The following is a 71,266-nucleotide window of genomic DNA, read 5'->3' on the forward strand; positions in this document are numbered from 1 at the left end:
CCTTTCAGGTGAGGTAAGGAGAACAAACAAGATGCACAGAGCTTTTTGGGTTTGGTGTTTTTTTTAGTAGGTGTGGTACAGACTGGGCTCTTATTAGTGAGAAATGTTGCAAGAACCAAATATAATAAAACACCGCTGCAGTAATACATTTGTTTGTTTTGCTGCCCCTTTTTTTTAAAAATTCTTTCAAACAGCAACGTGTTTTAGTAGGGTATCCAAGCACTATTAATTCTCTTATTTATGGTCATACACTACTAACCTTTTCTGCTTATACAGGAAAATTACAGAAGCCACAGTTTACTAGCACGTGTGATTTAAGTTACAACTGTATCTGCAAGCCTAATCAGTACTTCTTAAAGTCTCCTATCAAGGAAAGGCAAAACCAAAGTGCATTCAGGCATCTTGCTGGATTGATTTACTTTCTCTGCAGGGAGCTTTTGAACTCTGTACTTGTAACAATACGTAGATAATACAGACTACAAGAACATTAGTTGGTTCTGAAAAGCAACTTGCATTGGTTAGTTATAAAAACCTCCAAGCTTTGCCAAGTATTTAAGAGATCTTTCTTTTTTTTTTCATTCTAAAAGGAGACTTCATTGTAGCAGCATTTTGTAATTGCTGCTGCATGTCTAAAAAACTAACCAGGTTAAGCAAACCCCATCAGGTAACAGACTTTTAATACCTTTTGATACTTTAAAATGACAAGACTCATCACCAGTGTCTGTTATGTGTTGCCTTCCTCAAATTTAAAGGGAAAACTTTAGACCTTATATTCTTTTAAGAGAGATAAAGATGGCATTACTTGCACACAGTTTAGAAACGTGCAAAATAACCAGTTACATTTGTAAATAATAAAACATTTTTAAGTACAACTAAAAATACAGTCTTTTAAGCAGGTTAAATCCACAGGGATGGTTTGTGAGTTTATACCAATCAGCTTGGTCAGAAATGTAATAATCACCCAGCATTTGAACCTTCATCTGAATGATACCAATGGCTTTTCAATTTTCAGCTCCAATTTCAACTCCCAAAGAATTAAAGAAAACATCATAACTAAAAAGATAAGTTTATAGATAGAAATAATAATAAATAAAACCTTGTGCATGATTTTTCGTGTGTAGATTTTTTTATATACTGGGTGACTTTTCTTCTGAAATTGAATTTAAAACAAACAATTTTGTCAAAATGCAAACAACAAACATCCATCTTGCTATTTCTACATTTCTTTTTAAAAGCACGATGAGGAAGCAGCTAGTATATAATTCAAGAAGCAACTTAAGTGTGCAATATCAGAAGAACAATATTAGAACATGAGAATAATGCAGAGCTGCACAGGTTTTGAACTGACTTCAGCGAACCATAGCTAAGTGTAGAAGAAACAAATGAACAAAAACTCACCAGAATAGGCAACATAAAAGCAACCCTACTCAACAAACACCCCATCTAGCACTTCTTGCCTGCTTATTGCATTTCAAACTAATATCTATACTACCTTAAGAGTTTAAAATGCTCAGATATAAACACAGCCTAATTTCCATAGCAGATTTTATAAAGACACACTCACCTCTATTTAGTAACAGAAGAAAAACAAAAAGATTCTTTAAGTTTTCCAACTACAACCCCACATACAGAACTCTGTTGAAATCAACACAGAACTAACAAAAAAGAACTCAATTCGTGAATTCACATGCTCTCTAGTTGAGAGTTCTCAACGCAAGAAATACCACATGGGTGAACAAAGTCTCTCTAGGCCGCTATTCGTATTCTGACAGTGGGAAAAGAAAATACCCTTTGGAAAGAGAGAAAGCAATCACTTTCTATAATAAATTCCCCCATTACTCACCTAGGATGCTCACTTGTTGCATTTGGATGGTTAGAGGGTAAAACCTTACCTTTAAGGATTGTTTATAGAGTTGCTGCCCGTGAAGTTGCTTATTCCCCTTCTTGAACCTGCTGAAACAGCCTGCCTCCCTAACTTCCTGCAGTAATAAAAGAAATCAAGGTCAGCTGCGTTTCCAGAAGAGCTTTCTTTAAGCTGTTTTGATACTCACTGCAGTTAGAATCACCTGGTTCTTGGATTACACGACCTAGTGAATAACAGCTGTGTAGCTATCATCTCTGTCTCCCTCAGGGTTTTGCAAATCTTGACCGTATCCTCCCCCAGCTTTTCCCTTTACGCATAGAAGAGTTCCCGCTTCTTTTGTCTCTAAGGCTCAATCCCCTTAAACACTTTTAAGCGCTCTTCCCTGTACCTTCTCTAACCACCGTATGTCCTTTATAACAAGGCACAGTGCTGCAGCATTAATGGTTTTAATAGTTTTCTACATGAAAATGTTCTGAGCCTGTGGTCAACAAACACCCAGGATAAAAACCTCCTCGGAAAGTTACTGTCCTGACAGACAACGAATAATAAGAGAGGAAATCTCACTTAAGTTTGTTTATAAATGAATCCTTCTTCCTTTGTTAAAAGTTTCTGCTCAAGGAAACGGAATATTATGTTTTGTAAGCACACAGACTGCACTGAGGGAACAACTGCAGGTGCATCACAGGTTTCTCCTCTAAGCGAAAATCTAATTGAGATGCCCCGTGTTCTGCTGCCACGCAGATACACATCAGTTAACTATAAATTACCATTTCACACTTACAAGATCCACAAAACACAGCCTGATCACGGAGTAGTTATTTTCTGTTGGGAACCACCATTCATAGCTGTAATACGCAGTTACGGGAGTCACCTACGTAGGTAGAATAAACACCACTTTTATATTAGTGTCAATTACGTGAGATAATAAGGCCAACAGTTGCCTCCAGCAAAGGCAGACTGTTCTGTACACCTTCATGGTGTTTACGGGGATCTGTGAACAAGGTCACAAGAAGTGGCAAGCAGATCTGGAAGAGGTGGTTGTCTGGTAACACTGCAGTTAAATGAGGTAATACACATTTCAGATGATTAGTTCCATCTGGAAAACTGCTAAGGCAATAGAACTAAAAAACCTTATTTAAATAAATTAGTTTGCCTGCTTATGATCTCATACCAATTAACAAGCAAAATTAGCTAACGCTATCTCAGATGAGTTACGAGGAAGGTTATGCTTCTACTTTGTTAGGTAGACACTCTTGAAGTATGTGCATGTATTGTCAAAGCAATCAAGGCACTAGGAAAAAAACACTTAAAGAACTGTATGTGAACCATCGTGATCCAGAAATCTGGAGAAATTACTCTCTCTTTTGCCAACAAACCAGTGCAAATCAGGAGAAAAGCACAAGGGACATAATCTTCAATTTGATTTACATACATTGTCCAATCAACCAGATTCGAAGGAACTCAAATCTGGAATCAATAGTGTGATATTTCTATATTTTTATGAGTACGGTAAAAACTCCAGTGGGCAGAAAACGCAACAGGAAGGAGTGCTCTGTAGCTGCTGCACTCTCGCCTTCATCCAACAGAATCCAGTTCTAAATCCCTCAGAGAAACAAGATGCGTTTCTTGTTCCTAAGTTAGTAAAAATAACTTTGATGACATCGGTGTCCAACTTAAAAGCAAATGAAATAAATTTCTCTCTTGAAAAATAATATTAAGGTGTCCTTTGTACACCTTGGTTATTCAAAACCACTTCTGACGTGTTTATTAGCCCTGTAAAACTTTCATGAAAATTAAAAATGCTTCATATTTGTAGCATTTTGTGACTTTTTATTATTTTATTTGAATCAGATTTCCTTATCACAATTTAGAATTCCAAGATTCCAAAATTTTTGCAACACAGAATTTCTGTGTTACGTTCTGGAATTTACTGGAGAACAAAAGTTCCATGTTTCAGTATTGGGCTGTATACCTTATATAACTTAGATTTATAATAATAGCTTAATTAATCATTATTACCTTATATTTACTGTCTCCACAGCTGGGTTGCTATAAGTACGCAGCAAGTAAAAAATACAACAATCAGTTAAACACAAACCCCAACTACTTTGTATTATGCACTTTTTTTTTATTCTGAAAACAACCTACAGTTCACTGGCATCTCTTTAATGATAAAAGAAATATATGAACATCACTATATTGCTTATCAAAATAACAAGCCAGGCAATAAAAGACTGGAGCTGTCATGTACAAGACATGGATATTCCAGAGTAAAATACTACTTTATCTGCCAAGACCCCATAAATTGAGTCTCTGGGAGTGCCCAGTATTTCCAAGAGATATTAAAATGTGACAAGACAAAACTTGGTATTACATATTAATAATTGCATTACACAAGTTAAAAATTCTGACTTCGATTACTTCGCAAAATTATTGTGATGTGGAACTTTAGGTTTTACCCCGAACTGCACTGTATCTCCATACTTAAAACCTACAGTGAAGGCAAGACAATCAACAGTTAGTACATCCGGAGTCTTCTATACCAGGAAACCATTGGAAAGAAATGGTCAGTCACTATTTGAAGTTGCTTTTCCTGGACTAGTCAAAAAAAAAAAAAATCATTACAGGACTAGCTGCCTAGAAAACAGTAAACTGAGATTATACTAACTGAGTGTCCTCGTTTGAAGATACTCTTCCAATCCAAAAGTCAGTCTCTCTGAGAGCAGGTAATGTTGTAACATTAGGTACCGCATTAGGTGCTTCCCTCCAATGAAAAAACATCATCTTTGAAAGAAATACAAAAATTGTTAAATACAAAATTATATATGTATCTGGAGTTTGAAATAAAAACAATTTTGCAATAGCATGTAACCGTAACAGGCAAAGACAGGTCAATACCACGTACTTGGAGTTGAAATATTTGCACCAAAGAAAGATCCCTGCATCGCATTACAATAAATGAAGAAATCACTTAACTCTGAACGCTTCAATAAAGTCTTTTATCTGACCTATGCCCATCTGCTGAAGATAGGAAACTGGGAAGGCGGAACATTGATAAAATCAAGCAACTCTGACTTGCTGACAGGAAAGGTAGAAGGTGTGGGGATGAATAAAAAAGCTCATAAAAGTAATATTCTCTCCTGAGTTACTATTAAATAGCATACAGTAATGAAATTCAAAACACTACCATTGCTGTGAGACATTTTCATTATAATGTTCCATGAAAAGACTGTTAAATCAATTTTTTACCAAGGTCTGATAGGCAATTTTAATAAAATTCCCCAGGTAAGCGCAACAATTGCTACTTTTCAGTATTGCTACTCCCACAGCAAAAACATCTTTATTAAAGCTACTACCCAAGAAACAAAAAAGTTACTCATAAACATTGAGGAGATACCAACGTATCTCGGGGAAGTCTGAACAAAATTTACAGCTTGTTCCAATCTAGCTTTAAGCCCACTGTTAACCTAAGAATGGTTCTGCTCTATTTGGATTTTACTAAACCGGTTACCACTGGAATAAGTAAGTAGGTTAGATATGCAGAGGAGATGAATTTATTCAACTATTAGCTATTGTCTTCAGCTGGCATTACGGTTTGAAATTTATTTTGCCTGGAAGTAACTAAAACTTTCAACACAGTAACACCTAATGTAACGTTAACTACATGTCAAATGGGGCACAAGATTTGAGAAACTTTAATTGGTTTTTTTATATGTGAGAAACTGAAGAGCTTTTAAAAGGCTCTATAATGAATATCACGAGAACTTCTATGTCCCAAATAAATTGGATTAATTTGAATGAAAGTAAAGTTTCATTTTCTTTTGCAAGCCATCTTCACTTGAATGGAGGTCCATTGAAAGCTTACGTTCAGTTTTCTTATTATGCATTTCATTAACTTATCATTCAAATTTCATTAACTTTCTTGTTTTGTCTGACGAAACTTAAACCTTCGCATTTATCAAAGGAGTAACTTGATCTGTCGAATCAGAAAGACTGTCTGAAACTTCTTTTCCTTTAAATTTCATTACAAAAAATTCGATGAAAGAAGCATTTACCTTGGTGGCTCCATAAAACACTTTTGTAACTTGAACAACACAAACTTGTAACTTAAAGCAAGCAGCGGAAAAGTTTGGATTTTTAAAAGTGTGTGGCAGGCAGGGAGCAAATCTTGGTCTTTCAAAGGATGTTGTTGTCTGTCAGCTGTGAAATAACAATTTTGTTATATAATAAGTGAATAAAAAAAAAAAAGTTAATTTAAAAACCCCACACCCCCAAACCACACACACATAAAACCAATTGGAGAATTACCGTTAGTATTTAAGCTTTGTCAGGTGAGGGCTTGGAAGGCTGCTAGTAGGTCTTTCCCAGGAGGATGGAGGGTTAAATGTCTTTTAGCTAGCCTTCCCTGCATAGGAATGAAAGTCTTGAGGAGCTGAGTGCCCTTTCCTGCAGAAGGAGAAGATAAAGGACTGTATGTTACTCAACTAGTCAGGAGCAATGTTGTGATTTGGGTTGGTCTGGCTGCTAAAATGAATGACAGATGCTTTACTGAGTGAGGTGGCTGAGCAAATTTGATGCCCAACATAGGGCAACTGCACTTAACTGTAATGAAGGGGAGAAAAGGCTTCAGAGTTTTTGTGTATTTTGGTTTTTAACCAAAGCTAAGTGGCATCCATGAAGAAGGAGCATGGATGTTAGGGCACGGCTCCACCAAAATGCTCCACCAAAATGCTCCTCATAGCTGACCATGAGCCTGCCAAGGTAGCCAATGGTCACCCGGGGCGCGTTAAAAAGAGCGTGGCCAGCAGGTTGAGGGAGGTCACCCTCCCCCTCTACTCTGATGAGGCCACATCTGGAGTACTGTGTCCAGTTCTGGGCTCCCCAGCTCAAGAAAGAGAAGGAACTACTGCAGACAGTCCAGTGGAGAGGTATGAAGATGATTGAGGGATAGAGCACCTCTTTCAGAAGGTAAAGCTGAGAGGCCTGGGGCTGTTCAGCCTGGAGAAGAGAAGACTGAGAGGGGGTCTCATCAGTGCTGATCAATATTTAAAAGGTGGGTGTCAAGAGGATGGGGCCAGACTCTTTTCAGTGGTGTCCAGTGACAGGACAAGGGGCACAAACAGGAACACGGGAAATTCTGCCTCGAACGGATGGAAAACCTTCTTTACTTTGAGGGTGGTGGAGCACTGGAAGAGGCTGCCCAGAGGGGCTGCGGGGCCTCCTTCTCTGGAGGTGTTCAAAACCCGCTGGGATGCGTTCCTGCCTAACCTGCTTGAGGTGACCCTGCTTTGGCAGGTGGTTGGGCGGGATGGTCTCCAGAGGTCCCTGCCATTTTGTGATTCCCTTGGGACGGGCCGAGGCGCAGATCCCCGCGGGGGTGCCGGCCTTGTGCCTCGTCCACCCCCGTTCGCTTCGAGCCCGCGGAGGGCAGCGTGCCCGCCCGACCGTGAGGGGACCGGGGCCCGGCTGAGGGAGCGCCCCGGCCGTCCCCCCTCCTCCGCCGGGCCGCTGCCTCCTGCCGCCGCTCCCGGATTGATTGGCGGAGGGCGGCCCCGGTCCCACCCGCCAGAGGCGGGCACAGGGGACCTGCCCCGCCGTGGAGCTGCCCGGGGAACCGGGGCAGTGCATGGGGCGGGAGGGCGCCCGGCCACCCGGACGGCAGATTGTCCTCGCCGGCCAAGAGCGGGGAGGGGGGGAAAAGGGGTGAGGGCGGCCTTTCCCCGTTTAGCCCAAGGACCCGGGGGGGGGTTCGAGGGCAGCGGCGGTGTATGCGCCCGGCGGCAGCGCGGCGGAGCGGAGCGGGGGCAGCGGGAAGTGATGAGAAGTTGAGGGAGGGACGGAGCGAGGGTGCCCTCTCCTCTCTTCTCCTCGGCCGCCGCCGCAGGTGCAGCAGAGCCTGGGCGGAGGGGACAGGCGGGGCCCGGCGCCGCAGCGGAGGGGCTCCGGCGGGAGCAGGGCCTCAAAGCCGGGGCCGGACACGGAGCCGCGCGAAACCCGGCTCGACTGAAAGGAAGAAGAGCGGCGAGGAGCGGCTCGACCCGGTCTTCGGCTCGTTACCACAGGCAGCGACCGCGGAGAAACGGCCCTGAAGGGAGAGCGGTGAGGGAGCTCGGGGGGCAGCGAGGGTCGGAGGGTCTCTGAGGCGGCGGGTCCCTGCCCGGACGAGGAGGAGGAGAAGGAAGGTTCTCCTTTGACCTTGCTGCTTTCCCCCCTCCTCTCAGTTTATCTCCCCGCACGCTCGGTTTCCTTCCTCCTCCCTCCCCTAACGCAAGGGGAAGCCCGGGGCTCCTTGCATCACCCCGCGGCGGAGGGTCGGGGAAGGCGAGGGTGCGGTGGGGCGGGAGAGCCATGGCGGGGTTGGTATGCGAGGGGGGAGAGAGCCGTGGGCTGACTGGAAAGAAGCCGCAGGGGAGGCCGTGGCGATGCGGTGTCCCCTGAGCGAGGGGACGGCGTGACCTGGGAGCGTGTGGCGGGAAGCGCCGCGTCCTTGCGGGAGTGCTGAGGGGCGAGAAAAGGACACCCCTTCCCTCACCCTTCCCGTGAGGTGAGCTCGGGGGAGAGGAGGGGTTGCGGGGCGGCGAGAAGCGCGACCCGGCCGGGCACGGCACCTGTGTGGGGAGGGAAGGAGGGGAGGGAGCCGGGCAGTCTCTCTCTCTCTTGGCCGGCCGCCTGAGGTGCCGCAGCGGGGAGTCGGCGCTGGAGGCCCGGCAGGTGCCCGCCCTTGCGCCTTGAGGAAGTTGGGCGGCCGTGTGAGGTGAACGGAGGAGGAGGAGGGAGGGAGGAAGGGGGGGCCGCAGCGCTGAGGTGAACTCAGTCTCTTCCTCAGCGCTGAGGAGAAGTTCGGGGGATGTAGCAAGCCCTGCCGGGAGGGGGGTGCTGGGGCGGCGGAGGACGGCGGGGGGGGGGGGGGGGGCAACCGGTTTTGGGTTAATTCAGTCTTGTGTTGCGCCTTGTACGCGCTAATCCGAGGGGTCTCTCGGCCGTCGGTATCGCCGTGAGGGGCTGTCACCCGCAGCCGTCCCAAAGTCGGGCAGCCGCTTGCTTGTGGGTGCCTAGTAAACGGATTATTTATTTATTTTAATTAACGCGGCTGCAAACTTGAAGCCGCAAGGTGAGGGAGCTCGCTCTGAGTGTTTGCCCTGTTCACGAATGCGAACTGCGAGTTTTGAGCCAAGCCCCCTTGCCTGTGGAGGGAGAACGTTGCATAATTGCTGCTATTGCCTCCCCGTATGTGTTTAAAAAGGAGGAAAGCGGTGAAGCGTAGACTTCTGAGGGAGAATGTCAATAAAGTTGCGTTATTTAAACATATTAAATGGTATCTTGTCTTTTACGACTTGTTTACATGCTCGTTTTAGGACTGACTGTGGAACAATAGGAAATCATTAAGAAATACGCAGCCCGTTTTGCGTGCTCATCAGAGTTGCCTGGGGAGGAACAGCAGCGAGGAACTTTTAATAGCAGAGATCCTTGAAGGTCTTCCCCCCCCAACCCAAACACCTTGAAAGTAGTATTTTTGTTTTTCATGTTATGACTAGGTGACTTAGTTTTCAGAATAATTCACCTGTTATTACTTGTTTCTTAGACACGTATTCTAAAAATTGTCTCGGTTAGACTTCCTATCTGAAGCTGCCTGCCTGGTTTTCCAAGCAACTGTCACACAAGGTCACTCATATATTTTAGCTGAGCTTGTTTTATAGCACCAGCACACCATAGGATGCAAGTAACCTTTACTTCACACTTCCTTGTTTTTGTTCTTTTGTTTTGGTCATTGATCCAGGCTGAGTGCTGGATACTGCAGTGGCTGTTGTTTGTTTGGTTGGTTTTTTTTCAAAACTACTGACTAGTTTGTGCTAGAGTCTTATATTCTTTTGGATGGCTTTCACGCTATTGTGAAAATTTGTCGAAATACAAGGAAATGAGTACTTGGCCTGAAGTGTTTGCATTTTATTTTTGTCTTTTGCACAACATTTGCCACCAAAAGAAGCTTGTTGCAGGAAGCAAGAAAATAAAATTATTTACTTTTTGTCATATGTCTATTAAGTATATAGACTCTAAGGTGAGAATTGTGTTAGAGTATTTTGTAAGTGCCCCTTATGTTTTATATTCTTAGAGCGCTGTAAGCAGATGAGTTGTTCTGAAGCAGGATTTGGATGGAGAAACCTGAAGGACTAACCAGGGCTTGAGGAGAGGGCATCTGAGACAATCCCCACATCCTCATTCTGCACAGGGTGGTGTCACCTGAGCTCTGGAAGGGTCCTCACCTTGCCTGTGCAAATGGAGTGGAGGGCAGCTGATTCACTAACGAAGTGGTAACGAAGCAGTGGAGTGGTTTTGTGTACTGGTGGCAGCTTTAACTTAGTGAATGGCTACTAGCTGTTGTAGCTTGTTGACAGTCACTGCAGCTGTGGCCTGGGTTTAGGCTGTGATTAAAGCAGGACTGGGTCATAACTCCAGATTAGTAGCCTATGATTAATTTAGCCGTTTTAGTTATTGTTCAGAGGAATTGAAGGTACTCAGAACTACCATGGTTAATTGAATCCTAATGCCATATTTATCATATCTAAAACACTTCAGAGGTGCTATCCAAATCAACCCTTTGGAATGATAACTATGTTAAGTCAGTTCACTTGAAGGAACCGTATTGGGTTGAATGAAGGCCAGGGCTGCTGTGGATCGTGACAGCATGGTCCAATTGGTTTGTAAATAAAAAGTGAGAGAACCTGCCATAATTTTCTGCTGTATATAACTTGCTGCAGATTGACTTGGTTGATTTCTAGTGGTGTGCTTTATTTACAGGAATGGGAAAAAAAAATCAAATTCATCAGTCTTCTGTATGTGGTAGGTGTGTTACTACACATGCAGACATTGTGTGGGAAGGTACTGTGGTAAGCCTCACAGTCCTTAAAACAATGCCACTGAGCGTAGCTTTGTGTATGGCCTTTTCTGTACCTGTTGAGGCTTGTGCAGAGGATGTGTTTTGCTGCAACACTCCTCCTACCACTCAAAAATGTTCTGCAATTAATTATACTAATAACTGTAACAACAATGCCTATACTGACTCGACTATTTTCTAATTGACCTTCCTGACCGTGAACTACATTATTTCTGACTTTAACTGCTGAGTATTTTATTACTCACACCTACTTTCCTTTGTGTTTCCCACTTTGGGTTCTTTCAAGCGCTTCTTCCCACATCACTGTTGTAGTCAGCTTGCTTCCTTTAGAATAGTACCAAGAATTCATCTCGGTTTACTCCATCTTGAGTGAGTCCCTTGTCAGTTCCTTACTAGAAAAATCATGCTACACTATTAAAAGCTATTGAGGTGTTTGTTGTAAGATCATATTCAAGAGTATTCAAGAGATGCTTACTAAATGAAATACCTTTTCTGTCTGGATCCTAACTCTTAACAGAAATGCTTGTATTTCTGTTTCAGTATTATAGAGTAATATTTAAGAGGAGAATAGGATTGGTGTGAGAAATGCTGCTACATTAGAAGCAATTGAAATAATTCACCTGCTTTTGTTGGGATATTTATTCTTCAAAAAATTTTCAGCATGGATTTATTATTTTTTGTTGTTTTAGAAAGTATGGTTGAGCTGAAAACTGATGTTCTGATATAGCTCAAAGTGCTTGTGAATAGGCATTGTAGAGCGCTCTTCCTGTTTTCCAGGAAGTAAAATACACTAGAACCATTTAATATAATTCTCTGTCCTGAAATGTGTTGCGGTTTTTCCATTTTTTTCCCCCAGGACAACTATGCTTGGAGTAAATTTCCAAGACCTGTGATGTAAGGTTTCTTGAACCCTTTGACAAAATACTTGTAGCGTCTTATGACGCTTGAGATGTATATACCCTAAATGCTCAGTGTGTGAGGCCCTGTTAATACTCCTTGTAAGAAAGAAGTCCTTAAATTGTCTCTAGCTTTGTAAAGAAAAACTCGTAGGAATTGATCATCATTATTTTTCATTGCAACTCCGTTAAAATATTTTTCTTCATAATGTTTAATCATCTAATAGGAGAAGAACTTTCCACGTCTCCTTTTTGCTATTACGTGATCACACCATGCTATACTTGAATTAGTTTTTTATTTTGCAAATTATACGGGAGATTTTGTGCTACAGTTCTTGACTTGGAGCCAGTGTGTTGGAGTAGTGGTGAGTCCTTTCTTTTGGAAGCTTTTGAAATTTTTAGTTTTTAACATAGAATTTTGTGTGTGTTCTTAATTCCTAAATTTGGGAAGAGTTAATGACATTACCTGTGTTTTTGTGGAATACCTTCATTGTTGAGCTGTTAAAACAGTACACCTAACTGACTATACCTGGGACGCTTCTTAAGTCCTTGCTAAGTCCTGAACTCTTTGGTCAGTAGATTATTTTTTAGAGAGAGAATAGCTGCTAGCCCAGTTCAAAAAAGTGGTTTTTATATTGGAAGAAGTGATGTTAAATGGAAAAAATACCACCAAAATTGCTTTTTTACAAACTGTAAATGTAACAGTTACGATTTAAGAGGTTTGAAAGATGATGTAGATAACTGCTAAGTTATATGGTTCAGAGATGCAAAAAAGTTAAAACCTGATTTTTTTATGACAATTTCTATTAAGTTCGCAGTTGTTATGCACGTAACCTTATTTGTATAGGGGAACAAGGATAGCTTTCTTTGCTCTATGCTCTTCTTTCCTGCTATGAATGGATGGTTCAGCTTCATGAGAAAAGTAACTTAAGACTATTTTCCCTTCCTACTCAGTAACTGAAGGGAGAGTTAATGGGAAATCTTGTGTCAGACTCATATTCTGAACTGAGTTGGAAATGAGCCTTGATGCCCTGGTGAAACAGTGTGCTTTTTAAAAACCAAACCGAAAAATTACAAAGGTTGTCTCTCAGTGTATTTGAGGGAAGGTAGTTGTGTGAATATAAAAGGTGGAGGATCTTCTGAGTTCTGTAAATTAATCACTCTATTCCGTTAGAGAGTTGTTTTCACCCATACATCAACACCACTCTTCAAAAAGTTATTTCATACATTTGTTACATGTGAGGATTGGGTGCATAGCTGTAGCACGGCCTTCAAAATTCTGAAATTCAAGGCCTCAGTTGTGACGATTTTGATTAAAGTGCAGTTACATATGCTGGATTTTGATTCCCCTGCCCCACCACTACTTAGAAGTTATTTGACTTAAGTTGAATAAGGCTTTGTAATTTCATGCCAAGAACACCAGTTGATAAAATGAAGGTATTTAAAAAAAAATTGTAAAAACTTTCATCAGAAGTAAGGTAATTAGCATTAAAAAACTTATGGCCGGTACTCATGTGTTGTTACTTACTTGCCCTTAATTTTCTTTTCAGGGCGTCATTGTTGTTGTCCCAATGTATTGTTTGAAACAAGAAATTCTCAAATTTGGAGAAAAGTCAGGTATTTCCTAGCTTACAGTATGAATGGGATCAAAGAAGCATACCTCTCTGAATGAAATCTGGGTTAGGAATGGGAGTTTTGGCCAGAATACTGCTGTAAATGTTAGGATAATTTAAAGGGCATATAGATGCACTTTCTTTTGAAAGTTGTAGCTTTCTTCGGAGGTGAAGCAGGTGGTGTGGCCGAGGAGCCTGCCGTGGCTCTCAAACCCGGCAGCCTGGTGGGATGTGCTTCCTGCAACCTGCAGTGCCTGGAGAGGGAACCTGGTCTTCCGAATGCAGTTGTGTGTCCCTCCTCTTGACTACACCTGTGCTTGAACCAACTGAGAATGCAGATTTAGTTACTAATTTGAATCTGTTTTGTTTCATGGAAAATAATGTTCTCCTTCGGCTCACCACAGTTTGAAATATTTTGTGTAAGATGAAACTTAGGAACTAGACATAGGAATAGCAATGCAAATGTAGGAGATGATGTGCCAAATACATGAAGATTTTGTACTGCTGGAAACTCTCTAATGAAATATTCTTTCAAGTGAGCATTTAATGTGGTTTCTCCCTTCTCACTTTAACAGCTGTTACTGAGAAGTGGTAGTAGTCTACATCGTATCTGTTTCAGATTAATAAGATTTAGTGCTTTTTTTTTTTAAAAGGGGTAGTTACAGAATGTAGATGCTGTATGCACATAGCTATATGTTTATTTTGTAAGTCTGCTTGGGAAGCCAGTTCTGTCAACTTATCATAATGTAAATGGGTGGTAGAAAATATTTTTTTTTGATAGCATGGGTGTGCTGAGATGTTAAACTTGGACCTTGGTAGCAGTATCTTTCTCAAGAGCATTCTTAACTAGAAGGTTGCTGCAGGTGAAGACCTTGCAGGTGAGGTTTGGTGTTGGCGGTACTCTCATAAGAAATCAAGCATAAAATGCTTGTGGGAAGCTTTGTTTACACGTTTTTCATTCTAGCAATCGAAAGTGGAAAATTTCAGGTGTTCTTTTGTAACATGACTCGATAGGTCAGTCTGGTGTTTGGGGCATCCCTGGCTTGTGGAGCCTGAAAGTCTGTAAATGTGCACTGTTGGTGTAAATTTTGTGAGGACTTGCATCAAAACTTGCCCATGGACAATTGATGACTTACCCAGATTTTTTCTTTCAAAGTTGAGAATATTGTAAAATAGATCCGAGTCTGGTGTGCAGTGTGTCAAATTTAAGAGTGCAACCTAAAGCTGCCGTATTTCTTTAACCATTCCTAGTGATCAATCTTTAATTACTCTGCTTTGGGATACTTTGGTAATTGTTTTGCTTATTTATCAATTGCTTTCCAGAAGTGGAGGGGGATCTTCTCATCTCGGAGAAAGTGCAATTTCAGTGGGTAGGAGGAGGCATGTGCACATGTAGAAGCCCTCGATGGTCATCTGGATGGTTTGTTGTTGATTTGTTTTGGTTTTTCACCCAGATGATCCTTTGTGAATCATAGAGCTGTGAATCACCTTTATCTTGACCCTCTGCAAGTTTTGGATCTATGTCTCTTTTTTAATATTTGTAAATGAATGGATTATGCTTAAATCAGATTGTCTTTGAAAATCCACGGACCCTATCTTTAGACCCTTTCTTTTCTGAAGTTACAATCCAGTCTGAGTCAGCTACAGATTCTGGGCATTGGCAGGAAGTTTTGGTATATTTAAAAATCTTTATGCAGCTACTGCAAAAAACCCTGAGTCTTTTCTTACCCCTTGCTGGAGTGTAGTCTGCACTTTTAGAAGGTTCCTGAGTTGATTTCTGTCCCTTCACACTCTGGTAAGCGATGGGGTCTTGCTCTTAAAAATTAGAATCTAAGGATTAAACTACGTAGAGAGAAAAGACGTTATGTACGCTGCTTTTATCCTTATTCTAACAACTGAATTCTACTAGGAGGTAATTCAAAGCAGACACTACAAAATACAAATCTGAAAGCAAAACGCAATACTTTGCTTTAAAAAAATTACCTGTAAATTTCAAAACAGAACCTAATGATGAGTGGACTGAACAAGCTGAATGTAGTTGGGAGTGTGTGGTGTTGCTGCATAGTGTCTTGAGCAATTTAATTATTTTAATTGAGCTGAATAAATGCAAAACATTCTTAACTCAAGTATTTTAGTATTTCCCATTGCAGAAACAAACCTGCTATAGTTTCCCTTGTGATTCTCTTTGTGTGGCTTGTTAAAATGTAGTTATTTGCTATAGGATGAAGTCAGAAAACGAACAAAGAAATTCATTCAGTGCTTCTAGGTGTCATGTGATGGCGTGACCAGGGAGAGCTTGTACCAAGCTGAGTCTAGCTGTAGTGAAAGATGAAGCATCCCCCCCGACAATTTTTACCGGGATTTTAGTTTAATATGTGTTTAGAACAAATGTTGTTTTAGATCTTGAGGCTTGTTCATGAGGCATAATTCATGCTTGTGTGGTGGTAGCGTGTATAACTATAGGCTGTGTTTGTTGCACCAACAAATTAAGCTTACTATAAAGTTGTGCTCTGCAGTTTCTTCCAGACCCTTCTTTGGAGAGCCTTTTTTATCAAAGGAGGATGTCACTGATGAAAGTGCTTAAAATCAGGTGGAGTCAGATTTTTTTTTTCTCTTTTCGATTCAGCCAGTATTTTGATGCCAGTGTGAAAGAAAAGGCTTCCTGGGAAACTCTGACCCCTCAGTGGAGGCATCTTTGTCTCCATCAGCTGCTGTGGCACTTGTGCAGGTAGAAAGTTTTCTTCTTTCTGCACTTTACTCCTGTAGCTCTTGACTGTGCAGCATGAAACATTGTGAGAAGTTGTTCTGTTACTGGGCTCTTCTGGGCAGAGCAGTCTCATGCAGCAGTTTGTGAGCCAGTAAATAACATCTTAAACCGCACTGGTGTGTCTAGGAAATGTGGAGTAACCTGTTGACTTCTCAGTGTTAATACCCCTGCCCCTTGATGTCGCAATATTATTTCTGGTTGCTTGCTTTCTGGTGCAAAATGGCTGCAGCAGGTTGAGAAACATTGCTGTCACTTCTCAGTACTTGGAGTAAATGTCTCCAGATGTTGAGGGGACTCTGTCAGGGACTTGTATGTTCTCCTGTGAGCTCACAGTAGCTGCGAGGAAGATGTATAATTCCCGTGTTGTTTTGGATGAACTAGACAAATCTCCCCACAAGGAATATATGTGTCTTGCTTTCAGATAGATGACTTTTTCATTATATGTAGTCAGCATTTCTGTTTCCAAGGTGCTGGGAGTGGAGTAACCGTGGGCAGCAAGGAGAAGACCTGCATAACAGAGTGCGCCAATGCAGAGAAATCTGAGGCGCTTGCCCACTGAGTCAGGTTGCGTTCGGTTGAAGGTATGTAGGTTTTGGAGCAGGCTTTTCATTTCTCAGGTTTCTGCACTGTGCTTCCTTTCTGTCCTAGAGGTCCAAGAGGGCACATCAGTTCTGTTGCAACACCATGTGTGTAGATGGTCAGCTCTGCTCTGGTGCTGAGGCTGAAGTGATAAGCACAGCCTGACCTGAGCTGCCCTGCTGATGGGTCTCTGTGCTGTCTCTAACCCGCTCCCGGTTCTGGGATACCAGTGCAGCTGCCGAGGTGCTGGGACCGGGAGCCTCTTCTGGTCTTGCTGTATTGCTTGGGACAGCAGCAGAAAGGATGGGGTTTTTCTTCCTGCAGCACTTCTAGGCCTGCCTAAGCCTTACAGAAGTATTTGCAGTAGCACTTTGGTTTACCAGAACGCTGATGGGTAGACTACTGTTTGCAAATGCTAATCCCCACTGCATAAAGTGAAAGACATAGATTAGAAGCATCCTAAAATACCCTGTTTTAATTGCCCAGTGCACAGCAGGAAAAAAAGGCAACTTGCTCTTTTTACTTTCATTTGGGTTATTAAAATGTATTCCTGAGGTATGTGGAGTTGTTTTAACTAACCTGTCTGGTAGATCTGGGAATACTAGTGTTTCATAGGGTGTAAAATCTTTATGAAAGTCACTTTGATGCAGTTAGTTGGACTGAATCTTGAAAGTGGATACTGGTACAATAGTGACATTCAATAAAGTGTGTCTTTTTAACTGAATAATGTTTTCTCAGTTCTAGTGCATAGATTGTTAGGAAATGTAAACTGTGTGAAGGGGAATGTGCCTTTGCTCTGTTGTAACGTACATCACGTTATGAAAATGTTTAATTAGATTTCAGTCCTTTACTAGCAGGTAAGTCTCTTCTTGGCTGATGCTGTCGATATTGCAGTATCATAATCCCGAAGTATGCAGGCCTTGCTATGGTTTAGAAGTGACTTTGTTTAAAAGATTGAGTGTCTTACTGTTAGTGACTTCAGAAGTCTCGGATAAATTTAGAATCCCTTCATAGAATAAAGATAATCTTTGTAAGTTGTTAATCTTCGTAGATATGATCGATCTTTTCAGAAGTTTAGGATTGTTTTCCACAACGATGAAGACTGATTGAAAGGTGTTCTTTTAGAAAGCCAGTGGCAAAGTGCTACCAAGAATGTTATACCTCAGTCACTTGCTATAAATTCATTTTAATAGGATGTTATGCCTTGCATAAGAGTTCTATTCCCATGTAATTTTCCTGAGGATCTATCTGCTAGCATGTCCATTGAAAACGTTTTGTGTACTAGCTGTAAAACCTATATTTTGAAAGAGAAGTACCTTGTCTCTTCTACCCTGCTACCTTTTGAGTGAGGCTTTTTAAAATTGTTTTTCCACAACTCTTGAGTACAAAAACTTAGGTAAAATCCTTCAGTGTTTGATAAAATGTGTTACAGAAGGAAGCTGTTACTAAAAGAGGTTTCATAAATTGCCCATCACTTTGACTCCCTCTTAACTCCTTTGCTGTTTGCGTAACTGACACAATAAGTCTCTAACATGATTACAGTGATGTTGCAATGCCTATAAATCTTCCTCTCTTTTATCAGTAGATGTGTCGTTCTTGTACTCATTGAAATGTTTCAGTCCTTAGATAGAAGGATGTGGTTGTTCAAGAAACTGTACAAAGTAAATGCAAAAGCCTGCCCTTGTTTATGCACATGTAATTTCTTACTAATTATTTCCACTAATTTCTCAGTTTATTCATTTGATTGAAATAGGAGCCTGTAGTTACAAGCTAGATCTTACCACTTATCTAAAACACTGCAACACAAAATAGCAATCACAGCATGCTCTACCTCAGCAATTAGTAACAAGATACGTGATAGGGAAAACTTCAGACTGTAAATCTACAGGTTGTGCAATACCTGATTATCAGACTCTTTTCCTGGATAATAGAATGGTTTGCTGCTCAAAGACTCTGTGCATTCACACATTTCTGATACTTTTGTCAGTTCTACAGCATACGCTTAGTAGCAACTGCTTCCTAATCTTAAACTGCAATTGCTGCCTGAAGTCACCTTATGGGCCTGATTTACTTTAATGCTCCTAAAGGATTATGGAGTAGGATTTCCTATTACTTATGAAATATGTACAGAACAGCAAGCAGTATTAGAGGTTAAGAACGTATTTTTACAATTGCCAGCTTAAAGGGTTTAGGAGTCAAGTTGTACTTCTAGCTTAAAGAACACGGTCTGTCTTACTGTTGTCTGTTATGCCACTAATTAAAATTTTCCTGTGTCTGTGAAAGTCTCATGTTGTGAGATTTGCGGTTAAACATAATTTGGTCAGTGCCTTTCATCACATAGGTAGTTCTTCCTTAATCTGGTGCTTGGCAAAAAAAAAATATACGGACAGATATTAAAGAAAATGTTTTTGAGAGGGACTTGAAAAATGACTTCTATTGTTTCAAGAGATGTCTTGGAGGATGTTGCAAATAAAAAGAGCGACCTTTTACCTGTTCATTCTTCCCTGATCTTGAATTGATGCACTGCATTCATGCTTGTGTGTATGTATGTATTTTTGTCTTTAATATCAGCTGCTTGCCTGTGGCTGACACAGCTAAGATTTGGTTTGGGTGCATGTATTTTTATCACCGAATCATCCTGCAATCGGTGTTAGAGGACCTTTTATTTGTCTTGGAATATTTTCTTCCTCTTTCAGCTTTTATACTTACCTGTAAGTGCTTTTTGTTAGCCATTCCTTGCTATCTCAGGCTTGATAAAATGCTTTGCTTACAGGGCCTTTGGTCATGCAACTTGCGTTGTAGGGCTTGGTTCTGTATTTGTTTAACTGAAATGTTTACAAGCCTGTGAAGGTTGGATATCATGCTTTATCTGTAAAACCATGTTTAATAACAGCTAAAGCAAACAGATTTGCGCATAAAATAAGTTAACGTTAATGGGATTTTGAGTGGGCAGGGCAGAACTGGGCCTTCAGTAAATCAGGTAACAATCCAAGATCCGTCCCTGTTTCTTTCTCTTCTGTAATACTTCCTTTTTATTAAGAGTAGTAGTAAACTATAGCCAGTAGCTGCTTATGTGATTTTTTTCAGAGGGAGTTTGTAGTGCTCTCAGTAACAAGTTGTCTTTCAGTCACAACCTAGCGCAGCATTTTTCTTACTGTACTTCCAACCATGTGTCCCTTCTTACAGCTACAATACATACTACCTCCAAAGAAATAAACACACTAAATATGTTTGCTTGTGGTAAATGCTGCTGTTGGGCATGGTAAGGTGGGATTGGCTCCTGAGGTGATGCTGCATTGCTTATGGCCCTGGTTTTTGACCTCGAATGGAGATAGGAGCAGGTGGGATAATGGATGTTGAGTTTCTTTTGGTGAAAGAAAAGCAATCAGCTCAGTAGCAGCTTGGCCCGAAGCCTGCCGCAGGCGGTTGCGGTACATAACTGATAACTGGTCTCCCTATGCGGAAACTGCATCAGACTTGCAACTTGTATTAAGTGTTTCGTTGCTGACAAAACTCTTTTGTCCAAACTCTTTTCTGCCTTTTGTTCCAATTGGCGCAGATCACTGATATGAAATTCGGGAGAGTTTACAGCTCTAAAAAGCAGGGTTTGTATTTTCCCTTCTAAAATACTGAGTTTTGTGTAATGAACTGATAGGGAAGAGAGAGGACAATCCTGTGAGCCAGATTAAATGATAAATCTGTGTGTTATCAGAACTCTAGTGGCAGTTTGCAGTATGCACAGTTTACTGAAATGCATACAAATCTCAGAATTCCCCCCCCCCCCCCGCTTTTTTGCTCCTGTGGTGCACATCATTATTAGCTTTCTGTTCGGGCGTAGTCATTTCGGTGCTAATCACCCATGCTTTGCAGAGGTGGAAGTCTAGTTGGTAAGCCTGCTCTTTTTAATGTGTACTGGTGTCTGTTAAATTGTAATGAGTAACTTGAGCTCTTTGGGTAAGGTGAGAGTGATCAGCAGCTAGAAGATTGCTCCTTTGCTGTCAGTATGGTGCTGCTCTTTAGTACGAAGGGCACCTTTCTAGGCAGAGGTCCCCGTCTTCTGACCAAACTACAAAGGTAAACTCAACAAAATTTAGCCAATCTAAAGAAAAGCTGAAAGGAAGGGAATGACTTGGAAGAGCTAATAGCGTGACTGAGCTCAATCTCTGTAAAACCTCGTCTTCTGCTTTAGAAGTCAGGAGTGTCATGTGTTACCAGTGAATAAAAAGGACTCTCTTTATATTGTTGCGGTATGTGTAAGTGGGTAAGAACTGTTTACTTTTTTTGAGTAGTGTTAAGTATTTGTGTAGTTTGAATTCAAGCTGTGCTGCATACAGAGGTGTCTGAGAGCCTCTTTTGCCTCTAGATCTCACTACAATGGAGGAAAACACTGATGATGGGAATGCTGACTTGAAAATGGTTATTTCTGTGAGAATCAAAAATAGTAGGTAGGCAGCTGGTAGTATAAAACGGGGAAAAAAAAATGAAGCGTGTCTGTAAATTTTAATTACAATGTGATTAGCAGACTAAGGATTGGCAGTAAATCCGATCTCCAGTATGTATTTCAGTACTGTGACTGACTTACATAAATTATTAATGGGAATTATTTCAAAACTATTTGTAAGATTTAAATATAACTCTAGTATTAGTTCAGTTTTATAATATTAATTTAAACATTAAAGACTTTTCAGTGTACTTTATATAAACATAAATGCCATTCAGTTTCTTTCCACATTGCCCAGTTTTCAAGTATCAGGCATTTGTGAACAATGGCGGGGGGAAGGATCCTCCCCCTTATTTTTTGACTCTGAAAGTCACCAATTTCTGTATGGTCATGCTTCTTGTTCTAGATCCTCCTTGGTCTTTCTGGGTGAATGGAAAAAGATAGTTCTAAATCCTGATTATTTTTTTTAAGAACTGTTTTGATCAGCTAAAAACATCCCTCCAGCAGTCTTCTGTAGATGTGCTTGGTTTTCTGTAACACTTCAAAACTCGTACTTTCTCTTTCACTTGGAAAAAAAACACCAACCTGCATGTAGGTCATAACTGCATGAGAAGCTGTTGGAATAGGTTTAATGTTTAACCTTTTGGTATTCCTTTAATCGTTAACTCTTTCTTGCTGCACTCCAATAGATGAACTCTTTACAGATGGCAGTTGGTTTCGCTCGTATAAAGCCGCTCCATGTGTCTTTTGTCCTCCATACCAGTTCTAGTTTTTAGGGCTTTTATCTGAAAGGAGTAATGACTTCAATTTGGTGATAATTTGGTGGGCTGTTTTTTGGGTTTTTTTGGTTTGGCTTTTTTTTAAATCTTAGAAATTTTTAGATTTTTTTTCACCTCTGTTATAAATGGATCTTACATACCAGCTCAGGCACACAAACAATCTTATTTAATGGAGGTAAATCCTAAGCAGAAGGACTTAGGGTAGAGGTACAAAAAAGCTTTATATTAACTATCTTGGAAAAATGTGTCATCCTCTGGCTTTGGGCTTTCTTTCCTTTTTTCTATCAGGACATTTGACATGCTCCTGGTATTCATAAACGAAAGCAGTTGCATTGGATGTTGATACTTTTTTATTTGTTTTGGCAAATGATGTATTCTGGGAATTTACTGCTGGAGTATGACTGGAAGTTACTGGGGAAAAGTCCTTGTGCTCTGGTTTTGATTAACTCGCTTCCAGCTGAGCACCACCTCATAATCTTCCTGACCCCTGGAAAGCCCCCTTTACCTATGTGCTGCTTACTAATTTTGGAGGTGAGCCGAATCATATATTCCCAAGCCTCCGCAGCTCTCCCTGTCTTGGTGGACGTTCCTGACATGCTGGAGGAGCTCATTGCTGAGGATGGTTGGAGTGAAGGAGCATCTGGAGCTGAGCTTGTGTAGTTGTGTGTTGCTGCCCTGTTGATGGCACTGAGCACCTCCCTCTTCCCTCCCAGATTGCCAAATGGGAATTATGCTCATGATTACAAAGTGCTGTTACATATTGCCCTTGTTCTTGCTAAATACAAACCTTCCAAGCTCCCTGCTTCTGTCTGACCAGGGGATGAAATGATGAGGTTTCATCCTGCAGGTTCCTCCCAGAAGTTCAATAGCAGGTCAAAGCCATTTTTCCCAGTAAAAATGTCACGTAATCAACATTTCTCTAATGGCATCATGTGTTTAATATCTTTATGGCTTGGCAGGTCTGGTACATATTTTCCTGTCCCAGTGGAAGACGCTTTCATTGAAAAGGGGAGTTGCATAATAGTTTTTTCAGAAGCAATTTATTTTTTTTATCAGTTCTGAAGTTACTGCAAGCTGCACATTCCTGCAGAAGCATCGTGTGTCATCTCTTGACACTGATACACCTCAAAGGAGAAAAACTAATGCTTGGTAAAGTGCTTGTAGTTATATTGGCAGACTTTCATGTTAGATAGGTAGAGCTTTATAGTACCTTCATAAAGAGTAAAATAATCCAATGCAATTACCATTTTGGACGTTTCTGCTCAGCGAGGGTGGGGATAGGAAGCAGTGGGGTGGTACTGTTGCTATCCCAGGGAAGTACAGGTGTAGTTGCTATGGCTTTTGGTGGCATGCGTATAACCCCAGCTGTGGAAAATACACCTTGGGGCTAAGGCTTGTATCTTCCTGTGCTGTGCTCTGGGCCTGTATCGGGTCAGGAGATAAGAGTACAGCCGGCATGCCTGCATCTGGCAACCTGTTGGATCCTGACTAGATCCTGACTAGCCCTTAGGCTCCAGGAACCTTTGATTTATATTGCTGATAGAAACATTAACTGTTTCTGAGTTTCCCAATCCTACACCTCCATTCATGGTTTTGTACTATGGCTATTGTTGACAGGAGTAGTAACTTAATACCATGGGGATGCTTCTAGCATGGGGTGATGTAATCAATGTTTTTTTTCCAAGTTTGGTCATTTTTTTTTTAGTAATTCATTGACAAACCATTATTTACTTTTTTTTTTAAAACCACACTTACCTAATGAGTGTTATCCTCCAGTGGGGCCCTGTTGAAGGTAGCTTCAGCGTGGCTTGTTGGTACCAATATTGAACACTACACTGAGCCTGGGTACTTCTGTGCTTGTACAGCCCTCTGCTGCAGTTTGAAACCTGCAAGTTTATGGATGGGAGCGAAGCATTCCCAGAATGCTTTGTCAGCCTGTGAATGTGGTGGTGGTGTGGAGACCTCAGTAAATTCTCCGTATTTCAGTTCCTCACTACCTGCCCATGGGTACTATAAGGTTTCGCTGTGCATCTTTGTGCTGTGGGCTTTGTCTTGGTAAAGAAAAAAAAAGAAAAACAAACAAAACTGGCAAAACCCATGTGTCTCTGCCTGAATGAAATTTTTTGTGCACGCACTACTGCTGGTGATAATTAATTTAAAACTAGGTAAAGATCTCTAAGTGATGGTTGGTAATCTCCTCCTAGGCAGTGGCTATCACTACCTGAAGTCAAGTGTGGAGGAGTCTTCAAATCCAGTAAGAAAACTTTTCATGTGAGAAACTTGATAGCTGATGTCCCTTGTGGTGTTTTTTTTTCCAACTTTACTCGGGCTTGGTGCATGCTTATAAGTGTTTTGAAGTCAAGCCACTTGCAGCAGCTGGAGTAGGAGAAATTTGGGGTGTCTTTCAGAAAGCTCAATATTATATAGTAGCAATACAAATATTAGATGCTCTGTTGGTGAGCTGGTAACCCACCTAACATTTAAAAAAAAAAAGCTAAAAATGTCCTGAGCAATCTGTTGTAGGAGGGTTATAAGACTGAGCTGTAAGGAGATAATGAGGACTAAGTAGCAGTGTTATGTTTCTGTTGTGCTTATTTACAAAGGACACTGCAACAGACTTGGGTTTCCATGTGGATTGGTTTGGCATGAGAAAAGAGCAGATTGGTTTGGTTTGGCTTGCACTTGTTCCTCTGTCCTAGGAGGGTTGAAGTGGCTGAGGAGCTTTCTGACATGCCCTCTCCATGCTTCTAATGCACTTTGCTTTCATCTGGTCCTTAAAATATTTTATAGGCTTTACTCACCAAAACATGGGGTTGGGGGTGTGTGGGTATTTTCCCTTTCCCTGGCAACCTGCTGCTGTCAGGAACTCTGTGTTTAGGGTGGCAGTGGGGTTTTCGGCATAGGCTAAAGTTCGTGCTTGAGTGCGTGCTTAAGTGCTGATTTAAGTAGGTTCAGAAACAAGTACTTCTAAAAGTGCTTCAGTGGAAGTTGCGATGTTCACATGTGTAATACTAACTCCTGCTATTTCACCTGTTCTCATACAGAAAGTGTCATTTTTGAAAGCTCAAAGTTGGCTCTTATTCAGAGGTAGCATCTTCCTGCCAGATTTTGACCTTCTGCACCGATATGTCTGATGAGTGTTGATACTAAAGACAAATGTCGCATGAATTTGCATGTCCTTTTAGGAGAAAAAAAAAAATCTATCTTCTCTATTCCCATTGGCTTATATGAAAACAAAATGGTAGAAAATGTTACCCTTAAATTAGAACAGACAGTTGCAAATTGAAGGAGGATGGCTTGAAAGCTGGGGGTAACTGGTGGACAAGACCTTGTAGTAGAAATGCTCCTAACCGTCATAATGGTAGCGTGAAGTGTGGCATGCTCAAACTCCAAAATTAAAACGGACATATTAGAAGTTCCAGTTGAGGGGGCAAGACTGAATTGTATTTATAAGAGTCATCTTACATCCTATGCACTGAAAATCACCAGGGCGTCCTTTGGGTCTCATGTGAATAAAGATGGGATTTTAGCCTTTGGGTCTTTGAACTTAGCATCTTTCTTATTGGGGGGGGTGTGTGTGTATATATATATTTATTTTACAATGACAACAATGCAGCTGTGCTTTTAAATATAATCCCGAATGTAGCAGGATCTAGCTTTCAGACCTGACTTCAAGACCTTAGAGCTGTTGGATGGCATAAGTAATTCGGAAGCGGTGCACATGGCATCTCTGTGGAGGTTGTGTCATTGTCTCAGTTGGTTTTCCTGCCATTTAATGCAGGTGCCGTATTGGTATCTGTGTTGGAAGAAGTCTCTTGTCTACCCTTAATGCCAGGTGGGAGGGGGGGAAAAGGCGGATCTCGCTGGAAACCGGGCATTACCAGATGCACTCTGAAGCTGAGTGGCTCTCTTGTTCCCCGTGACCGCTGCAAAGATGCCTTTCAAACAGGGAGATGCGGTTAGCTTTCATGGGGCAGCCACGTAATAACTCCTTTAAATTCCCAGGTAGCATACAAACCTCTTTTCTGTTGATGTAATGCTTTTATTTTTCATTTCAGCTATGAAGCCGTACGCTCCAGCTTTCATTCTCCTATGGAGTGCTGTCGGGATAGCGAGGGCTGCCAAAATCGTTGTTGTGCCGCCAATTATGTTTGAAAGCCATCTTTATATTTTCAAGACTCTGGCCTCAGCCTTGCATGACCAAGGTCACCAGACAGTGTTTCTCCTCTCTGAGGGCAGAGAGATTCCTCCATCTAATCACTATAGACTTCAGCGCTACCCAGGGATCTTTAACAGCAGCACCTCAGATGATTTTCTCCAGTCCAAGATGAGGAGTATCTTCTCTGGGAGACTGACAGCCCTTGAACTGTTCGATATCCTGGACCATTATTCCAAGAACTGCGACATGATTGTTGGCAACCGAAACCTCATGCGCGCCCTGAAACAGGAAAAATTTGACCTGCTCCTGGTCGATCCCAATGAGATGTGTGGATTTGTTATAGCTCATCTTTTAGGGGTTAAATATGCCGTCTTCTCCACTGGCCTCTGGTATCCAGCAGAAGTGGGTGCTCCAGCTCCCCTGTCTTATGTTCCAGAATTTAACTCGCTGCTCACAGATCACATGAACCTATTTGAGAGGATTAAAAATACTGTTGTTTATCTTATTTCAAGATTTGGAGTCAGTTTTTTGGTTCTGCCAAAATACGAAAGGATAATGCAGAAACACAAGGTTCTGCCAGAACGGTCTATGTATGACTTGGTTCATGGATCCAGCCTGTGGATGCTTTGTACTGATGTAGCACTGGAGTTTCCGAGACCCACGCTACCCAATGTTGTTTATGTGGGAGGAATCCTAACCAAACCGGCCAGCCCTCTGCCAGAAGTAAGGTTTGCTGAGCTTTACAGTAATTCCTGTGGTATCTAGTTGAGCTCATATGATAAATGACGGTTTTTAAGCTGTGAATTCCAAATGGGATCCAGTGGCTTTTGTTGTTGCTTGGTGAAATAGACCCTTGAAGTCACTGGAAGTAGCTTGGGGTGATGGTGAGGGGAACTAGCAGACGCAAACTTGTCAAAATGAGTCTTTTGTGGTTGCAGGAAGTATTTTGCTTTTCAGTAAGGTGCTTAATGGTATGGTAGAGGAAAAAACAGTGCATGCTTTCTTGGAAACTACATCTGTAGCTTCTAACCAAGTGTGGGCTAACAGGGGAAGAAGGGAGAATGGATGAATACTGCGTATGCTTAAAGAACCCCTTTGATAGGTTATACTATCTAATTTCACGGTAGTAGTGGTTTTATGGAGACTTTGCTTCCTTTGTTTTGATAGGTAAAAATGTCTTTAAAAGTGGGTGTATGTAAGCACAAAGAGACTGGGCTAAGAAATGGAGACGTCGTGAGTTGACATAAATGGCACTACTGCTGCACTCGAATATGAATTTTTACTGTATGCTTACTCGCCATCAGGTACTGAATGTCAGACTGAAATAGTGGTAGTGACTGGATTGATTCCAGAAATCCTGGCTGCACAGATTAATAATTAAGTTTGATTACTTCAGTGTGCCATGTGATCTTTGATACCTGATACCCAAGAATGCCTTGTTCAGCAATACAATAGTGAGTGATGGGCAGAGAGAAATTTCACGGAAAACCATGTCCTTTACGCTTCTATTTATGTATGCATAAACAAATAGAAGCATCCATTAATAATCATCTTCAACTCAAGAACTGAATAAATAGGTAGACCTGCAGTGCTCAACAATTTCCTTCTAAAAGTGTCTTGTTCAGCCTTTGCTTTTTGCGTGAAAACTGCCAGGCTTGCTTTTCACCTGTTTTACCCTGAAAATTGGTAAGGCTCAGGGGTTTTTTTTTGCTGTTTCGTTTTTTTTATTCTTTGCACTGTTGGTACTGTCTTGACTTCACAGTACCTTTTTTTTTACTGACTCAGAAAATATCAGATAATTCTCATCTGGGCTGCAGGATGTGGAGTGGTGAGCCCAATTCCCTCATCTGTTTTTTTTTTTCTTCCCCTGTTCAATGTTAAATGTATCTGAGCTGAATGAGAGGAGGCACTTCAATCGCACTCTGAAAATAGTAGTGATTAGATCCCAGCTTATACTGTTGTCTGTTCTCCAAGGTGTCATCAGAGATGACTGTAACAGTGCTGCTTCTATCTGGTGGTTCTTGTGTGTACATTAATGTGTTCGTGTTTAGAAAGCGTCAGGCTGCACAGATATTCTGAGAAAGCAGACTAAAGGTAACATGTGCTGTCTAAAAGTCCAGCTGTATTCTCTCCAGGAAAAACCTCCTGGCTCGACTGAGTTTCAGCACTTCATTTTCCAAACCGATATTTTCTTTTTCTGTAATAAGAAAAATGTCTTTGTTGACAAATTTGGGCACTACATCAACACTGTCTTTTTTTAGCTCTGTAGATTGGTCTTTAGGGTAAAAAAAAAAAAAATTGTCCTCAAAAGCAGATAGCACTTTCTTTGCTATAAAATAGAGTGGAAGAAAACGAAAGGAGCAGTTTTCTTTCAGTGTTTTGCTATAAGATTGTGTGTATAGATACAGAGATGTATGTTTATACGCACATATATATCTGGAGCCTTTTGAGAATATATTTCTGTGTACTTTCTAAATTTACTCTGGAACCACAGATTTCAACCTGTTACAATCTCTTATGATGCAAGAAGGTGGAACGATAAGTAAAATGTTTAACATAGCCAGACTGACAGTGACCTTGAAATACCTGTAGATAGAGTACATGCTGGCAAATACTTATTACTGTGGGGGGGGGGGAAACCACCATGTAATTATGTGTGAACCGAGACGTTATTTACGTTCTTTTCAGTTTTATTGGGCAATTCATTCTTACAATGTTATAAGTGCAAGATTTGATTGAATGCGAGAGACAAAGTGATTGTGTTCATCTCTTATCATATAATTTGTCCGTGCCTAAACTGTTACGCATAATCCACTGTGGTATGTATTGTAGCTAAATTATTGGGCAATCAGTTTGTTTTTACTGAAGATTTAGATAGAATTCTAACTGTCGCCTTATCCTGGCAGATTAAAGTTGGATAGCTGATGCTGCGACTGCTTTCAGCTGTTGTTGCATCTCTAAGGCAGGAGCCTTTGCTAACTTATTTTCTGCAGCTTTTAGTACCTGGTGCATTAAGGTAAGCCAGAAGCAGAGCTGGTTCACATTTCTGGGCTGGAAATGGTGATGCTGGAAATGGTGATGCTTCAGGAGCTGTCTCGTAAACGGAAGTGATGTTCCTGCCCAGAGATGATCATCAGAGGAGAGGGGTATGTGGCTGGACATAACAGCTTTAGCAGGCAACTTTAAGCTGCTATTACAAGCTATGCAAGTCTCTTACATTCTCCAAAACTGCTTAGAAGTAGCCTAGTCCACTTTTTCTGTTAGGCAAGTGCTAGGGGAAAAAAAAAAAATCTGTGTTTTTTTTCAGGTCCAAAATACCTGCTCAACATACAATACTCAGGCACCTCAGCGGTGGCACTGCTGCCTTGTCTGAAGTGAGAGTTTGTTATTTTTTTGGGGGGGGCAGTGAAAAAGAAAAAAAAGTAGTTTATTTAACCAAATCTGAATTCCTATACATAACTGAAAAGCTCTGTTTTTCTGTTAATAATTAACATAATCAAAAAAGAAAAGGCAGAGAGTAATAATGAAACAATTGAAGAGGAGACAAAGGTCAAGGCCTTTCAAACTGTTACAGGATGGCTGTTCAGTTTTAGGGGATGTGGTTGCTCAGAGTCTGCACCTGTGTTTTTCTTTAACTTTCTTTAAAGAAAAGTTAGAAAAACACAGCTTTAATAGTGTGTAGCATAGGGTGCTGAATATCCATGTCATAATGGTGCATCTGTGAGGGCATGGTTTCCAGAGCTCTTGCTTTCCTCTGTCTCTGTCCCAGTTGCATTAATGACTTTGTTTCGGGGCAGTGGAAGGGTTTGTAAATCCCCCAGTCATCCCCACTTACTGCATGCGGGCAGAGTATTTTTGGTGCAGGTAAATTAGGTTTATTTCAGAGGATGTCAGGATGGAAGCTTTTTCTCCTGCGAACTGAATGTCTGGTAAGAGACATAAGGGTCTGTAGCAGCATTTGGCCTTTAAGTGATGTGCTTTGGGGGAGGGGGGGGGTGTGCTCGGCTCAGGAACCACAGTGGATGTAGCCAAAGTCAAGCTGCCGGTGCCCGCACAGTGCATCCGCAGAGCCTCTGCCGTGCTGGCGGGGTGCTCGGGTAGGGGCAGGCTGCAGTCCCTGCAGGGACCGTATGTTAGCCGTGCATCTTGTGCGTCACCCGTGAAGGGAACTGGCCTTAGCGAGGCGTATCCTGGTAAGATCAGAAACCAGCATAGCCGATCATGCAGTTAGGTCTTGTGGCGTGCATGATTTTTAGCTGCTGCTGAGCTCTACAGCAATTCCGCCTGCAGCACGCAGCACCCGGCTGTGGTACACAAACTGCAAATGTGTCTTCAGGATGCAGCCTGCCCAGATGCCTTGGGAAGCCTTTGCCAGGCTCCCATCCTCCTCTCTTTTTTTTTTTTTGTTTTGCTGTCCCTCTAAGGCAGTGACCTGATGTTGGTCTGCGCTTGGCGCAGTGTCCCTCGGCGTGGTCGCAGTGATCAGCCTGATGAGAAGCGGGAGCCAAGAGCCAGCCAGGAGAGCAGTGGGTCCTTTGGAGGTCACCGCTCTGCCTGGCTCCCTGCAGCACCTTGCGGCATGGCACGGGCAGCTGGGAGTTTTCTTCTCGGCGTAGCGGGGTTAGTCTTGCCCTTTACAGAGAGGCAATATGTCAGTGACTAAAATTACCGAGGATGGCTCCTCTGATCCTTGCTGCAGGTGGATGAAGCTGAGCATAACTTGTGTCACTGTGCTTCATCATGGTGGTCACTGCTTTGCCAAGCTCAGCATCGGCAATAGGCACTGCACAGTTAGGAGTTGTCTTCTGTGGTAGCTAGCCTGCTGTTTTCAGTGTGTGGATTTAGAAGATGCTTCTTGCATAGTGTGCTGTGTGAAAGACAAGGAGATGGTTAATGGTGCTGTTGAAAGACAAGGAGATGGTTAATGTGGCTGCACTCATTACCCATAAGTGAATAAAATCTTGCATGCGTGTGAGAGAGAGTCCAGGGTTTGTATAGTTAATTCCAAAAAGAGTATGTTCTGAATTGCATAGAGGACAGTGCAAGCAGAATTAGCCTTAAAAGAGGAAAAGCTAGAGACAGATTGAATATCAAGTCTTTAAGGTCATTGCTGACTTAAACTATGAAGTGTGTGGTGTTAGCTGGCAGTATTTTCCAGATAACTGGCAGTCTGTTAGGAAAGTAAAAGGCTTCTCTGCCTCTCTTGTATTAATCTTCTCCAGAGGGATCTTGCGAAGCTGAATGAAGCTGGCTTTTTAAAGTAACACACGCTTTAAGGAACAATGGGGAAACCTCTGCTATGGCATTTATATCTTGTGACTAGGTTGATAGGTAGGTAGGTATTAATCAGCCTGATAAGATACGTCCTTGAATCAGGGTAGAAATGTGACGGGTGCCACAAGCAGCTGCCTTGTGAAATACCTGGTCCCTGGCGAGGAGAGGGCAGAGGGCACTGGAAATGAGCAGGCGTCTTCCCTGCAAGAAAAGCAGCTGAACGGTTTCAAAAAGACTCCTTTCCATCAACGAGTCAGTGATAAGGTGTGTTTGGACATGGATTGGATCCTGCAGTGTGGACACAGTTCTACTTGAGAGAATCTGTGTCGCTTTTAGGAAAAAAAAATAGTATATTGCAGACTAAAATGATGCAACCCTGTAGTTTTTAAGTTGAGCTGCTTCTTTTTCACATCTACGCAGTTTCTGAAGTTTCATAAATATTTCTGTGTAACGCAGTGCTTTTTTTCAATGTTGATCTTGAGGTGGCACTCCAGACTGAATGCCATTTGTCCTTGACAGGGAAAGAGAAACAAATGACAATTCGTTTTTATTTTTTTAATTCTTCTTTACCTGAGTAAACTAAACTTATGCTACAAAGAGGGTGTTCACGTTTCAGAAGTAGAAGCTGTCCTTTCAGCCCTAGCTGTCAACAAATAGTAATTACAGTAACCTACTCACTCCTCCCTGTGGATCTCTTATCTGATCTTGTTGTTATACAGATCTAGATCAAGGTAACAAATTGGTGGCTTTGAAAATCTTCTCTAAAAAGTTGAGGTTTTTTCCGAGTCTTGCTGACAGTGGTATGTTTACTAGGCATGTTTTAGCTGATCTTTATTATCTTTTAAATTACGTAGAGCAATAAAGAGACGTTTTATTCTAAGGAGTAAAGGATTCTAAAGATCAGATTTTCCTCCTCCATTCAAATTCTGGGACAGCGTCTATAAGCTCTTGCAGACTGTAGCAGTAGATTTTTGTACGTGGTACAGCACTGTCACTTTTTTTTTAAAGTCTGGGGCATAGCTCTTAAAGAGCTACTTTTGTCTGTAAATTTCTGGTGATGTAAAGCAATTCTAGAGCTGTTTTAAAATGTGTGTGGTTGTCACCTGGGGAGGCAAAAAGTCTTTTGAGGGTGATAGAGAATATGGGGCACTCTGTAAATTCGGTGCTGAACCACGTGATCATGGATTTTGGCTCTGAAATATATTTCCACATAAAGCTTCTTCCCCCCCCGACAATTGATCTTTTGCTACGCAAGAGCCTGAGCTATTCAGGTACCTGCAGTCATAAAACTGCTGTTGTTTCCACTCTCAGATATGCCGGTACGGCTAGGTTGATGAACTATGTCTATTCCTCTATTCTACTGCGTTTTAAATTTGGGAAGATACATTATTCAGCACCTACCTGTATAGTGTAAGAGACTGGGCAAAGGATGCAGGGCTGATCTCAGAAATCGGTTAAGTAGCTCCAGTAAAACGTGGTTGGGAAGGTGGACCCTCCAAGTACGTGTGCCAAATATAAGGTGGTGTCCAGTGATCTGATGAACAAATACCAAAGTTCTTCAGCAAGCCTGTGCTGTCCATCAAAAAGCAAGTGTTTACTTGGTTCAGGGATAGTAGTACAAAGTGGTTATTTCTCCAGTTGAGATGGTTGTGTGTATCGGGAATGGGAAATGTGAGGTTCAGACCTCGGGTGTTGCATGGGTCAAATCATTGAAGTTATTTTACTATGTTTCTTTATTTACAGAAAATCAAACAGGTTAACATAACTGACTATTATAAACAGGTTTTCTGTTTTAAAATATCGTAATTCATAGCTTTTGTACTGAAATGCACAAATCAACAAGATTTGTTTACTTGGGTAATGTGCAGTGCTTTCAAGTGTCTCTTTCGAGTTCTGAAGACTGACCTGCATGTAGGACAAATAACGAGCTAGTGTTTTTCCATGGCTGCTTCTCTAGCAGACTGTAGGATAATTTCTAACATTTTGCAGAGAAACAGAAGATAGGAACTTATTTCCAAAGGCATACTTTTTTCCTCTCTAGTATTTGGAACGTGCTTGAGTTTGAACCCCATGTTTGTATAGTTTGGGACATTGGCACATAGACAAAGCTGGCATTTAAGAGCAGCAAGCCTAATTATTAATATTACTGATTTATAAAAAAACAATCTTTGTAATCAAGCCAACTTCTCTTTTCGTGTGTCCTAGTTGCTTAAAGGTTATTCAGGTGAAGTGGATAACTGGTGTTTGGCTAATAACCTGCTTGGGCATTAATATATGCTGCGGCTGGGTTAGTGTTAGCCAGCACCCCTTGTTTGGGGTGGCGAGGTGTCTGTGGCAGGGCTCTCCAGGAGAGGATGGAGGCTTCTGAGGAAGAACCAAACACGATGGATGGGGAGGAGAAGGGACGGTCCCATGCCTGGCTCCCTGCCCTGGTGTTAGTGGCTGAGAGCAGGTGGAACGTAACCTCTCCTGTGGTGTGGCTTCAAGCACCTCTTACCTGACCTTCACAAGAGTGCTGGGAAAATCAGGAATGTATCTTCAGCTTCTCTGCCTAAAAAAGCATCTGTCTTCCAATAATGCTGTTCTCGTTAAAAGCTTGCCTTCCAGAGAATCATACCTCCAGGGAGTCAGTTCATCTTTGGCTGAAACCTGGCGTACAGTAATTTTTTTTTTCAATGCTCCCCGTAAGAGGGGGAAACCAGGGAATTGCTCACTGAATGCTGCTGCAAGTGCTTGGTCGGCCTTCATGCTTTTCGCACAAAGGTGGAGGGGGAGACAAACACACATGTAGATGGGGCTCTCCTAAGAGTTTGTGAGTGCGATCCTGGTCCCCCGAACTAAGTGTAGGAGCAGAAGAGGAGAGTGGGGAGGTCTTATTGAAGGATTTGACATCTTAATACTTAAACACAGGCTCGGAAGCCAGCTGGTCCTAAGCTTATTAAAGAAGGGGTGATGACTCATGGCCTGTTTAAAATATGTAAATATTATATAAACATATGTAAATATTATGTGTGTATATCTCTGTGTGTATACAGACACACAAATACATGTGTGGGTGTGTGTTTATATGTATTTAAACATTAAAGAAAGGGAGAAGGGAGGAGGTAACCTCCAGGGAGAAAGAGAAGCTATTTCATCTGAAAAGGAAATGAAGAACTTGCCATTATTAAATCCAAGCTGCAGGTGAGAATTATATCTCCCACCATCCACAGAGCACAGGTGTCATACTGGAACAATGAAACACTAAATTTCTCACCTAAACTAGCTTATGTGGATTTATGGATGGGGCTATATGTCAGTATCTGTAATGTGGAGGTCTGGATTTTAAATTCAGCTGCTTTTCAATTTGCTTCTTACTGTAATCACTGCAACTTAATTTGACCCATTGCTCTGTAAACGGAGTAAGTAAAAACAGTTTTGATACTTAACACTGTCTTTTTTTAACTGTTACTTGTGCAGCTTTTCTACTACACATGCAGCTACTGAAACTGTAGGAGGATTGGCAAAACCTTAGCTTGCATTTATGTTTAATAATCACAAACTTTTCTGCGTATGCCTGAAAGTTATGTGATGGGGCTTTCTGCTTAGGCATGAATGCTTTTTTTTATTATTTTATTTTTTAGCAGAATATTTCCTCTGGGGTAACGTCAACAAGGCTTTTAATCTGAATCTTGGATTCGAGTCTGCCTCTGCTGCACCCGCTACTCTATGCGGTGATTTTAATCACCTCTCTTGAAGGGCAAGCTTCTTATTTTTGCCTACCTTCCATTCATTTGAAAGGCAAGGTTGCTTTCCCAGGGTGCTTGCCAAAGGTCCAGTGAGTAATGGATTTTTGACGGAGAACGTTGCATCAGGGAAGTACTTGCGCGGCAGTTTTCTGGTTGACCTCTAGTTTTAGGTAGACCATGTTCTGGGAGGCTTCATTGGATACGCCTGTAACTCTAGAGAGGGCTGAGACACGGGAGGGAAAGACAAAGGCTTGCGGTACTGTATTTCTTGCCTGCACTTTTGAGTCTGAATTTCATTTCTTTTTAAAGTTAATTGGATTTAAACATTTTGTCGGTGTTGGATGTTAAATGGGAAAAGGCAATAGAGGTCAGGGACAAGAAAATGCAACATTTTAGACATTGAAAAACTTTATAAGGCTTTAGAGACTTTTTCCCCTCCCCAATGCATTTTGATAAGCCAAATATGCGGTATATATACCAAATAATTAGTGAGGAACATAAAAGGAAAAAGTCTGAGTTTCAACAGGCCTGAATCTGTGTCTAACGTTATTGAGGAAGCACTTTATCAACAGCTTTGTTAGGTTGGTATGTGATGGTAGTGCTTGGGGTCCCAATGGAAAAGGGTTCAGATCCTAGAGTTCGTTTGCCAACTGAGAGTGTTATCACAGCTTTAACCAGCAAGAAAATAGCGGAATTTAGCCATAATCTGAGTATGCTTTTTTGATGTCTACGAAGCATTGTTTTTGGAATTATCTTACTCTATGCTAATATGAAAAAATGTGAATATTAACTGTGTGGACTGTGTGTATAGTAGGTGCTGTTAATAGAATGAGATTTAGCAGCATCTTAATAGTACATAATGCAGGTCAGCCAACATCAGTATATCTAGGGAAGACCAGATATAAACTTACTGATACTTTACAAATACCCTACCTTTTTCTGTTTAATTTTTACAAGTTTGACTTCAGACAGCAGGATAAATGGAGAGTAGAGGGGAGAGACCAGAAAAAAAAAAAGTAGTTACAAGGGCGCAACAGAGGAGGCTGGTGGCTGACAGCAAGTTGTACCCGAGGAAAGGAGACAATTAACTTGCAATTAATCCAGAGGGAAATGGTGGGGTGGGGAAGGATCTTGTCCTGGTTGGGAGCAGCGTGGCTGCTGTTAACTGAACTGGCTGAGTCCGATGATATGAAAAGGAGCAAACCCTGGTACAATGGGACAAACACGTTTGCCTTGTGGCCATGGCTTCTTAAAAGGCAGGAATTTAGTGGAAAAATAACCTTCAGAGTGTGACACGTGTGCCAGCTGATGCGGGGACGTTTGGCTGAGGCAGCAGAAAGCAGCTGGATGTGTCGAGCCAGGGAGGTGCCAGCCGTCCTCTGCTCGGTGCGGTCGGCTGCTGTCCTGTGTCCTTTGCTTGTCACAGCAAACAAAAAAACCCAACTATTTTCTAAACTGATTTACAAATTCATGGCAAGTAAATACAAACAGTGTACTTTGCTGAAAGCGGTGGCGTTTCTCTGGGTTTGCTGTAGACTGAGGTATTATTTTTACATAACTTTCAGATCAGATGATAGGACTCCATTTGTTCAGTGATATTAAAGGTCATATAACAGCATCTGTATGACCTTTAACTGCCTGTGCTGAAATGTTGTTTTTTCAGTAAAATTAGAAATGAAGTTTAAAAATGTATTAGTACAGCACTTAAATATTTCACTTGAGAGAAGCACTATTTGGAAGATGACAGAAAAATTAGGACACAAATAAAAACGGTCTGTGTACCTTTCTGTTTACTTATCAGTGAGTATCTCCTTTCTGAAGATCACTTCATGTGGCTTCTTCTTTATTTATTTTGAAATAGATCTGGTTTTGTCTCCTCTAAGCAGCATTTTGTCGTAGAAGTTGCATAGTATGCCTGTGCTCTCAACTGGGGAATGGTGGTTTGCAACCATATTCAAAGAACAGGCATTTGTGCTATTACACACTTGAATCGAGCAGCTGAACAGGGAAAGCTTCGGATATTAAACCCGGTTATGTTTGTATTTGTGTACTTTGTTTATGTGAAACAAAGCTCAGTATTAGGCACCACTGGTTACTGCCAGCTGGGTCCTCACTCTATAGTCACAGCTGTGCATTTAGCATCTAAGCCTGCTAAGAATAGCTAATTAGAAAAATCAAACCGAACAAAGCTCACATAGTAGGGTTGGCACAATAGCATTTCTGTCTGAGAATTGTCAAAAGATTTATTTTATTTTTATTCCTCCCCCTGCCCGCTTCGTGCCTATAGTACAGCATAGATCAATAAGTGCTTATTCTCCCGGTGCAAGCCCAGAGAGAACCTCAGTAAAAGACCAGTAGATGCTCAAAAACCTTCACTCTTCAGTAATGTAGTGGCAACAGAAATGGTTACTCATAGGCAACCAAACTTTTTTCTGATCACTTAACTCAAGTGAAAATGGTAATTAACTAATGTATGTGTCAGGTGATGTTTTGTTGGGGATGTATATAAAGTTATAATGGGATGAATACCAAAATTCTGGTCCAAAACCTAGCTCACAATTCAGTTCAGGAACTGAACGTGTGCTATAGTAGACTTCACAGGTTTCTGGCTTTCACACGGGGTAATGTCATCCGCAGTCATGCTGTGCTTGGTGAGGAGATGAGGGTGGGCAAGAAGATGGTGATGTGTCCAGCTGTAGGGGCTCAGATTTGTCTGAGCTGAGGTTGAGCTTCCGCACTGACTGTTGAGAAGACAGCCTCCCTCACTCAAGTCATTTTTATGAATACCTCTCCAATCCCAGGCTTTTGTTATGTGTCTTAAAATTGCTGGAAAATTATGGTGTGCATCTCTGTATCCAGCTTAATACTTCATTAATGTCAGCTTGCTTTGTGTGAATGTAAAAACAATAGTTACATTTTTAATGCTGCTTCTACTACTAGTTATGTGAGTGCCTGATCTAAGTTGTTTTTTTTTTTTTCAGAAATTCTATCAAAAATTTTACTTTCATGTTCATCAAGGTTTGGGGGTTACAGTTGAGGTTTAATTCCTAGTTTGGAAGAGCTGCTGGTCAGTTTGTCAAGTTGGCAGGGTAGCCTCAGCAAAGCAGTGTTGTCTGCTGGTTATGCTAGGACTTCAAGTAATTGAGGCAAGAGTTCGTCTTTCTACACAACAAAACCTGAGAATATGTATATTTGAGGGGGAAAAAAGCAATCGGGTGCTCTGTTACAGTCACTGAAAGAGAGAACCATTTAAAGAAGTGCTTGTCTTCATATGTGAAGCTCAAAATAACTGCAGAAGTTAAGGGTGTTTCCTTCTCAATTTTGTGTTCAGTTAAGTTTGAAGAAGGGTGTGAAGAATGCTCAATAATGCAGCTTGTCATGTAGTAACCCCCCCTCTTCAAACCTTTACTGTAGGTTTAGACCTCAAAAGTTGTAATTTTGAATATTAAGTATCCTTAATAAAAAAAAAAAACCCTGCACTGAATTTACAGTGAACTTGAACATCATTTAAACTGGGCAAAAGGAGATCACTTTCCTGCTGTGAGCGATTTGCTGTAAAATGCTGCCCGAACAGGGAAAGCTGCTTTTAATGAAGGCGGCTCTAATGACTCATCCTGACTCAGTGCATTTTCATATGGTGTGTAATTAGATCAGGAAGACAGAATGCGCTGGAGGTCAAAAGTGTAAGTGGGTTTAAGAAAAAGCAAGGGGTGAATTTCTAGGGGATGAGCCTAAGTGACGGTGAAACTCTTGTAGCGTACAGTGTTGGAGTGGTGGTTTCACTGAGACTGGTACTTGGGGTGTTAGGGCTAGTATGGCCTTAATGAGTGGAAAGGTAGGAAGGTGAGTAAAGGCTATACTGGCTAGATATGCTGAAACTGTAGGCGAACAAAATTGTCCTCTGGCGTCAGTGTGCTTTCTGCCACGGTTTGGGTTTTGCGAGAGCTGCTCAAAGCTTGTATTTTGCACTGCTCATCCTGCATCACAGCCGCCGCGGTGCGCTTCCTAAAGTACGCATTAGGAATGTATATGCACGAATTAAGTGATGTACATAGCCATAGTAATAATGTTGATGAAGTATTTAGTCTCTTTCATGTGCCAAGGTCATAGCCTGCTTTTTAACTACTGTGCGTATCACTTTTATACCTTGTGTGCTGTGTAAAGAACAGGGAAAGTACAAGAAAATACTCAGCCTTTGTGCCGTGGACCAGCTAATTGTACCAGGATGGACGTTCAGGTCTATCTTGCAACCAAAGACCTGTGAATGCCACTCATTTGGATTCAGTTTCACTAGATCTTCAGTTTAGAAACTCTGTACTAAAGTCAGGAGAAATAATTACAAGACGTTAAAGGAACCTGAGAATAATGGACTCTTCCAGGTCACAAACTTGGGGAGCATTACAAGGAGGCAGTGTAAGTCCCACATTCTTAACTTTTTTAATTTTTTTTTTACCCAATTCTTACATTTTTAGCAATGCTTAGTGAACCCATTTACTTAAGGCTGTGTTATGCTAGGAATGACACAGATGTGTGCAAGTCTGTAGTTCACTTTCTGCAGCCCATGCATGGTAGTGATCTCCAGCAGCCCTCTGGGGAAGCAGATTGGAAAGGGGCTGCAGATCAGAAGGCAGGCAAGTGATTCCTCTTACTACCAGTGTGATGGAAAGCTTAAGTAAAATCAGGACTAACTGGGGCGGGGGTGGTGGTGGGGAGAACTTTTTGGTTGATGTCAAAATACAACAAGCTGAGTTGAAGCTTTTCTGGATGTTCTTGAGGTTGGCACAGGACAGTTTTGACCCTGACTGTGAGGAAAACATAATTGTATTCTTTCTAATTTAGCATCCTAAAAGAAACCCCGAAGACAACTTCAGGTCTCTTTTTTGCTTCTGATGTGGGTTGGCCTGGCATCATCCAGCTCTGGTCTGGAAGCCCACGGTAGCCATGTAGGCTGTTGTTCTGTCTGAGCCAGGTCCCTGCCTTCTGCACTTGTGTTAATGATGTTGTATCTCTCGGATCAGAGTTGATTTACACCTGACCAACTCGGAGAATGGCAAACCTCATTTCTTTTATCTCTTCCTTGTGTGAACCTGTCTGTAGGGGAAGCATGCCTGATTTCTGAAATGTAATTAAAATCTTTGTGTGCAAAGTTCTGTTGCTTGGATCCCAGTTCGAGGGCTTATGAGTGTGGATTTGTGTGATTCCACGCTTAAAAAGTGGGTCAGGAGAGGGAGCGCTTAGATAATAAGCTTCAGTTTATACAAAATAAAACAGTTTGTATTCCGTTTATTTTTATTTTTTTGTGTAATCCCATTTAATATGGTAGACAAATTCCATCTTTTGAGCCTGATGGCAGGATCTTGTCTTGCCTGTCAAGACCTAAGTTTGCCTTTGTACACGTTGTGTTCTGCTGAAGCAGTGGAATTACCTTCAAAGGGATGGGTTAGAAAGGTTTGGCTATGAATTCAGCCATAGTAATGTGAAGCAGGTTGCTTTGCTATTGCACAACGATGAAATGCAAAAGCCTGTTTGTAGGGTGACTAATTCCATGGTACCTAGTAAATTTCCTTTCTTTTTTTTCCCCTATGTAAAATTCTAAGTACATAGTAGCTCTTTGTTATTATACAAGGGTATTCTTGAATGGTATCTTAGAAATTCCATTCTAAGGAAGTATTTTATACCTCCGCTGTTTATGAATAGTGATGTTTAATTCTTACTGTGTGGGTACATCGGAGTTGTGAAGTCCCACAGAATTTCTAATTAAGCAGAGCAGTCTTGCCAGGAGTCCTTTGTTCATCGTCCTGCCGACTTTACTTAGATTCCCGCTCATCAACATGGACCATGTTTGAGCTTGGAGGAGATGATGCTTGAATAGAATCATAGAATCATAGAATCATAGAATCATAGAATCATAGAATCATAGAATCATAGAATCATAGAATCATAGAATCATAGAATCATAGAATCATAGAATCATAGAATCATAGAATCATAGAATCATAGAATCGGAAGGGACCTCTGGAGATCATCTAGTCCAACCCCCCTAGCAGGGTCACCTAGAGCAGGTTACACAGGAACACGTCCAGGCGGGTTTGGAATGTCTCCAGAGTTAGAGACTCCACCACCTCTCTGGGCAGCCTGTGCCAGTGCTCTGCCACCCTCAGGGTAAAGAAGTTCCTCCTCATGTTTAGGTGGAACTTCCTATGTTCAAGTTTGTGCCCATTGCCTCTTGTCCTGTCCCCGGGCACCACTGAAAAGAGCCTGGCCCCATCCTCCTGACACCCACCCTTTAAGTATTTATAAGTGTTGATAAGGTCACCCCTCAGCCGTCTTTTTTCCAGACTGAAGAGACCCAAATCCCTCAGCCTTTCCTCATAAGAGAGGTGTTCCAGTCCCCTGATCATCTTTGTAGCTCTCTGCTGCACCCTTTCCAGCAGTTCCCTGTCCTTCTTGAACTGGGGAGCCCAGAACTGGACACAGTACTCCAGGTGTGGCCTCACCAAGGCAGAGTAGAGGGGGAGGATGACCTCCCTCGACCTGCTCACCACGCTCTTCTTGATGCTCCCCAGGATGCCATTGGCCTTCTTGGCCACAAGGGCACATTGCTGACTCATGGTCATCCTGTTGTCCATCAGGACTCCCAGGTCTCTTTCCACAGAGCTGCTCTCCAGCAGGTCAGCACCCAACCTGTACTGGTGCATGGGGTAGTTCCTCCCCAGGTGCAGCACCCTACACTTGCCCTTGTTGAACTTCATAAGGTTCCTCTTTGCCCAACTCTCCAGCCTGTCCAGGTCTCTCTGTATGGTGGCACAGCCTTCCGGTGTGTCAGCCACCCCACCCAGCTTTGTGTCATTGGCAAACTTGCTGAGGGTGCACTCTATCCCCTCATCCAGGTCATTGATGAATATATTGAACAGGACTGGACCCAGTACTGACCCCTGGGGAACACCACTTGTCACCGGTCTCCAACTAGACTCTGTGCCCCTAATCACAACCCTCTGAGCTCTATCTTTCAACCAGTTTTCTATCCACCCCACTGTCCATTCATCTAACCCACGCTTCCTAAGCTTCCCTATGAGGATGCTGTGGGAGACCGTGTCAAACGCCTTGCTTAAGTCAAGGTAGACCACATCTACCGCCCTCCCCTCATCTGTCCATCTAGTCATGCCATCTTTTTTTTTTTCTGATAGCCTTCTACGATGGCATGAAATATCAGTCATCTCTTCTGAACCCCTCTTCTCTCCAGGGCTGTATCCCACGGGATTCTTCCAAGCAGGTCTCTGCAGAGGATAGATTCAGTTCTCGTGAAGTTCAGGAGATGCCACTGTTGTCTTCCTTGTCCTCTTGGTATCCTGAACTTCTCTATCTCCTGGTCACTGCAGCCAAGGCCGCCCCTGAGCTTTGTATCCTAGACAAGGTCTTCCTTGTTTGTATGTATGAGGTCTAACAGAGTGTCTCCCCTTGTTGGCTTCTTGAGCACCTGTGTCATGGAGATGTCATCAAGGTGGCATTCCAGAAATCTCCAGGTTTCTGCCCCTCCAGCAGGTATGAGGGTGGGTGGGTGCCCTGTGAAGACCAGAGCCTGTGAATGTTGGGCTTCTTCCAGGTGCCAGAAGAAAACCACCTTGTCACAGGTGATGCGAGCTCTCAGAATATAACTTGATCAAATGTCACAAATGGGCAGAGAGCTGTCGTTTACAGCATGGCAATTGATTGCTTTTCAGAATGGTTTGTCCTAGAGCACGCAAAAGGTTATTTTTCTATTTAGCTTTAAACAACAGGTAGGAAATAGTTTAAGATGTAACTAGTTGAACCACTAAGTAAAAGTGACTCTAATATAATTACATTTGCAGCATGCCTTAGGTCCTTAAGTAAAATTCAAGGACAATCTTTAAATAAATCACATAACCACTTGGAAACTTCTATGTCAGAAGTTCAGCCTATAATAAATGATTCAGCTTCGAGGCGGGTCGCAGGCACTTCCCCTCATTTCCCTTTCCCCCTTGTTCCCATACAGATGGGGGGAGGACAGGGAGAGAAGGAAAAGAAAGTGCACGGGGAAAAAGGATGAAGACAAATGAAAACGTGTGGATTGTACAGAAGATGGAAGTCCCTTTTTCACTGCATAGCAGAAATGAGCGTACAACCCCCGGTGTAATGGGCGGGTTTTCATTACGCCTGCTGGTTTTTGTGGTAGCTTTTGTGGTTTTGTGCCGAAGTGCGATAGCACAGCATTACTCTATTATTGTCTGGCCCGCTGTTTATTACCAGGACAAGAGGTGCGTTGTGGATATGGCTCTTAATTTTCCTTTTGCTTATTTCCTATTGAGCAGGTTTGTGCTTAAATTTGGTGAGACCAGAATTAAACCGTATCCTGGGAAATATAAGTTATTCCTTGGCACTGACAGATCTATATGTGAGTGGTACAATTTATTTTTTTTTTAGTTTCCACTGCCAACAGTTGAGTTGGAAATAATTAGAGTAATATCAGAGTAATTACAGGAGGAGGATGAGCTTAAGGATGTGAAGGCCTTTGTTGCACTTGTGAATGTTTAATAAAATACTGGTAACTCGCTGTGGAAGAGGCACACAGTTAGGTCTAAGATACAGTGTGTATATATAGGCCCAAGAAATAGGGACATCCACCCTGTACTTGCCATACAGGTGCAATATTATTCCTGGCTCCTTGAAATACTGGAGCAGTAGAAACTGAAGGTGTTTTTTTGAAGCTCTGGCTTCTTTTGAAGTCCTCTCACTTTCTTTAAGGCTAGAAATCACACAGTTAAGTCCCAAACTTCACTCGTGTATTTCCTGTGCTGTACTTCCAGGCTGGTGCTACGAGATAGATCTATTTATATTTTGGTGAGTTAAAATGTAACGTGTTAACTTGTGAATGTGTGTCAACTGATTAGTTAGGAAAGGACAAATCGTCTTACGAAACTGGTTGTTAATACAGAAGCTAAGCCAAACCCAGAAGAATTTTGCTGTTCACAGCCTGTACCATGGATTCTGAATCATTGAGTCGTTGTACTCGGTGACTTCTAAAATGCTTATGACTTTGGAAACTTGGCTCGTGAAGTAACAGAGGGACCAACAACTGTTCTTCCTAAGCGATGTTTATTTAATCTGTTTCTGCCACTTACCTATGCTTTTACAGTGCTCAGTGTCGATTTTTCCTTTAACAGGATCTCCAAACATGGGTGAATGGTGCTAACGAAAATGGCTTTGTCCTCGTCTCGTTTGGAGCTGGAGTGAAGTACCTGTCAGAAGATATAGCAAATAAGTTAGCACATGCTCTGGCGAGGCTGCCTCAGAGAGTTATTTGGAGGTAAGTGCAACGATAGATGTACTCGTGGTGATTTGAAGCACGCTCATTTCCTATTGTGCCATCTTCATCTAGAGTTGCAGAAGCTGAAACTGAGACGGTCTGGGTGGCACGGAGGACCTGGCTCTTTTGAAAGATGCTCTCTGTGGAAATGTCACAGTCCCCTGGTAATAAGGAGGAACAATGATTCTTTTGTGGTAGAATAAGGCATAGGTTATACTCCTATGCTGAGTTTATATCCTAGAAGCATTGGGGACAGAGAAAAGAGTCGTGAGGTTATAACACTGGTGACATACTGTCATCATTTCTGATAAAGCAAGCCACCCTGGGGAGTAAGAGTGACATCCTGCTGATTTAATCCTAGGGTTTCTTTCTTCTTTATTCTTTTTTAGCTTTCTTCTTTTTCCTCTCTTTTTCCTCTCTTTTTTTCTCTTTCCTCTCTTTTTTGGATGACTCCTCTTTTAGCTGTAAACATAGACTTTTGTAATTGGTCTTTTGTTCTATCTTTTTGTTCTATCAGTTTGTACTTTGAGCCTGTATTTTATGAGCTAACCTTTTTCCAGCAACCTCAGGTGAGCAAAACATTGCTATTGGATTTCGGGCAGTTGAGCAAGTAAGAAAAAAACCAAAACCCCTTGTCTCGGTCTGATCCCAAACTTTTCATCAATAGCTTCTTGCCTCAGAAACTGAGCTGTCAGCCTTTCCCTTCCTGGTATTAGTAACTCCTTTTAAATTAAGACGGTGTCAGTTATCAAGAGCGATGTGAAACTGGCCAACTGAAAGGCAGTGCCTTGTGTTGACGGTAGGGATTATTATTTGTGTGCTGATGGGATGTTCTTGGTGGAGTTGAACCAGCTGAGCTTTCAGTAAAGCAGTGGAGTCGGAGCCATAGAGAGTTATAAAACCTCCTGCCGGTCACAGTGGGAAGAGTTATTCATGCTTTGAGAAGGGACTATGTTGCCATTATGTTAATAGAAAACATTGCATTTCAAGCCACGTTGCAAGGAGATTGAATGATAAAAATCCACAAAGTTGGAAGTTATTAAATATTTACAACGTTTTGGTTGAGCCTGTTTTGTTTTCTTGTAACAGTGAGTAAACAGGATCCCTGTGTAACCGAAGATCTGCTTAGGGCTCATGGATCATTTGATTTGATTCTCTGGTTTGAGTTTATTGATTTTGGAGGTTGTGATAACTCATCTTCAATTTGATTTTATTGTTTTAGGTTTTCAGGAAACAAACCAAGGAATTTAGGCAATAATACGAAGCTTATAGAATGGTTACCACAAAATGACCTCCTTGGTGAGTATCTGTTTTGATCGTGCATTCATTATTCTCACTTGAATTCAGGTTGCTCTTCCAACAATATTCTACTGTCCTTCTAAATGAAGGATCACTTCTGTAATGGATGTCATAGAACAAGAATATAGAATTCATCAGAATTTCAAGATGACGAAATCAAACACCTTTCTGATGTTAATTATCTTTCCCTGGCACTAACTATGTTTTTTTTCCTTAAGTTAATTGTGTGGAGAAAGACATAATTGTTCCAAAGACTATTTGGCTTAATAAATGTGAAAATTTTTTCACAAGTGTCTTATGTGCCACAGGAGCGACACAGTCAAGGAAAAAAAATTATTGAAGATAAATAAGTAGGAATTTTCTTGAATCTGCTATTTTAGGGAACTGACAACTGTAACTGTTAATTTTCTCTCTTATGAAAAAGCATGGAATGGTGTTCCCTGGTCTCTTAATGGAAAAGTTGTAAAACTGAGCATCCAAAAGTTGTTCATGTTGCATCAAAACTACTGTGCATACTGTTGTGCGTGTATATATACACACACGTTTATTTTTCTCTAAAGAAAGTTATAACAGAGCTTGGGCATGTGTTACAAGCTGATAATAAACTTTTTCTGCAACCTGACTTACTCTGGGTTCTCGGGTGCAGAGATGAAACTTGGTATTCTTTCATCTCTTGGTAAAGACTATGTTAGAGTCTATGTATTTTATTTTTTTTTCCCCTTCCTTCCCTGTGGAAGGGTAGCTGAATACATTGCAGCTCTGAGGGGGCCACAGAATATTTCTGGTTGTCTCTGGGGTACCTGGGTGTTTGTATTTGCAAAACGGCTCCGGTGCTGTGGTGGGCGCCGATGATGGCGTTAAGCATGCGTGTGCGTCTGTGTGTGCATGTCGGCTGGAGTATTTATCATAATGCAGTGATTAGGCAAATGACTTTTTAAAGCAGGTAGATTTGTTTTGGTTACTAAATTGCTCGGAGGCAGTCTCCTTTTTCCCATTACACGAGGTTGTTAGCATTATTGTCAGATCTCGCTAGCCTGAAGTAAGGCATGTGAAGCTTTAGAGAGAACGTAACCTCAGTTGTCCTGTCATTAAATAGCTTGTATTTCGTATGAATAATGAGGAAAAACGCTCTCTCCCTGCCTCATTTGTACTGCTAAACTGGTTAGAGTCACCACCTGCAGCTACTCAGGAGTAAACAATGTATATTAATTACTCCATTAGTAATTTTACACGACTCGCATGCATGAGAATTTGCCTTTGCATTGGCCCTTCCCTCTCAGTGTCTAAGGAAACCACTTAATGCACGTGAGACTTCAGCAGAGTGGGTTTAAGGAGGAGAACTTCAAAACAAGTTGCATTCATCTTTGTCTTCCTGAATTGCAGCTACAGAATCATGGTGACAAATGTGTTGTACCCAGTTGCTTCAAAATTTACATTAAGGAAATGTAAATACTGTAAATGTTTTTTTTTAATCTTCATGCCTCTTCTGTTTTCAGGTCACCCTAACATTAAAGCTTTTCTTAGTCATGGAGGTTTGAACAGCATTTTTGAAACCATGTACCATGGTGTCCCGGTGGTGGGGATTCCCCTTTTTGGAGACCATTATGACACTATGACTCGTGTGCAGGCCAAAGGCATGGGAATATTGTTGAACTGGAAGACCGTCACTGAGAGCGAATTGTATGAAGCCCTAGTAAAAGTTATCAATGATCCCAGGTATGGAACGAGTGATTATTTCTTTGCTTTTAGTTTAAATCTTTGGTATGAGATAAATATCCATATACGGAACTTTTGTGCAAGGGGAAGAACGGCATGTTGGGGTTTATCTGTGTGCACATCGGGGCAAGTCTTTGGGTGGTTGGCCCATCTCACAAGGTTTCTCAATCGATGAGGTTTCTGTGTAGGTGCGAGGCTTGTTGCTCAGCGCACCAAAACTCAGTTGTCTCATTTGCTTTTTGTGACAGTTGCCATGTGAAGGGCGGAAAGGTTATAGAAACAAACCTCTCCTGACTTATTCCTTGTTGCAAACCAATGTCTCTTTTTTTTTTTTTTTGTGTTTCTTGATTGCTCTGTATTTAGCAGTCTGCCTGTTTTGCTGCCTAAGGGGCCTGGAGCAGAATACACCTGTACAGTTGTAGGGTGGCGTGTCTGGATTGTAGCTAAAAATACAGATGTATTCAAAAGTAACTTTTTCTGAAGTCCCATGATTTGATTTAAAAAAAATAAATATATATCTTCCTGTTCTGGCCAGTAATAACCTCTCTTAGGGTCAGGAAGGTCATTTTGGTTTTGTTGCAGTGATAATATTCTGAAAAATTATTACGAATATGAGGACTCCAATCTGTTCTTTGTAATTTTTTTTCTTAGTCAGGTGGAATAAGTAAAAGCCCATGCATTGGGTTTCATGACTCTTTACTTCCAACAAACAAATGTGCTCAGGGATATTAAAGTACAAGGAGAGTCGCTTTAGAAGGTTGTTCTGAACCCGGTTTAAACATCTGTGATGTTCAGACCATCTTCAGATTAAAAATAACGACGGGTTCCCTGGTTGTAACCATAGTTTTGGAGCGTGGCGCTGATAGTGCTTCTTGCTTTCATGAGAGCAGAGTCTTTAAAGCGGCGCTTGCCTTGGGAAAGGAGAAACCTGCAAGGAGCGAGAAGGGGGAATGTCACTAAAGAGATCTCGATAACATGAGTTGCATCACCTTTCCGTTATGCAATTATCCTTAGTAGGAAGGCAAGTCCTGCATAAATAACCTGTTGACCCCGCAGCTGCGGTGAGGGGAGAGAGAAGGAACTCAACGTTAGCGGCTCCTGGGAGGACAGCCCGCTTGGGGGGGGCGAGGGGGGAAGTGTTAGGCTGAACTCTGGACCCAAGCAGAAATAGTCTATTGCACAATCACAGCCAAGTTTCTCACTTTATTCTGTGTTTCTCTAGTAATTCAGTTGCACAATGACATAAACGAGCGGTGTGTTAGACAGGGTATGTTGCTGCTTTACAGCAGGAAAGGCAAATGCTTCTCACTCAGTAGGCTTTGTTTTGGATTAGATAAGATTCCCCTCTGGCAGCAGGTCAGATTGGCTCTTCGTAGTTTTGCTGGAGGGTGGATTTCTGCCTTTAGTCGCAGGTGGGTCCACTTTTCTACTCATTCTTCATCAACAAGCTGTAAGGGCTGATGTAAAGACAGATTATGTGCTCTGTCTAGCCCTCAGTGTGCTGGTGCTCGCGAGGGTCCTGCAGTAATACGCTGTTTGATCTGAAGAGGCTTAAGTGTATTTACGTGTTTGCAGGCTTGCTTTGCTCAGAGCGATGATGACAATTTCTCTTTTCTTCCCCGTTCTTTCTTTTTCTTCCCCGCAGCTACCGGCAGCGGGCCCAGAGGCTGTCTGAGATTCACAAAGACCAACCTGGTCATCCTGTTAACCGGACTGTATACTGGATTAATTACATCCTCCGTCACAACGGAGCCCAACATCTACGTGCCGCTGTTTACAGCATCTCTTTTTATCAGTATTTCTTACTGGATATTGCCTTTGTTGTACTAGTAGGTGCTGCCTTACTTTATTATATTTTGGCCAGGATAACAAAATTTATCCGCAAACAAAGCAAACATCTTTGGTCAAGTGACGAACATAGCGCTGTTAATGGACACTACCAGAACGGGATACCGAATGGCAAGTATAGAAGAAATGGCCACATTAAGCATGAAAAAAAGGTGAAATGAGCCAACTACCCCATGTAAAGTAGTAATGAATCAGATCAGTAATCGAATTTTATCGCTGTAACTTAGTCTAACAACTACTTAAAACCTCAATAAGCAGTTCTAACACTCCCCTTCAGTATGTAATATTATGTGACAAAATCCTACGGAACTAAGAAAAGTCTTTTAAAAAAAAAAAAGGCAAGCACAACCTAAAATGGAAAATATTTTATTCTTAATACTGATGCAGAGAGGTTATTTTGGCACTGAAGTTTTTAGAAGCCTTAATTCTCTGAAGTTATTCAATGATCATATTTATGAATTTTCAGTTTTTAAAAGCTAAATGTGTGTGTCCCAAATGAGGAGAGGTTTCTTTTTATTTGCAGAGGTTTTTTCCTTTTATTTTTTTATTATTTTAATATATCCATCTTTTAGCTGAGAGAACTTTAGTGCAAGTTCTGTTTCCTTTGTTGAAGGTTCAACATGTTGTGTAAGAATGCTGTTTTTAAAAAAAAAAAAACAACATAATTTTTCCCAGTCTTTGTGCAAGAAATAGCAAGTTGTGAACTGAGAACACAGACATTAAAAAAAATTATCTTAAAATAAGCACTGAAGAAAAATGGCAAAAATATATACTCATTTTACTGATAAGCTGCATGACTCTTCTGCTCACTACCAGTACTTTGGAGAAAAGGGTCTTGAGCAAGTCTACAATATGTCTTAATTTCTAATTTATACAAAATTTTATTTGTTGCCTTTCTCTGCATACATAATTTATGCCGTAAAAATATTAGGGACTTCTGTTTCAGTTTAAAATGTGGCTGTGTGGGACGTAGATTTGCATAATTAAGAAAAATAAATGAAACAAACAACAACGACAAAAAAGAAAACCTAGCCCTGTGCTTAATGCAGAAGGTTTTGTAATGGCCCAGAGCTGTGCGGCATCAAACCACTATTTGGGGTTTGTTTAAAAAAACCCCAAACAGCAAATGCCCCTCCACCCCCAAGCTGAATGTCTTTCCTATTAATTCTCATTATTATTAAGTTCTTTCTAAATCGCAGTGTTGTAGGTGTTCTCTTTCAATGGTTGTATCTGGAAAAAAAATAATACTACCTTCTCTTAGTCTGGGCCACGCAATCCATGTTCCACGTAGTTGCCAATACGAATTCTCAGATGCGGGATGGGAGGCTGCTCTCCGGGTTGGGGGACCAGCCGCTCCTTCCCGGGTCCCACGGGAGGAGTGGGGTGAAGCCTGGCCACCTGAGCGGGAGGTTTGCAGAGGTGGTTGTCCCCCCCTCCTCCTCCTTCCCCTGCTGTTGTCCCTCCCCACAACAATCTCTTTCAATCATTGTCGCCGACACGGGACGCTGCCACCGAGGGCGGGGATGCAGGGTGTAAAAAATCACAACCGCCCTGCTCAACCAGAGTTGGCAACTATGAGTTTATTTCCATGTCATTCTGTTTACTTGGAATTTGCACTACACATGTTGTGAGTGTATGCTTTATTTATTTGTAGTTTGAAATCCCATGCCTGAAAGAGAAAGGAGAGAAACCCATTTTACCTAGTGTTGTTCACTAACATGGGAAGAGTTGTGATGATTACAGGATGCTGAGATCATCTTCATACACAGTGATGCGATATTTCACTATCATTCCATCAGGAGCCTCTATCCTATAGCAATAAATAACAGTACAGATATGTTTCTAATATACAGTACAGCTACTTGTACTGCTTTCTGAATACTTGAAGAAAATGGTATTATAAATAAGCCTATTAGCTATACCTTTTTACAATCTTGCAGTTTGCGGCGACTAAAGGAGCACACAGAGGCGATGAATGGTGGGATGGTAATAAGACTTCGAGTGTATGAATGACTTGGTTTAAATGTGGTTTTTTTGGCATTGAAGAAGGTACAAAAGCACTGACCGGATGATTAAGCATAATTTAATCTCCACTGTGATAAAACTTAAGCAATAAACATGGATTTAATAGAGAAATTCTGTTGTTGGAAGTATGTTTTTGTTCAAATGAATGCTGTTTATTTTGAAGTACCCAGTGTGTGTGAGTATATATAAATGTGGATGCTTATTAGGATACACCAATTTTTTCTTCTTGGTATGTACCATGATACGTATTGGAAATGAAAAATTATTATATTTTGTGAATGTAGATCTATTTCCTGTAGGAGTGTTGAATCAATTGCCAGGTGGAATGCTTAACCAGACTTCTTTGTTAAGGCAGGTTTTTTTTTAAAGTTTATGTGAACATTCCTGGTAAAGTGTGTGTTGTCTTTTTCTGTACGTGTTAAGTTATGCACATTTCCTGGAAAGCAAAACTAAAAGTTTTTTCACAGGGATGTTAGATGAGACGATTGATTCCTGAATAGTCTCTGTAGATATAAAGAAGCTGCAGTTCAGTTGTAAAAAGAGGAAGTTGCTGCATTATTAATTGTATTGCCAAACTTCTAGGTGGGTCTGATCCACCTGATCTATAGAAATACCTCTTGTGTTCAAAGTTACTTTCTTGTAAGTTCAAACACGATCTGATACTTGACTTATTTTGCATTTCAGCCCCCTGCAGTGATAGAGGAACTTGTATTAGACAAAGTGGCTGGAAAACATGGTGTGTGGGGGGGTGTTTCCACAAAACATACCTGACAGGAGAGTGAAATTGGGTCACAATTTAGCTCTTGCGGTAGGTTTTGGTATTCTGCTTTCTGATGTCCTTTGACTAGCTCAAAGATTCAAGAAGAAAGCAGCTGTAAGAACAAGACAGTTTAATTATCACCTGCAGAAATAGGAGATAGCTATCAAGTATTTAGAGTTTAAGGAAATCGGTCAATGCGCTAACGGTTCTCTCTTACTCCCCAGATCACTTGGAAAATCAGTTTTTAATGCTATTCTGTGCTAACATCTTTTTGGTGTTCTCGAAAGATACCACTTTTCATGAAGTTGAGCATGTTCTGATTTTACTCTATGGCATGGTAAGTATGCAGTATTTGCTGTAGTCAGTCTGATCCGTACACCAGTAGCGAAGAGACACAATTAAAATGCTGGTGCATACATTTAAGCAAAAAATTTAGCCCTGTTATTTCCTGGGTGCGATGTTTTCCCCCTTAATTTGTGTGGGTACCTCTAAGTGGGTTTATTTGTGCACGAAATCTAATGTGCGCAGCTGTATTAGTAAGAAACAGAAGGTGGCCATTTGATTCCTTCTGAAGCTGAGTCGAGCTTCGCTTCCTTTGGTGACTTTTCAGAAGACCTTGGCAACTTTAATAAACTTTTGGGACTTCTTGGTGTCTTGACAAATGACTCTCTTCTTCCTTGCTGTACAACACTACAGAGGTGTGATTCTCTTTTTCAAGTGATAGAATTTTTGACATAAAGGTATTGTAATTTTTCCTGCAATGAGATCACAACTTTTTTTTTCTTTGGCGATGTGTTTCTGTTCTGGGGGCTGGGGAGAATGTGTGTTTAAAAATGGATATAACAAATCCAATATTATACAGGAACTTGCCTGTGTTGTTTTAACTTGTGTATTGGGATGAATGGCGCACATAACTTGCCAAAAGTGAGCTGTAGTACTAACAAGTACTTCCACTTGTGGTTCCCTGGAACGGTAATATTCTCTGATTTCAAAGAGGGCAGCGCCTCTAATTAGATGGTTCAGTTACGTAAATATGAGAGAAAAGTCTCTGAAGACATCTTGCTGCTCCTTATATTAAAGGTCGAGGTGTGCTACGGAACAAAGGTGAAAGCTACCTATTGCTCTTGGGTTTTGGAGAACGGTGTTCAGGTGTTGGGTTTTTTTTTCTCACCGGTTCACAAGTAGGATTGAAGGATCTTGTGAGGGGAAGGGAGGAGGAGGAATCTTCCTCAGCGAAATTTCCTGTTTACCTTCTGTGAATTGTTTTATTACAGAGCTGTAAAGAAAGCCAAATAATACATTTATTTTTTTATTCCAGTCCAGCAGCACTGGTACGAGAGTGGTAGCTATAGTCAGGAAGACCGTTAAGTCCTTTCTTTCATTTGGATAACTGTAACATTTTACTCAGGAAATACAGGTTAAAAAAAAAACAAAACCCCAACCAAAACCAACAACAACTCCCCCAACACTCCCCCTGGGTATACCTTGGTACGTATTCTACGTGTGCATTGTGGATAACAATGGAAAAAAATTCCCTCTTTGCCATGGCAGCAAAGGTTTGTGTTTCAAGATAAAGAATCTAGCAGTGATTGGTGTTGGTGCTCAGCCAGCACTGAAATTGGCCAGATCGTTGAAGGAATGTTAAAAAGGAATGTTTAAAAATACACGTGTAACTCCAGACTGCATACCAAATCACGATACGAGGTCTGAGGTTTTACTCACCTGTTTGATCCATACTGTTTATTATGCATTGAAAAGAGAAGACAGTTTTAAAATAATCAATCTTCAGAGGCAGCCGTCTGCCACTGTTTGGTAAGTACCGCAGACCAGTTGAGGCTTACTTTTTCTAATGAAAACTATACCTTTCAGTGGCATAAAATGGATTACAACTCTTTTAAACAAAAAACAACCACTGCTAAATTTTTTTTAATTTTACCTTGAACAATAGGGAAACTTCAGAAAGTATTTGCTGGAAGCTACTCTCGTCTTTGCGTGTTCCTTGTGGCCGAGAGGACGCACTAGGGTTATATTGTTTAGGCATCATATAGGAGTTAGAAAAATGGAGAGATGAGGAATACCAAAACTTTCTTGAGATGTCATTGTGAGCCAATTCAGCCAATTGCTCCTTAGAACAGCACTTTGCATTTCTGCATGAATTGGGGAAACTTGGATTGAAGGATGTTTTGATGAAAGTGTGTCAAATTTGGTGTTTGAACCACAAACAGCAGCCTTCAGTGAGATTAGAAGTGCTGTCATGAAAGCACTGGTCTATGAAAAAAAAAAAAAAAAAGACAGAAATGTCAACTTACAAACAGAGCATAATTGCACTGTGTGGAGCATTAATTGGCTTTTTAATGTTGGTGTGATTATATGTTCAACAGCTGTATGTCTAGGTGTAAGGACTTAGGGCTGGTGAGGAGTGATTGCTAAAGCAAGAATCAGATGGTAACTTCTTGCAGATGGGCATCAAGATTTTTGGCAGTCGAATGGTCTAACGAACACCCGGTGGTGTTTTTAAAGCAGGTATTTTTCACGTGTCTACCCAGGTGCTCAGGGCCCTCTTCTGTATAATACTTGGTTTATGATGCCGTAGTCAACTCATGGTAAAACAAGTGTTCATGTAGTGTCTTCATCTCGCTGTTAAGATTTGTCTGATTCTTTCGCCGAAGATGCCTTGCCACCTGTTGAGTCTGCTGCTTAAATGTCACCTTAATTTTTATGATTCGCCTCAAACTCTGCATTGGGCATCTCGTTTATAGAGGATATGGCCAATGTTCAGCAGTCCCAGGTGTTGACTAACCCCTCAGTCCTTCTTCCCAGTACTACGCTGTCTCACCATATTGCAGAAATAACTAAAAAAACCCCTCTTACCAACGTTCGTCGTTCTTCAGGAGATTTCTCTAGAGCGGCTTTGGAGATGTTTTACTGATACAATGGTTGATAGAGAAGAAATAATATTGGATGCTGGTCTACCAGACAGTTTTTGCATAAGGGTACTGACACCAGTTAACACATGCAGATGTTTGATCATCTGCTTTGGCAAGCTTAGATTCTCTTGCTGATACAGAGTTTAAACTGGCTTTATGGTGTTGCTTCTTGTAGTTTTCCGTGAATGTTACTAAAACACTTTGAAAAGCCAAGGTACCTTCTATACAGGCAAACCCTTGGGAGGGAATGTCCCAGCCCTGCTGCAGTTGTAGTCGCAGGCGGGGGATTCCTGTCGCCTCTCCTCTTAGAATCATAGAATCTTCATGGTTGGAAAGGACCTTTTGAGATCGAGTCCAACCGTATTCTTCCTTTTTTTTTCTGGATGGGGAGACAGAACTTTGTGAAAATTCATTATACGTTAAGATGATCGCAAAATAAATCTGCATATAGACATTTTTATTCCAGACTTAGAGAATGGGATACATCTCACAACTGGTACATCTTTGTACTAATAGTGACAACACCGAGGACGGAGCTACTTTGGTGTGCATCCATTTGTCTTGTTCCGCTTGTGATTGATTGCTGCATGACAAAACCATATCTTGCCAGAGTTTTATATAATTCATTATCTGAGTTCCATGCAAATAAACATTTTACAGTCCTCATATTTAAGAATAACCTAGGACAAGCCAAAGGTCAAAATTTTAATTTATTATCTATGTTTCTAGTCTTTGTTATGATAAAATAAAATCTTGCCAGATCTCATAAAGCTGGGACGTTACTCTTTAGGACTGTGAGGTGATGTAAATACATCGGTATAGATAGTTTCCTCCTTTATAGAAAAATCTTTCATGATGGAAAACAAATTAGGACAGCATGGAGGCGTAGGGGTGAAAATGACATGTTTGTTTTGAAATCTGGAAAAATTTGTTGTCCCACTTTGCCTGACACAGTGTTTCACTGACTGGGCTGTGCGGTGTAATAAGTAACCTGGGAAAGACCTAAGCAGCATTTTATGTGTTTATCCATGCCGGTGTTAGAAGGAAACGCAGAATTACATCAGTTGTTCAAAACCACAAGGGGCGAAGGTGATGGAGGAACTGCTGACCCCACTCGGCAATTTGGGCACGAAGGTGAAGGAGGAGAGAGGAAACTTTTAAGTGGCTGGTTTGAGATGAGCTGCAAGCAGTCAGTATAAAAAATATTCAGCATCCTCTTGGATGCCTTAATGCACGTATCAGCCCAGTGCCCAGGCATAAACCAACGCAAGTAAACCGATGAGAAGTTTCTCCAATTCCTTGGCTTTTGCCCACTCAACAGATAAAATGGGCAAAAGAGTTCCAGAAATGGACAAGGAGAGGAATGGAAATTGTTCAGCCTGAGGAAAAATAAGAGGGAGGAAAGGAAGATGTGTATTGCTGGAATAGCCACTGCCTCAACAGAACTGTAACACGATAAACCTGATCAAATGAAAGGCTCTAAAATAATAGCACATGAAAGCAAAACGGAACTCACCCACGTGCCTTTCCCCATGAACTCAGAAGAAAATTAAAGAGTAGCACACTTAAAACTGATTCATAAAAATAAAATACTGTGTTGCGTAATAGGTAATTAATCTGAGCTATTGCCGTGCATCCAGCTCTGGAGCCTGCGGCACAGGAAAGACATGGACCTGTTGGAATGAGTCCGGAAGAGGCCACAAAGATGCTCCGAGGGTTGGAGCACGTCTCCTGTGAGGACAGGCTGAGAGGGTTGGGGTTGTTCACCCTGACAAAGAGAAGGCTCCAGGGAGACCTTATAGTACTGAAGTACTTTCAGTACTTAAAGGGGGCCTCTAAGAAAGATGGGGCAAACTTTTTTAGCAGGGTCTGTTGTGATAGGACAAAGGGGTATTAGCTTTAAACTAAAAGAGAGTAGAAGTAGACTAGATAAAAGGAAGAATTTTTTTACGCTGAGGATGGTGAGACACTGGCTGTAGTTGCCCAGAGAGGTGGTAGGCGCTCCATCCCTAGCAATGTTCAAGGTCAGATTGGACTGGGCTCTGAGCAACCTGATCTAGGTGACGATGTCCCTGCTCGTTACAGAGGGGTTGGACTAGATGGCCTTTAAAGGTCCCTTCCAACCCAAACTATTCTATGACTTAATACGTGGCTTCAGCAATAATCAAGAATCACAGAATGGTTTGGGTTGAAAGGGACCTTAAAGATCATCTTGTTCCGACTGCCCTGCCATGGGCAGGGACGCCTCCCACTAGACCAGGCTGCTCAGAGCCCTGTCCAACCTGGCCCTGAATGCTTACAGGATGGTTTGGGTTGGAAAGGGGCAAGGCTTTTTTGTTGTAGATGCCCGAATGTTGTAGATACGTGATGAATATGTGAGATTATATTCTGGCTGAGGTTAAGAGGTTGCAGATCTTCCTAACGGGTCAAGATGTGAGAAAAGAAATAGCTTACCAGAGCTGGGGAGCAAGTTTCTCCTTAGTTACTGCAAAGCTGCATCCTTTTGCCTGGTATCTCAGGTATCGCTGGCTTGGAGACAAATAGCTAGGCTTGGTTTTTAAGTTTCAGTTACGGGCTGAATCTGCAGTGGTATTGTGTCAGGCTTTAAAGATCAGTAATCAGATTTTGCGTGGCAAGTTTGGACTGAATATCAAACCCCCATGAAGTGAGGAAAGAGGTGCTAGATCGCCACTTTGGAAGCTTCTGTAATTTTTTTCTATTATTTGTACTTCTCATAGGGTGGCTAAATATTATACGGACGTTTTCAAGGTTCATTGTGGAAAGATAGACTGAATTCTTGTGGCAGCTTCATAGGAAGAAAATGTTCTCATTCGAAACACAACCAACTTGTTTACTTCTTGAAACTAAGCAGCATATATGTGATAATCTCAGATATAGGCTTTGAATAAATTCCCTTCGTTGACTCCTCTGAGTTTTAGAGCAAGGAAAAGATTTTTAAGCTCCAGGAGAACCCACTGAGAAAGAACTCTTTATAAAAAGACAGAAAATAGATCTAGAAAAAATAGAGCTCTATAAGGAATTACAGCATTTGCTTATATTTATAAGAGGTTCTTCTCTGTGTTCTGCTTTTCTAGTCTTGACCTTTATGCGTCTTCTGTGTTTCTGTATCTTCCCTTTTTAATGCAGCAGCCTTTCTCTTTTACTGTGTACAGTTTTTGTGTATTTCAAATGTTGATTTCCCTCTTTGCCGAAGCCCCTTGGCATTTACCAGTCCTCCTGGTACTGCTTTCCTGGCGGTACCAAAACTAGCTGTCCCAAATTTTCCATCCCAGTTCTGCTTGTATGGAAAGCTCCCATGTACCCTCTGTAATCCTGGCTGGGCTCTGTTGGCTTTCTGGTGGAGGGGGACTGTTGCCCCCAGGGAACACTTCCAAGCTGAGACCTAAGACCATAACTTTCGTTAGCTGGTTTCATTGCAGACAACACCTTTCAACACCGTGAGCCTCACCTGTAAGCTTGCTGATGAAAGATATGTTTATTTGGCTTTTCCTTTCTGTTGTTTTTGGCTCTGCAGCTTCTGTGTGACGATCCAGAAGAAGGTGCGATGTTGAGTCTTTCGGTGATGCTGAAAAAAGCATGACAAGGAGAAGATGCGTGAATTAAAAATCTGTATTACTTTACTGGAAAAAGAAAGAAATGTTATGGGTGGTTTTTTAGATAAAATCATATGGAATTTGTAGTGTGATTGATCACAGGGTACAGTAAAGGCAACAGTTTTTCTTTCCTGGATCCCATTGCGTATTACTTAGGTGCAAGAGCTTTTTATGTTCTCTTTTTTTTTTACGGACTTCTTGCCACTGGACACTCATTCTGTCATGCACTGCAGCTCGCTGCCTCCCTATTTGGGCAGACTCATCTTTTCTGTGGAGCTGCACCATAAACAAAACCAGTGAGAAGATCCAGGTTAAAAATAGCCCTGCGGAAGTAAAACCTAGGTTATTCCCTGTTTTTTTGTTTCTTTCAGAGCCGCCTTACAAAAGCAGATGGAGCAGTGAAGAAAGCAATGGGTAAGGAGTGACCTGTAATGAGGGACAGGGACCGCATGACTACATGCTTTTGACGAAAAGGCAAATGAATCCACACGTCTTTTACAGCACTTGGGATTCTTGAAAGACTCATCAGTTTCCTTAACCTTTTTTTTTCTTTGATTTGTGTAACTATGCATTTAGTCGACCCAAAGCGAAGAGCACCTCAAGCCACGAACAGCAGCCTATCGATGGGACCACCAATGGTGTTGCTGCAGAAAGTTTGAAACTGTGTGAAGAAAGCAAGCTTTTAGTTAAGAAGGTTAAAGTAACATTATGGGTAAGACAAATTTCTTTTAAGTCACAAATAAATGGTCGTCGCTGGTCAGATTGTATAAAAGCAGCTTCTTTTAGGACAGGTTATTCCCAGACCTGTGACCAACTTCCTTGCCACTGGCTTTTTTGATCATTACCTGATCCTCAGGAAAGATCCCATTCTTGGCTTACAGGGTCCTGAGAAAATTTGGAGGGTCTCTGCAGATGACAGCAGTCCCTCCTCAGAAATACTGCGCTCTCATCAGCCTGGAGACAAAAGCCCCTCATGTGGGAAATGGACCCAAGGTTGTAATCCAGGGGAGAGAACGATCCACCTGGATCGTGATCATAGTTCGCCCTCTCCACCTTTGCCCATCAGGAAACTCACTTGGATGGATGTAGCCTGTATAACTTGTTCTGGAAACTATTTTGAAGGGGCTTCCGAGCTGGGGCGGGGCTGATGGTGGCTAGGGGCTCCCTAGCATGTGTGTCCTCTCAGGAGTAAGAGGAAAGGCAGAGGCTTAATGCTGGATCTTCTGGAGGGAAACCTAGCTGTCTCCTTTAGCTATAGACCCAAACAATTTCACCAGGTCTGTTCATATGGACAGCTTCTGGGCAGTCCTGCTTTCCTGCGTGTGGGAGGAAAGGACTATGCTGTTAGGAAAGTTTGACGCTTCTAGTTGTGTAATATAAGGCAACACGTGTCCAGCTGCGTGGCTTCTCATGTTGAGGGCACACCTTGATCTATGTGCAATGTTGCTATTGCTGTAAGAGAGAAAACAAGAGGCAATTCTTGAGGGGCGATGGAAGAAGAGCAAGCACGTGGCCTTTTCCTCCTCCTTTCTCTGTTTTTTCCATCATTTGGTGTGAGGAGCGTGTTTGTGAAAGCTCATGGGACTTCAAGCCTAGGGCCGTCCCACCATGGCACTGGATGTCTTTCTACTCTGTCTGCCTCATGGTTCCACTACATCCTTGAACCCTGTTTCAGATCTTTGTCCTCCCAGAAAAGTACACCCCGTGGCCCTCCTCAAGCAATTTCAGGCCACAATCTTTAGCAGCGTGCAGAATTTTTCATATTCTGCTCCAGGACAGAAGAGACTATTTTGACCCTGCACTGGTTGATCTTGGGTGAAGTTATGTTCTCTGTAGGGAAGTCCTCACGCATCCGCCTCGTGTCCTCCAGTCTCTCTCCCACGTTGCTTCCTCATGCTCTTGGCTGTGATCAGGTATTGCCACAGATTATCCTGGCTGCCATTTTTTAGCTATTTAGTGAATTTTAGACCTGTACCATTCTGTGAAACGTTTATTTTTTTTAATGTACGTACCTGCAACTTACCAGCTTGCTGTCCCACCTCTGTTAAATTGTGTAAAAGCCTTTAGCCCTCTGACTGTAAACTATCGATTTCAACTATATTCTAGGCCGAGTTACCTGAATCACCGTGATCTTCGTAAAACGAAGGCAAAGTTGCGGGTCCACCTTCAGTGTCCGTTGGAGATCTGGATGTGACGAGAGAGGTCTTTCAGCTTCCTGTCTGCGTGTCTCCAGAAGTTTCTTAATACAGGACAATTAGTTCTCAGGCTGGCAGATCCGTGAGAACACCGTGTCCAGTCCCTGCCAAAGACGGGACCACAAACAGGTATGTCGTGTGTTGTTAGAGATCGCTATCCGTTTCCAGATACCAGTCATGCAAAGTGAACCAGTACATTCTCATTTACAATTTTTTTTTTGTGCGTCAGCCCTATTCCATTCAGTTGGGCTAAATACCTATATTCCTAAAAATACCGAAGCATTGCTGCCTTCTCCCTCCCCTCTCTGCCTTTGTGTTTTCCTCCTTTTGCTCGGCCTCGCTCTATGAGAAATTCGGAGACACAAGGACCTCCCAGAAAAGTCCCTGCTCAATGGGAGTTCACCTCCACCTCCCCAGCACCGATGCCATGAAATACTGATGTGGAAAAAAGCCGGCAGAGAGGCTACGTGTGTGGGAAGGGAGGAAAAGGAGTGCTGCCTTCATCTGTTAGGTTGTGAAATGAGGTGTTGAATACTGAGCATGCCTTTTCTGCCGCTCAGGTTTTGTGGTTAGATTGCTACAGTGTACACTTGGCTCTCTGCTTAACAAACTTCAGACCGTATCAGTAGCTGAGGAAGTGCTTGGTGAATAGCCAGCTCCCTAAGACGGGCTAATAAGAGATGAACAAGATACAGTCTTTGGATTTGCTGGAATTACAGGAGGAAGGAGCCGTCAGGAAACAGGACCTGAAATCCTCAGCGAATAGAGGTGGAGGGGGCCGCCTGGTCCAGGGGCAGTTGCTGCGGGTTTATGGTATCTAGGGTATTTATGGGAGTTGAGGTTGCTGAGGTCTCAAGAAAATCCTTGATGGGCTACAAGATAGTAGCTTTTAAAGCTGAAGAGGTTATGGCTGACCGACATGTCGTGACAGGTCGCTCCTGTCACGACACGGACAGTGGAATCGAGTGCACCCTCAGCAAGTGTGCCGATGACGCCAAGCTGTGTGGTGCAGTCGACATGCTGGAGGGAGGAGATGCCATCCAGAGGGACCTGGAGAAGCTCAAGAGGTGGGCCTGTGTGAACCTCATGAAGTTCAACAAGGCTAAGTGCAAGGTCCCGCACCTGGGTCAGGGCAATCGCAAGCACAAATACAGGCTGGGTGGAGAATGGCTTGAGAGCAGCCCTGAGGAGAGGGACTTAGGGGTGTTGGTTGATGAGAAGCTCAACGTGAGCTGGCAATGTGCACTGTCAGCCCAGAAACCCAACCTTATCCTGGGCTGCATCCAAGGAAGTGTGGCCAGCAGGGCAAGGGAGCTGATTCTGCCCCTCTGCTCTGGGGAGACATCACCTGGAGTACTGTGACTGTGACCAGCTCTGAGGCCCCCAACATAAGAAGGGCATGGACCTGTTGGAGTAGCTCCAAAGGAGGCCACAAAGATGATCCGAGGGCTGGAGCCCCTCTGCTGTGAGGACAGGCTGAGCGAGTTGGAGTTGTTCAGCCTGGAGAAGGGAAGGCTCTGGGGAGTACCCTTATAGCCCCTTCCAGTCCCTGAAGGGGCTGCGGGAAAGCTGGGGAGGGACTCTGGGTAAGAGAGGGGAGCCATGGGACGAGGGGTGACAGTTTTAAACTGAAAGAGGGTGGATTTAGATGAGATATTAGGAAGAAATTCTTGTCTGTGAGGATGGTGAGCCCCTGGCGCAGGTTGCCCAGAGAAGCTGTGGCTGCCCCATCCCTGGAGGTGTTCAAGGCCAGGCTGGACGGGGCTTGGAGCAACCTGGGCTGGTGGGAGGTGTCCCTGCCCGGGGCAGGGGGCTGGAACTGGGTGTTCTTTAAGGTCCCTTCCAACTCTAACCATTCTATGATTCTGTGACTGACTGGGGTCAAGGTTGCCTTGTTTCACACAACTGCTGCGTGGCGCCCGCGCGGTGTCTGAATGCTTGCTCTTTGCTCTAGGCGTTGCCAGAACCCGTGATCTGGGGGGTGGTGACGACCACGGGTCCGTCCTGTCCCGCTGCACAGCTCAGGCAGGGTTGGGACAAGCCATAGGAGAAGTTGGGCCATCCCCGGCTGCGGGAGCACCCGAAGCGGGAGCTGTCTGGCAACTTGCAACCGAGCATTTTGTGAAAGGGAAAAAAAGAGTTTGTTGACACTGAAGGTATCAGTTTCAGGAAAGGAGAGGCCAGTTCCCAGCTTCTTTGGTCTAGCCAGAAGACAAAGGCAGGAGGAGCTAAGAATATACAGCAGTGTAACAGAAAAAGGGCTTGGGGCAGGTATTTTAGTCAAAGAATGATGCTGAGACAAAAACAGATGGGTAGAAGTTGGCTAGGAGAATATTTTTGTTGGTAACTTTACGATTTTTATCTTGCGGGACTGGAACGGTCTTTTAAACGGAGCTATGGGAGGAAAATGCTTCTTGGTTTCACCCTGGAGCTTGATAAACTGGCGACCTGCGCCTCCTGCCACACGCACACGGATTTGAAAAACCCTTTTTACCTCGACGTCTAGGCATTTCGGGGTTTGGAAATAAGTTGGCAAAAAGCTTTCACTGCTCAAACAGTCTGGTCCTCTGTTTCCTAGCAGAGGCTTTGCTTCTCCCTGCTGTCTGTTTCAAAGGATAGCTTTCCTCAGGAATGCATGCTATTTTGCTTTAAAAAGACTTTAAAAGGCCTAAACGTAAACAAAACAAGCTGATATTTTTCTTTGAACTCCTAGCTTATGGCATTTTTTTTTTGTTTGGAAACTTGTATTCCTCATTCAAAAAAACATTTTCTTCTTGTCGGGGATGAGGTGGAACACAAATGCACGCACCTGCGTCCGTGTCCTCATCTGCGCATCCGCGTCCTTTGCGGAGCTGCTTTTTTCAGGGGCTGGAAACACCCCCATCCCACGGGGGCTTTTCCCGCAGCAGGGCTGCTTTCCTCCCCCCCCGGGCAGCCTGTTAGAAACCCGCTGCTTTTTTTCTTTTTTTTTTCCCCCTTCCATGTCTCCCCTTTCCCCCCCTCACCGCGTCGCCGTCCTTGGCCGGGGCTGCGCTGCCACCTGCTGTCGCACAGCCGGGCACTGCAGGGCTTGGGCGGGGGGGGGTGTCCAGATTTGGGGTCCCTGGGGTGGCTCCTTCGTTCCGCTGCTCATTCTGAACTGCAAGGGGCAGAGCTTCACCCTTCTACTTCTGGGCCAGGAACGTGCTCCAGAGAGTTAATACTCTTCTGAAATGTGTGTTTAAATCAAATACGGATAACGTGAATGATGTCGGTAACGCATAAAGCGAAGCCCTCTGTGTCCCTGTGTTCCCTTTCTGCTACAGGATCACTGTGGTGCAGAGGATTTGCTTTCTCGCTAATTTCATATTTGCATCAAGTGGGTTGTGCAAGTCTCTGAGGGCAGAATTAGGTCTTTTCTGGCAGAGGCAAAAATCCTCGCCGTTAATATGCCCGACTTTGGAGTCGAATAAAATCATAGAATTGTCTAGGTTGGAAGGGACTCTTAAAATCATTGAAGGCTGGTGAAAGATAAGGATAATATTTTTTTTTTCATTAGCAGAATATGAAATAATTCTTTTAGAAGAAATCTTCCTGGCAAATGCTAGCTGCTGTTTTCGGGTCTTGCTGTTTTCTGGGATGGTGCCACATCTCCAAAGAGTGAACAAGCCTTTCCCCTCGTACGAAATCCTGGCAGAGCCTTGCTCCTGAACAATCACTGCTCAGGGTGAACTCCCAGAACAGAGGGATGAATCGCAACCATCTTCCCGAAACAGGAACTAATAGTATCACTCCTATTTCCAGTCTGCTTCATCCTAAATAATCAGCCCGTGGTAGCCTGCGACAACCGCTGTTGTCCTGCGATGTACCCGATCGCGGTGTGGGACGAGATGCTTCTATTGCTGAAATGGAATCTGGGGGACTAAATCATGCTGACTCTGGCTCTGCAAAAGTAAAAAGAAAGCATTCCTCCCTCCTCCAGCCCCGTCCAGGCTTTTCTTCCCAGCGTAGTGGGGATATGTTCAGAGATGCCGTTTCGCGGAAAGCCGGATAATGCTGAGTGCTGTCTGTAACCGAGTACAAGGTGGCAATTCAGTGAGATGTTTCTGTTGATGCTATAAAACACAAAAGCACGATTCAAGGGGAGCAGCCGAATCTCGGGGATGAAATTGCAGCCCGTGTGTTGTGCCGAGGATGGGGCCTTGTTTTTGCTAATCTACGGCAGCTCTGCAGCGTTTTCAACTTTAAATCTGAAGAAAAGATGGATGTAAATGCAGCTGTGAAAGGACTTACTGATGGCAAAGAAATATGATATAAAAACATAGCCAGGATCTGCAAGCAGAGATTTATTTTGGCTGGGGGGCTGTGTGTGTGTGTGACATGTGCTTGCACGCGTGGACAAACACAAGTTACCAGTTTCTCTAATCTACCGGGGAAGTCAACCTTAAAAAATAAATGCAAGATGCCATGCTTCTCCTTTGGCAGGGTTGGTTGATTTTAAGGTATGAGAGGTTGTGTCTTACCCCTTTATGCTGCATCCTCGCTCTCGAAGAAGGCGTGCACGTTGTTAAACTGAATTGCCACCGGCTTCTTTTTTTTTATTATTATTTGTATTGAGGAATTCCTCACTTCCTGGGTGAGAAATGAGCACCTTTTCTCAATATATTCTCCCTTACTGTTGGATGCAAAAGTAGCGTAGACTGTATTTTGAGTAGTTTGTATAATCAGGTATTAAGTACTGAAGGACAGTTGCCGTTTCAAGACTTCAGTGTGTTCCTCTCCTCTGCTCTTACTCAGGAAAGATGCAAATGAGTCACGGCGTGGAAGTCGCCGAATATTGCAAATACGATTTTGTCGCTGATAAATTAACACACTAACCTCCTCAAGGCGACTTTGAAGGTTGTTCGAAGCATGGGTGGCATTGTTGAATGGCTTTTCTATGACATTCGTCTTCAACCCAAATGGATTCTATGATAGTTTAAAAAAGGAAAAAAAAGTGAGTTAAAACTTTAAAGGCTCAAGAGGAAATGTGGCTCATTACAAACTACCTGGGAATGTTTTGTTTTTTAGAGATGCCCTCTTAACTGTTGTTTTATACTAAGACAAAAAATCTTAAATAGTTTCATCAATCTGTTGTAAAATCAAATTAAGCTGATATTTGGTGATAATTGATAATTGGTCTGAGTTTGCTCCAGGCCTGGATCTCAAGCAGGATTTTTTTTTTTTTGTGAGATCCTCTTTTTGAAACAGAATGGTGAAAATTTTCCGTGATTAACCATTTTTGTGAGATTTTGGATGCATTTAAATGCAAAAAGGTGGTGGGGGGGAAGGTACTCCAGGTTTTATTGCTTAAGTGGCACCTCGGGGCGTTTATCAGCAGAGATGAACCAGATCATCGCAGGAGTGAAGGGTTTCGACTCCAACTTCTTATTTCCATTTAACCCGTATACAAACCATCCTGCCGTATCAGTGCAGTTTATTGTGAGACCATTCGTGTGCCAGATAGGATTCCCCCCAAGGACACGTTTCCTCCTGATTTTGTTTGTAAATATGTCGTTTTGTTCTAGCAAGGCTTTTTGCTTCAAGTTTCATTAATACGGTGGACTATTTACCCATACCAGATTGTGCTATTTGACTGCTCATATAGCAAAAATGATTACGAAGAAGATTAAAACACATCCTAGGTATTGCCTGAAGTTCCAAGGGCGAACTTCTCCAAAAAAAAAAAAAAAAAAAAGCTGCACTGCAAAGACAAAAGCTGCAGATACTCCGGTCCATCGCTCATTTGGGCAAGGATAGAAAGGTTTGAAAAGCCCCAGGGCCTAATTCTCCAGCCACAGGGTTGTTGTGCTGGCCTTGGTGGAGGTATCCCCAAATGACACGAGTGAAATCCTCACCCTTCTGAAGTGAATTCAAACTTCAGAAGTTTTTGGGTGCAGGTACTATATGTGTGTGTTAAATCATGGTTACTAAATGTTTGTTACCCAGAGTGAAACTGCACGCGGCCAGGTAATTGGTGATAGAGGGTTGTTTTTTTTAAAAAAAAAAAAAAACAACTTTTAATAAATTTTGCATTGTCACTTGGCATTTTATTAGGCTCTGGGATGAAAGTTTAATCCGTGAAAATGTGTGTCAAGTGGTTGATGAGTATAAATTGCTGAACAATATAAGCCTGTGAGGCTGGAGGATGTGGGAGAGAGACATTTCTGTCTTCCATATTGAGGAACTGGACTGTGAAATTAAGCGCACGGTTTTGCAACCTTGTTTTTTTGCCTTTCATTTCTTGGAGTTCCATTGCTGCGGACATCTTCAACTTATGAAGACACCCAAAGAGATAAGAAATCCCCTGTGACAAAGACAAAAGCAAACAAAATAAAGGGAAAAGCTATGGGAAGGAGGTTAAAGAGTGCAGGAGTCTGGTATGGCTTTAGAAAAGCCCTTGAGAAATCCAGATGTTATCCAAACGACACGTAGGATACTGCATCTTTTTCATCTTCAGGAAGGATAAAAGCATAAAACTTCCTGCCCTTCAATACAAGGCAGAAAACATTCCCCAACACGTGCCCTCCCTGCCTTGCCGGGGCACGTGGAGGTGGGCTCGGGGCTACCCTCTGGAGTGAACCGGGGGAGGGGGTGGGGTCGGGGTCAGACCAAAATAATGGGCTTAATTTGCAGGGAGAAAGGTTCTGGCTAGGCATGAGGGAAGCCAGGGGCCATGTCAAGGCCAGGGAGGCATTGTGAGTGCTTGCAGGGAGGGCTCTGGTGTTGGGAATCGTCTTTGATTATTCAAGGCAGATGGGTCAGGCACCTCTCTGCAATGCCGTAGGGGCATCTGTACTCAGTTTGGGGCTGAAGGGTGGATTAAGTGACCTCTCACGGTCTGTTTCTTTCTCCAGTTCCTCGATGATGAGAGGAGGACTTTCCTGGGCTCTCCCTAGAGGCTATTGCTCATCCCAGTATCAAATAATGTCACCGAGTCTCTTGTCTGCAAGGCACGCTGCGCGTCTGCAGCTTTCTTCCGCACAGGTGAGTTTCAAGTCTTGTTGTTATTATCTTCTCATGTTAATGTTAAAACCATCTAGTCTATTCCTGCCGGAGTTATATTGTACCTTCTCAGATGCTTCAGAAGAACAAAATTTGCTTTCCTCATGTAGGAAAACGTGACTTTCATAGGCTTTGGACTTTGGTTTAGTATTCGCATTATAGCGGAGTAAATGAGGTCTGTAATAAACAGAGATGTATAGAGGCTTTTCTGGTCATTACTCTAAGCTAGGAAAATAGCCTCTTATGCTGCTTGACTGAAATCTTGATGGCTTAAATAATTTTACTGGCCAAAGGCATAGAGAAAAATATTTTGTCAAACTCCTGATTATAACAAAGAAGTAGAATAGACCGCACTCCTCGATTACAGAAGTAATTTCGATCACTCTTCTCCTACAAAAGGAGTGCTCAGAAAGACAGTTGACGTATAACTAAATTCAAATGTAAACTAGAGATTTCATGTCGCTTCTGAAATGGGAGCCTGTGGCATTCGCGGCCGAGGCACACGAGGGAATACAAAAGTTTCGACATGGAAGATGTTTTCAGTAACATCCCCATTTACAAAGTGTTCTGCCACATCCTGGAGACGGACCAAATAGATTATAAAGAAAAGGTTCATTTACTCTGGATGGATGGCGCTTTCTAAAATAAAATGTCATCAGATAGAATTTTATCTGATGCGGAAGCTACCTTGTAGACAAGGTCTTCACGATAGATGAATCTGGAGCTCTGAGCCTGAGCAATTTGGCAGGTCTCCCAAGATGACCAGAATTTCACATATTGCAGCTATTTTCTCAGTGCTGTAGCACATCCTACGGCTGCTGTGAGAGTACCTGTGCAACGCGAGTGTGCTCCAGGGGTCCGGTGGCCTCACAGGCTGTTTGGGGCAGTTTGCCTGATGGTTTTTAGTGGGGATAGATAAAATCACGGGGAGGTGCGTATTCCTCTTCTCCTTCATGCTCTTGGCATTACCACTGAAGGGTGACAGAGATCAAGACCAGTTAGAAAAGAAACCAGAAAACATGTTCCCAACTTTACCGCAGGCTTGCCCTCCAGCACACTAGCTGTCCCATAGCCTTTATGGGGAATATTTACGTGCCCGAGCTCACCTTTGCTCTTCTTTTTCCTAGAACAGGGTCTAAATGCTTGTTCTTGTAGAGTGAAGCCCCGACTGAAGGAAGCTCTGGCACTGCAGCTAGCCTGGTATGTTTAAACTGTTCAGCAATGAGAAAATGCCCAGCATGTTTTCCTTCGTGAGGGTCACCGGCGTTGCGTTGGTGTCAATCCAGTTCTTGGTGATAGACTCTGGAAAGGGATCTGTTGGATGGTATGTACTGCGTGGTTTTGCTTTCTGTCAGTCATGAAATTAATAGAGGCTCTTTTTTTGCTCTCTTCCAGTGGTGCTTCCTGAATAATTCCATCTTGAGTTACGTTTTGGAGGAAAACATGAGGAAAGCACAAAAGGTATGCGTGCCAGCGAGCCTCGTAAGCACCTGGGGATCCAATGGTGCGGGAAGGTAGGATGGAAATAGGTAGGGAGCTGGATGTAACGGTGAAGAGTAAGCTTTAGCACGGTGGGATGGGGGAAAGCTTCCTTAACACTGAGATTTACTTGTGTTCTTAATATCTTTTTCTCCAAAGCCTGTAGCATTGGCCACTGCTGGGATTTGTACTGCCGAGCATCTGATTGACAGTAGGGATCGACATCTGGTGAGTGAGTTCAGTCAGTAGCTTTATTTGCTGAGAAATTAAGTGTACGAAAACATGAGTCAAAATTTATCTATCAATGAGGACAAACACGCTAAGTGCGTTGACCTGCGCTGCGTGGTTCTTTCCCCAGCCTGACGCCGTCTTCTGGAGTGTCCTTGCGTATGTCCCGCTCCCCTGAATCATTGCCCGCAAAACGGAGAGGCTTCTGATATGGATAATAAACCCACATGGAAGATCTGGGGATTTGCTGTCAGACGGAAGCAGGGCAATGCCAATACTGGCTAGTGAAAGCCGTACCTCTCATCTGATTCTTGATTCCCCAGAGGCGGCTGACAGAATAGTGACAGAAAGACGACAATCTTCCTTATTGCAAAGGGCTACCACCACGCAGCACGCCAGGAAAATGAGAAATGCAAAATGAACAAGAGATTCAGTCTGCGGGACACTTCCTGCTGTTTTCACTTGATGGTGTGTTTGCTTGTCAAGAGCCCCACAGGTGGTATAATGAAACCCTGTCAAATTATTCTGCTGCAATAAACCGGGGACCTGAACACAAGACTGCCCTAACGGCAAAAATCCCTTCCCGTGGCAAAAGCCCGCCTGCTACCTGCAGAAGTGCTCAGAGCAGCTCGGCGGACACCAAGCACCCACAGGGCCACCACACCTCCTGGAGTGAATGCTTGATGATGTCTTAAACAAATATTCCTTTACTCACAAGTGTATTATGCTCATTAACCAGGGGTCCTCCATCTGAACTAGCCAAGGACGCTCGCCACCAGCTCACAATCTAAATTCGTGATGTCTTTCTTGGAGCTACCAGAAGAGAGCGAATGACTGTGAAAAGCAAAGGTAAGGCTTTTCGCTTCTTCCGTGTTTCTGAGAAGTCAGAACAAAGTGGTGAACCCATGAATTTGGAGGGTGCTGTCTCACTGATGCTGAGCATATGGGACAGGGCTGACTTCTGACAAAAAAAAGGGGAAGGAGCTGCCTCCGTTATTCCAGCTCTGAAGAGAGGTACCATTATCTTTTTTTAAGAGTGGCTGCACAAATGGAGAAAAGTAACATTATTTTTTTTTTCCCCCCCTAATGGACAGCCAAATCGCTATCTCTACAAATAAATATTTACAGAAAATATTAGTTTACAAATAATTACAAAACACGTAGTAATTGCGAAATAAAATGTATAAATATTTGCAAAATTAATTGCCGTTCGTTTCTAGTGTAGCAGATGCAAAAATGTCTGTTGAAATGTTCCTTCATTGCTCACTAAATCCATAAGGAACATATTCAAATCTAGTGATACAAGAGCTTAACATAGGTTACTCTTTTTTTTTTTCTTCTTTACTTTGCCTGTGTGCCATGAAGATTAAATCAGAATCAATCTTTACATTTGAATGCTACCCCAAAGGAGCGTAATACTTAGGTTTGCGCTAGAGAAGATACGCTTGAAATCACACATTTTGACCAAACTGCCAAACTTTCCTGGTGGAAAGAACAAATAACCTTGTTTATTCATTGTCCGAAGCACATTTTCATGACAGAGGCCCTTACAATAAGTCACAGCGGTAGCCATACCGTGTTTGTTCTCACTGTCACGATGAAGTTACGTTAGTTTGTCTTGTCAGTCTTGGAGTCACCGAGGAGCGATGTCAATCTTTGAATCGCGGGGAGCGATGGCGCGGTGCGAGCGGAGGCGGCCAGCGGCACCCCTGGGTGTCTGCAGAAGCCTTGCTGTCAACCGGCTGTAGACGTGTTTAGAGAAGCAAATCCCCTTGTCATTGAGTCATCTGTGGGAATTGGAGGCATGAAACCCTTGCTCAAATCAGGCACACAT

At 42.4% G+C, this 71,266-nt stretch overlaps 1 protein-coding gene and 1 long non-coding RNA gene across 6 annotated transcripts; both read left to right on the forward strand.

Annotated features, from left to right (window-relative positions):
- Positions 1–7,521: 7,521 nt before the first annotated feature.
- Positions 7,522–53,389, forward strand: UGT8 (UDP glycosyltransferase 8). 5 transcript variants are annotated; one of them, XM_054203643.1, is made up of 6 exons: positions 7,522–7,567; positions 25,891–26,714; positions 44,176–44,318; positions 45,541–45,617; positions 47,114–47,333; positions 48,979–53,389. In XM_054203643.1, the coding sequence occupies exons 2-6, from the start codon at positions 25,893–25,895 to the stop codon at positions 49,340–49,342; spliced, it is 1,626 nt and encodes a 541-aa protein (XP_054059618.1). In that variant the 5' UTR covers positions 7,522–7,567; positions 25,891–25,892; the 3' UTR covers positions 49,343–53,389. The 5 variants fall into 5 exon arrangements, with proteins under 5 accessions (XP_054059618.1, XP_054059616.1, XP_054059619.1 ...); XM_054203641.1 differs by lacking the exon at positions 7,522–7,567 and adding an exon at positions 7,599–7,963 and having other exon boundaries at positions 48,979–53,388; XM_054203644.1 differs by lacking the exon at positions 7,522–7,567 and adding an exon at positions 8,386–8,408.
- A 15,359-nt stretch (positions 53,390–68,748) lies between these two features.
- LOC128910173 (uncharacterized) lies at positions 68,749–70,281 on the forward strand. The gene is made up of 4 exons (XR_008466637.1): positions 68,749–68,925; positions 69,121–69,186; positions 69,364–69,432; positions 70,172–70,281. It is a non-coding gene; the product is annotated as an uncharacterized LOC128910173 (long non-coding RNA).
- Positions 70,282–71,266: the final 985 nt, after the last annotated feature.

The sequence above is a fragment of the Rissa tridactyla genome, chromosome 5 (genome assembly GCF_028500815.1).
Source record: "Rissa tridactyla isolate bRisTri1 chromosome 5, bRisTri1.patW.cur.20221130, whole genome shotgun sequence".
Taxonomy (NCBI): Eukaryota; Metazoa; Chordata; class Aves; order Charadriiformes; family Laridae; genus Rissa; species Rissa tridactyla.

Coding starts and splice junctions, on each gene's coding strand:
- UGT8 (XM_054203643.1), top strand. CDS start 25,893: ATGAAGCCGTACGCTCCAGCTTTCATTCTCCTATGGAGTGCTGTCGGG. Junction 44,319..45,540: donor CCTCAGAGAGTTATTTGGAG/GTAAGTGCAACG, acceptor TTATTGTTTTAG/GTTTTCAGGAAACAAACCAA. Junction 47,334..48,978: donor AAAGTTATCAATGATCCCAG/GTATGGAACGAG, acceptor TCTTCCCCGCAG/CTACCGGCAGCGGGCCCAGA.